The 72,089-nt window shown below is 39.2% G+C and overlaps 1 long non-coding RNA gene across 2 annotated transcripts; it reads left to right on the forward strand.

The window, feature by feature from the left end:
- Positions 1-31,854: 31,854 nt before the first annotated feature.
- LOC121394650 lies at positions 31,855-50,695 on the forward strand. Of its 2 annotated transcripts, XR_005961900.1 has the most exons (4): positions 31,855-32,596; positions 45,885-45,955; positions 46,305-47,052; positions 48,270-50,695. It is a non-coding gene; the product is annotated as an uncharacterized LOC121394650 (long non-coding RNA). The 2 variants fall into 2 exon arrangements; XR_005961899.1 differs by having other exon boundaries at positions 46,305-50,695.
- Positions 50,696-72,089: the final 21,394 nt, after the last annotated feature.

Raw genomic sequence — 72,089 nt, forward strand, 5'->3', positions numbered from 1 at the left:
TTCATAGATTCCATTTTAAAGAAGGCGAGGAAGTGGCAAGACACCATGAAACACATAAAGTTGTAGGATCCAAAATTCAATATGTTGATATGCTGGAAGTATTTTAAAATGGACTATTAAAGGTGAAATTTTAAAACAATGCTTCTCCTGTTGCTCAGTGACTTCTTCATCCTTGTACAGACGACTTTCTGTGGGGGACAGAAAGTGACTGCTTTTTGATAGGGTAGGGTTCAGTTGTTCATTTGAACTTAATGTGTTTGTAAACTTCCTCAATGACCTCCCAATAGCTATTAAAAAAATTACCAAGGACCTCAGTAGCAATCCTTTACCTGGAGATATATTCAGAAGGTGACTTTGGGTACATCTTCATTCCATAAACCAACAGATTGTAATAATATCCTGCATACTCACTTCCACCACCTCAAAACTACCTGCAGGGGGGTCATGTACTTGCAATTCCTCTGGGATATTAGGAAATACTCCAGTCCTGTGAAGGCACACAAAGAACTGTTGAAAATGTTGCAAAGCTTCATGGATATAGGTTATGATCAGAAATAGATTTACATACAGCTGAATAGAGGAACTCATTTCAGAAACATATTTTCCATTGAAAGGCCTTACGTCCATTCCACTTTGTTAAGCCAATCATACAGTAGGACACTATACATTCTGGTTCACTTGATTCACTACTTAACAAATTCATAATATTTGGATGATATATTAATTGTAAAACACCTTGCCCCCTGTAAGCCCTGGACCTAGCTAGGTGCATTCTCTAAACCTGGCTACTATAAATGTACTGGTTGTCTTACTTGCAATCGGATGTCTTAGGTTGCCAAGTTCAACTATCCCTATACTGGAGCAGTTGATATAGGTGGTATACTTTGCCTTGACCATGTTTGGGGTGGGTTAGCAACTTGGTAAATGCAAAGCCAATTGGATATATAGACTTTCCCCAAGAACAACAACCATTATCAATTTGTATGTGACAATTTATCTTTATGCTTTTCTAATGTGGCTCTTTTACATCAACATTTAGGGGGTTAGTTGCTAAACGTCTATTTTTTCTGGTCGGGGTTTTTGGGGCAAAAGCTCTAATTTTTTGTGGAAAAAGCAAAACTCTAATTTTTCATGATTTACTTTACCCGAAACTGGAGAAACTGCAAAAAGTTTGAATCCGAAAATCCAGCATCTCAAACCTGACAGGTTCAAACCTGACAATTCTTAGGACTGCCGTTGCCCTCCATGCTGCTGGTACTTGTGTGCTCTAAGTCCACTATTCCAGGTATATTTGACCTTGTAAAACATACATCCATGTGCATTCTAATAACCTACAAGACAACCATGTTAACATTTTTCAACTTGCGCTCTTAACCATATCCTTTTATAGTGTACGCTAAACTAGGCAAAAAAGCCTTCAAGGGAGATCATAATAATAGTGAGCCAACCAGTCTAAGGTTTTCTGGTGGGCCCCTGACATCCCAGTTCAACATCGCTTACATACTATGTATTATAGTGGATAAAATAAAGTTGGATTGCAGTCCAATTACAGATGGATATTACAAAACATAAGTGCCCATGCACAAATAAGCAATGCTTGTCATCCACCTACTAAAAGTAATGTGCCCTCATGTGCATGGGTACAATATTTTGAAAGATAGAATGAGGTTATACAGCATATAAAAAGGTGCTACTGAAAGTACAATAAAATGTATGGCCATATCAGGATATACTATAAAGAAAGGACCAAAATGTAAACATTTTCACTTAAAAGTATTTATATAATAAATCATTAAAGGCTGCAAGTTAAAAACTAAGGAGCTATAACAACAAGAAACAACAACAAGAAAAGCTAATTCCCTTATAACCATCACATGCACATTTTAAATACATTCATGTTGTAATTACAGTTTTTGATGAATATAATAAATACAGGTATGTAAAATATGATGTTAAATGCCAAAACTATGTGTGTGTGTGTGTGTGTGTGTGTGTGTGTGTGTGTGTGTGTGTATATATATATATATATATATATATATATATATATATATATATATATATATACACTCTTTGTCACAAAATAAAAAAAGACATGAGACCAGGTCAAAGGTCAAGCAAAGCGGAGACAGTATTGTGTAGGAACTGTCACGCATCGCCACCTATTTTGACATTCATGGGGCTGTTTGTTGTCTGTTGAACATGCAAATTAAGTGCCTGCTGTCATAGCTAGCTGATATCAGAAAGTAGAAAATGAGACCACCTGTAACCAGTGAATAGAGTGATGGACAAGCATTCAGAGCTCGTCATTTTCAATGCCATTCATACCACCTTTCGAATTGCATATGACATGTAAAAATCTTTTGCTTAATATTCACAACCTGGGAAGTTTTGGGAATTATGGAGGCTTCAACTGCTGAATCTAATGGGTTCTCCAAGCAGACAGCTGTGAGCTGGCTTGATAATTAGGTGTCCGGGAAGATTTAATGCTATGAATCAGTTTAGGGGGGTGGTGGAGAAAACAAAAATAATGACATGTTAAGGCGGCTGAAGTAGAAATTCTTTTTAACATTTAAGGCGTTCAACTTACAGACCAAAACAAAGTAATACAAATAAAAAAGCAAACCCTTGTTTCTAAATGAAATTAGCATTTCTGTTGACTATTATATGGTTTAGAATTCCACTGCTTCACTTGGTTTGAACTTAAAAGCTTTTGACCATTTCAAAATGTATTTGTTGTGTCTGAAACAATAAAGCTTGATTAGTATTACTTAAGACATGATTTAGTGCCATCAAATAGTTTTCATAAGTATACCAACAACATATAATAAAATATTATTTACAAAGCAGTCATATTTTATAAATACAGATCCACATAGAACAGAATGGTGTTCAATTCAATGTGTTCTTCTTAACTGAAGCATTTTCAATTTCACTGATGTGTCAATTTGTTAAAACTCAGGAAAGTTTTGTTAAATGAGAAACTTATTAAACTGCACCATTAGGATTCCCCAGTTGATATTTCATAAAGTTTGTTAGGTCTGAGGCAAGTGATATTATGAAGCAAATGTCTAAAGCATTTTCATATTTTATTCACCAAAAAAAGGAATTGGTGTAAGACAATATGCATATTTGTAAAGCTCTTTTGTAATCCTTATCTATGGTAATTAGGAATGAGCGAATTTTTTCACCAGCCATGTAATTGCGGAAAAAATTCGCCAAGACAAAAAAGTCGCAGAGACATAAAAGACACTTTAATGAATTTGGACAAAAAATAGCCATTAGAAATACAGTATACCCATTGACTTTAATGTGTTTGTACAAAAAAGTCACAGAGACAAAAAAGTTGCGAGAAAAAAAACACCCATTGACTTTAATGCATTCAGAGCAAGAAAAATTGTTTTTGCCACCCTCCTAAATTAAAAACAGCAATAGTGCAGTGAAAAAAACTTTTTTACTTTGGGAATAAATATAATGGCAATGTAAAAGAATATATGCTGTTTATTTATTTCATTAATTTTACATGGAACTAAGTTGCCATTAATTTTACATTGCTTTTTACGTTTTTTTGGCATAAATAATTTTACATAGCATGATATATATTGACCCTAAGCTACATATTTTCACAGCACACCATGGTATAAAAATTGATAGTTAGCCCATGTGTTGTACAGTATTTCAAGTTCAACTATCTTTTTAACATTTTATTTTCACAATTTAACCCTAAGAACACTATTTTAAAATATTAGTACATAATGAACAATATTATATTTTAAAAAATAATCAAAAAACTGATTGTATGGGGATTATCAAAATCCGAATATTTTGGATAATATTCGGAAAAAATAGTCCGACCAAATCCGCACCGATTTTTCCCCCTTATTTATTAATCAATTTTCCCTAAAATTTCCTGTGTGCAAAAAACTAGATAAAAACATGAAAAATTTGAATCATACAAATTTTTCGGAATTGATACTGAAAACCATGAAATCTTCAGATTATTGCACAAAACCCATTGCAGATCTGGATATCTTCAGGACTTCTCCCATTGACTTCTACATGAATTCTACAGGAGTATTTTTTTATTCAAACTTTTAATAACCTCGGGGTTTAATAAATTCTGAAAAATTCAAGGTTTTTTCCCACTAAAAATTTGGATTTTATAGTAAAAAAAAAAGTAAACATTTGTCAAGTTATTTGCATTTGAACTTTAATATACTGTATATCCCCTATATGTTGTACTTTCTTTTATACAGGTGTGAGACCAGTTATGTTGTTTAAAAATTAAGGGGGCTATTTATTAAAGATTGAGTTGTGTTTTTCGAGGGTAGTTTCACTAAAAACTCAATTTTTTGGGGATTAAAAAAACTTGAATTTTTTGAGATGTGCCCCGAAGTTGCTAAAAGAAAAAATACTCCAGTTAAAACCTGCCAAGGTCAAGTCAATGGCAGAGGCCACTTGAATGATTTGAAGATGTTTCTTGCCTTCATGATTTTCAGGGTTTTTTATGGTGGTTTTCGCTCAAAACTGGATCAATTTGAGGTATGCAAGGTTTTTTAGCCTATAATTCAATCAAATCTAGGTATTCAAATCTTTCCCCTGATTGCATTCCACCTAGTTTTTTACATTCGATTTATTTGAAGTAGTAAAAACCTCACAAACTTGCAGGAGTATTTTCGGATTCTGACTTTTTGTAGCTTTGGGGCATAACAAGATTTGAAAAATTCCAGTTTTTGTTCCCCCAAAACACCTGAATTTTTTCGAGACAACATAGCTCGACCTTTTATAAATGACCGCCTTCATATATAACCAATGCGCTTTAACTTGTCTCTGATATGCTCATATATGCCTCTCAAAATAAGATTCAACACAATAACAGAGTAGTAACTGAAATTTTCTCATTCTTAATAAACAGTCAAAAGATCTGATCTTTAAGACACAGTAGAGTTTTGGACTTTTTCACAAAACATCCATAATGGAAGATCCAGAGAAAATATATAGTTTGCCTTGTGTTGATTATTATGATGAAATGAGAGGTATAAAATATAAATGAATAGGACAGATAATCAAAATATATTATGATTTTATGATTTCAAGTTGAAAGGTTGCTTAGAATAGGTTCATATATATCATCCAAAATATTTATTTAAAGGTGAACTTCCCCTTTAAAAATATAAAAAATGTGGAATAAATAAAGATTTGAACAAATTATTGCCCTGAAAAAATATGGAATATGATGATAGTATACAGGGTAGCAGCATGAAGCATTATAATATTATAATATATAAACACAGATTTTTTTTTACGTTACGGAATGTAATGACAGAAATTTGAAATACTTTTCAGTACAAGTTATAGAATAGATAGAATAGATAAAAACAGGCATTAGAGGAGGAGATACTGTATTCTGACTTTGTTACACAAAAGAGAAGTTTATTGGATATTTTATTTGAAGACATGCTTAACGCTGGGATTGAATTTTACATTTGATGTAATTTGTTTTATTTAAAGTAATCTGTATTTATTATAATTGAGAGACAAAGTTATCTTTATACTACATTGTTTTACCTTTACCCTTGAACATGGATTATCTGTAATTGGTTAAGTCAAATGGTTTTATAGTCAAGGTCTAAAAATACCTTAACGAGATGTTGGTTCAACAATGACCTAGCTCCATTATGATTAGTCTTAATTTCCTGGGAGGGTCTATTTAGAAATGTATATATAGATGGAGAGATGTGTTTTGTCCTTTAAGAATGACTAAGTGCTGGGTAAGCATAAAAGGCTACATGAGGGGAAATGCTATGTATTTTAATTTGATATAATAAATTACTTTTTTAACAGCATGAATATAGAGTAAAACATTTTTTGCAATGTGTTACCTCAGTTTGGTCACTAGAGGTCTAGTATATATATATCACTCATTAATGTTTGGATATTAATATGGATTTTGTAGTCCACCTTTTGAGTATCAAAAACTGATTGGTTACAGCCTGGTTACCTAACCAATCAATGTAAAACAAGAGAGCTGCAAAGCAGGAAGTAGCGCTGTGGCTATTACGTTAGACATCCGCTCATTCCAGCATTTATAGGTTACATTGTTGGCTAACTAACTATATGAGAGACCTTTATTTTGCACAGCCTATCTATTTACCCAGTTTTATTTATATACTGAACAATTCCTTTAAGAGTGTAATTCAGCACTAAAACACCTATATGTATTATATCTGAACTTGCTGTATACAGATACGGTATACAGATACAGCAGTTAGTAAGTTGGAGATCGAAAAAACATTTGTCCATCAACACGTCATTATATTACCACATACCATGAAACCAGCGGAGGCAAATAAACTCATTAAAGCTTGTGCTTACAGAGCAATATTGGTCAGCACAGCAACTTCTCCTCAATAAGACTGATTTAGAACTGGTAGGCAGGATTCTCATTGGAGAATAATCTTACAACTGTGTTGGTATTACTGTGCTAGAAAAATGCAGGTATATACAAATAAACTGGTACTTTTTGTTTAAAAAAGTTATATGAATAAGGGTTCCAGGATGGAGAGCATAGTTCTTACAGAACAGTTTTAGCAAGGCTAATTTAAATGTTTTTTTAAATTTCTTTAAGACTTGTATTTGGTATGGTACCAATGGACTGAAGGAATATGATGTAATTACAAAAGGGATTACAGTCTCAACCTGACAATTATAGGCTGTAAATGAGATATATGTTTTAGGAAATGATTTCAAAGTTTGTTAAGGAATCACATTCAAGAATATGTTATGGAAATGGGCATTATGAGTAATAATCACCATGGTTTAACGAAGGGCAATCATTAGTTACCTGTCCAGATTTGCTTGGCTGAAAAATTAACGAAACAGTGAAAATTTTGCAAAACATTTTTGTTGGGAATATTTTGTCGCACATTTTTTTTGATGTGTGGCATTTTTGTAGCAAACTACATTGTAATCTATTTTTGTGGCACCTTGTTTATGCTTTGGGGCTACCAATAGAAACTGGGAAGGAAAAATCACATACATTTTTCACTCAGTATATATAATTAATTCTTACCCTGGTGGGGTTCATGGGGGTTGGCGGGGACACCCGTTAACTTGTTATTCTGATTCCTGTTTTGACCCCTCCCTGGCTATTTGACAATCCTGACTTCTGAATCCTGACCCTTGCCTGATTACCGACTTTGATTCTGCTTAACCCCTCTGATTGACTTCCTGGTGTGACCCTTGCCTGCTTGACTACATTTATTCTCTGTCTGCCCCGACCCGGCCTGATCTGACTACTCTTTTGCCTAACGCCTTGTACTACGACCTTCTGCCCAAAGACTCTCGCTAAACAGTCGTGCCCCTCTGCCTATCCAGAACATCTGGCCTTGCACCTCTCGTTTAAGTCCTGGTGGCATCCAAGTAGCTGAGGGCTCCTCCCGAAGCCAAAAGCGGTCACACTACAGATGAAGCACGAGCCTGAGACCAGGGTGCTTGGCATTTGTTCTGGTGTTGGGTGCCGACTGTTACAGTATACTACTACACATGTGCCCTACATTGTTAGAATGCCTCCTATCCACTAGACTACAACCAGTAACAGCAAAAATAGGACAATATGACATTTGCACCAATGTCCTATGGATTTACATTGTGCATTGTATTAGGGGAGGGGTGTGGTGCACATAACACATGACTTTTGCTACATAGTGAGATGGAAGAAAAGTGATTCCATTAGTGGACAGGGCCTTTGAACAAAGTGAGGCTTGGGGTTTGACTTTATATATACAGACATATATTTTTATTTTTCATTTTTTATTCTATTTTCATTTTTCTGTTTTTTAAGTGTTTTTATTAATATGGTACACACATGGGGTGAAATCATTTTTGTACACTATTAATGCTAAATTTTATTATTTAAGTAAAGTGACTTTAAACTCATGGGTTTACTTTTTAGATTCTATATTAATAATTTTAACACGGTATTGGGGTATTAGATGTATTCGTTTCTTTTTCTTTCTTTTTTTTAAATCTTTATTTTTTGTCACGCATAAAAGAAGTCATAGCAATTGCACATTTTATCAAAGACATAGCATGTGAGCTTAACATTGCTAATACATTTTACATATATTGCTATTTTTGTTGTCATCTCTTGCATATTGATAGAAAATCGCAGATATAGGCTAGGCTATGTATCCTTTCATAAACCAGATAGATCTGACTTTGGCACGCTGTCAGTAATATGCAATGTCTGTAGTGTGCAACTTAAGATCTAGAACTAGTTAAAGGGGAAAAGGAAAAGGGGGGAAAAAAGGGTGGGGGAACAGTCCAGCCTTAAATATATACTCCAAAAAAGTATCAAGTCACAGGGGAGAGTGTTATTTTGACATTACAGTTATGGTTAGGCGGGTCAAGATTACCAAATAAGACAAATATTAGCAAACACATTTTGTTCTAAGAGATAGCCTTGTCATGGTCTGGCAGAGATCAGTCAACTTACACACAGGGTCTAACTCCTTCCATATAATGAGTTATACTCCTTCCATATAATGAGTTCACGGTAGCCAGGTGGCCCAATGCTTCCGAATGGCTGTTTGGGTTACTGCATGTATTTCTTCAAACCTACGGACTTCTTCCATTTCTGTCCACCATTCAGAAACAGTAGGCACTGATGTAGATTTCCATTTGCGTGGGATCAGGATTTTTGCAGTATTCAATGCATATTGAGTCAAGGATTTACTGTAAAGGTGTGTAGAAGTGTTGTTGTGGTGCAACAGTATCGCTGCCGGTGTCATCTCAATAGTAAGTTTGAGCTGGTCCTTGCATATAGACAGAATCTTTTGTCTAATATTCCTGAATTCCTGTACAGTCCCAAAAAATATGGAGCAATGTGCCCCGACCAAGTCCGCAACGCCAGCAGATATCCAAGACCCCCGGGAAGATTTTGCTCAATTAGGTAGGGGTATTGTACCATCTTGTTAAAATCTTTATAATAATAATAATAATTGCTTTCCAAGATGCGACAATTACTAGGACCAGTACAAGATTTGAGGATCATTTCCTCTTGTTCCAGTTCTGAAAACGGATGGTTGAGAGCATTGCCCCACTTTGTCAGATGTGGTTGTGAAGGCAGTTGCTCATCCGTACCTGTTAAAAGTATTAATGGATGAGATGTTACGTCTGGCCAGAGTTGCATGACAACATAAGGTTTCAAATTCTGTAAAAATCGAAGTATCCATGGTCAGTGGGAGCTTAGGGCGAATGAAACTCGCTAATTGTTGGTATCGAAAGTGTTCTACCACAGGTAGTTGTAGTGACTCTTTGATTTGTGCCCATTGGGGTAGAATTCCTTTGGGGTAGAATTCCTTTGGGGCATAGATGAAAAATTTGTGTAATTGTGCCTTGTCGCCAAAGAGTCAGATATCCCTTAGAGAGGCCTGGAGGGAAGTCTGCATTATGTATAAGAGGAGTTAGCAAGGATTTCGCCGACATAAGACCTTTTTTAGTCCTGAGCATATCCCAAACATTGAGAGCATAGGTGAAAAGGTGATGTGGTAAAGCAATATTCCAATTTTTTGGAGATAGCCAAGGAAGAAGTTTCAAAGGCTGAGCTGTGAAGGTTTGCTCTATAGAGACCCTCTATAGAGCTTTAGAATGACCATGGTAAGTCCAGTCCAGAATCCTTAGCAATACACTTGCCTGATGATAACTGCTGAAATCCGATAAACCAGTACCCCCTTTAGTTTAAGGGCGCATGAAAATTTCAAATTTTATACAAGGGTTTTTGTTATTCCATACAAAGTTCCGGGTCATGGAGTTCAAAAGTTTGAAGAAGCCGGTGGAGGTTTCATCGGAAGGGCCTGAAATACATATAGCAATCGTGGAAGGACATTCATTTTTATTGTATTAACTCTGCCAAACCATGACAACGCCTTATTGGACCAAACATTCAAGTCACTCTTAATAGTCTGTAACAAAGAAAGGTAATTAATACGAGCCCAGTCTGCGAAATTCAGGGTCAGTTGGATACCCAAATATACAAGTTTATCCTTTGCCCATTTAAAGGGAAACTTGTCTGTAAGTGCCGCAAAGGTAGTATGAGATAGGCTGATATTAAGTGCTCTTGACTTATCATAATTTATTTTAAAATCGCTTAGCCTGCTAAAGTGTTTTATTTCTAGCAACAAGTTGGGCAGCGTGACAATAGGCTGTGCGAGCATGAAAAGCAAATCATCTGTGTATGCACATATTTTGTGTTGTATCTTGCGATCCGAAATACCATGAATATTAGGATTAGTTCTTATTCTACATAACAGAGGCACCAAAGATAATATAAACAGAAGGGGTGACAAAGGGCACCCCTGTCTGGTACCATTATGGAGTGGGATAAGTTCTGAGAGAGAGAGTTATTTATTTTGATTTTGGCAGTCAGCTCAGTAAATAGGGACGCAATCCATTTCATGACGTTTGGGCCCATGCCTATATACTGAAGACATTGGAACATATTACTCCATCTTACCCTGTCAAACGCCTTTTCGGCATCAGGGGACAGGAGGAAGAGGGGGGCTCGATGATTTTTGGCCAATGCAATAATATTACCAATTTTGTTTAGGTCATCTCTTGCTTCCCTTCGAGGGAGAAACCCCGCTTAATCTAAATGTTGATGTCACGGCCGGCACCCAATACCAGAACTAGAGCCAAGCACCGTGGTCAGAGCTCTCTTCACCAGTATGTGTGACCACTTTTGGGCTTCGGGAAGGCCCTCCGCCTACTCGGGTGCCACCTGGACTTATGAGTGGGCAAGGCTAGAGTTCTGGCAGGCAATGGGGCACGGCAAGTATCTAGAGTCTTTTGGGCCGAGGATCACGGTTACAGGCAAGGATGAGGCAGAGAGGATCGTCAGACAGGCTGGGTCGAGGCAGGCAGATAGCAAGGATCGTCAGGCAGGCAAGGGTCAAAACCGGGTATCAAGCAGAAGGGGTACAGGCAATAGAGTAGTCGGGTAACAGGCACAGGTCAGGATTCAGATGGGAGCGTCGTCAGGAAACAGGCTGGGGTCAAAACCGGATAACAAGCAGAATATACACAGACAAACAGCACAAGGCTTCAGGCAAAACCACAGGATAAATCCTATCACGGGCAACCAGCAGTAACAATGAATGGGTTTAAATACTGTTTGAATTTCACGCCATTGCGCGCTGGCGTAATTACGCCAGAGCGCCTGCGCCTCTAAATAATGCGCATGCCGACGGAGAAGGAGCGCGGCGGCGTGGCGGCCGTCCACGCCACCGCAACCCAGGTACTTTTATTACATTACCCCCCTCTCTAGGGGGGGCCACTGGACCCCCAGGCTTCCCAGGAAACTTAATGTGAAATTGCCTCCTGAGGCGGTCAGCCTTGATGTCATCAACTGAGACCCAGGAGTTCTCCTCAGGACCGAATCCCTTCCATCTAGTGAGGTACTGCAGTTTGTTACGTACCAAACGGGAATCAAGGAACTCCTGGATCTCAAATTCAGGCTGACCGTCAACTTGCACTGGAGGGGGAACAGAACCAAGGCGGGTGTTAGAAGCAGGTTTTAGTAGCGAAACATGAAAGGAATCAGAAATTTTGAAATTAACAGGTAACTTAAGACGAACAGAAGAAGGGTTGATAACAGAAGTGATGGGATATGGACCAATGAAACGGGGACCCAATTTTAGGGAAGGAACTTTCAATTTAATGTTCTTGGTGGAGAGCCACACCAAGTCTCCCACCTTATATTGGGGTGCCTCCCTGCGTTTCCTATCGGCAGCCCTCTTCTGAGAGGATGTAGCCGTTTTAAGAGAGTTGTGAACTTGTAACCAGACTTTAGAAAACTGTTCGACAGAGGAGTTGGCAGATGGAACAGAGGAACCAGACCCTGAAAAAGAAAATGCTTTGGGGTTCAACCCATTAACAACAAAAAACGGAGACTCCCCAGTGGAGGAGTGAGAAGCATTATTGTAGGCAAATTCTGCCCAGGGTAACAATTCTGCCCAAGAAGACTGATTCTCAGATGCATAACACCTTAGGAATTGTTCTAGAGTCTGATTTACCCTTTCAGTTTGCCCGTTGGTTTGTGGGTGATAAGCAGTAGAAAAAGAAAGATTAATCCCCACTAAAGAACAAAATGCTTGCCAAAACTTGGAGACAAACTGAACCCCTCTGTCAGAAACGATATTAACAGGAAAACCATGTAACTTGAATATGTGCTGAATAAAAAGCTCAGATAAAGTTTTAGCGGAAGGGAGATGTGGAAGTGCGACAAAATGACCCATTTTGCTAAATCTGTCCACGACCACCCAAATTACTGTTTTCCCCTGGGACGATGGTAAGTCCACTATAAAATCCATCGAAAGATGGGTCCACGGTCTCTCAGGAATAGGCAGGGGAATGAGTAATCCCTGGGACAAATTTTTAGAAGATTTAGAGCGTTGGCAAACAGGGCAAGAGTCTACAAACGATTTTACATCTTGCTTGAAAGTTGGCCACCACACACTTCTGGACAACAAAGATGTAGTTTTACTTACACCAGGGTGTCCTGCCATTTTGGAATCATGAACCTCTCTTAACACCTGTTCTCTGAGATTTTCAGGAACAAAAAGCCTCCCCTCAGGAGTGTTGGAGGGAGCATCAGTTTGAACAGAGGACAATAAGGAAGAGAGGTCAGATTCCAATGTGGCTACAATACATTCACCTGGGATAATAGAAGGATTAACATCTGAGTCAGAACAGATTGAGCCGAAGCTCCTAGAGAGAGCATCTGCCTTGATGTTCTTTGTACCAGGTCTAAAGGTCAAAGAAAAATTAAACCTGGTGAAGAACAGAGCCCACCTAGCCTGTCTAGGGTTTAGTCTCTTAGCTGACTCAATATAGAGCAAATTCTTATGGTCAGTATAGACCGTAATCTGGTGTTTAGCCCCTTCCAGTAGGTGCCGCCATTCCTCAAAGGCCCACTTGACTGCCAACAATTCACGATTCCCTATATCATAGTTTACCTCAGCGGGCAGGAACTTTCTAGAGAAGAACGCACAGGGATGCAACTTGTTGGTAGTCGGGTGCCTTTGGGAAAGAACCGCCCCTGCTCCTACCTCAGAAGCATCTACCTCCACAATGAAAGGTAAAGCAGTATCAGGATGGCGTAGAATTGGGGCGGAACTGAATTCCCTCTTGAGGGTTTCAAAAGCTTGAATAGCTTCAGGGGGCCACATGCTGGGATCAGCACCTTTTTTGGTTAAATTAGTGATGGGCGCCACTATGACAGAAAAGTTTTTGATGAATTGCCTGTAATAATTTGCGAACCCAAGAATCTCTGGGTTGCACGCAGTGAAAGGGGTTGAGTCCAATCCAGGACAGCTCTCACCTTGCCCGGATCCATCTCAAGACCCTTAAAAGAAATGTTGAACCCCAGAAATTGGACAGAGGTTACCTCGAATGTGCATTTCTCTAACTTAGCATACAGACAATTCACCCTTAACCTACGTAATACCTCACAGACATGAATGCGATGTTCGCAAAGGTTTGCAGAAAAAATTAGTATGTCGTCAAGGTAAACCACAACATATACCCCCAACAGGTCCCGGAAGATGTCATTGACAAATTCCTGAAACACTGCTGGGGCGTTACATAGACCAAAGGGCATTACGAGGTACTCATAGTGGCCATCCCTGGTATTGAAAGCAGTTTTCCACTCATCCCCCTCCCTGATCCATATGAGATTGTAAGCTCCCCTCAGGTCTAATTTGGAGAAAATTTTAGCATCCTTGACCTGGTCAAACAATTCAGAGATAAGGGGTAAGGGATAGCGGTTTTTCACAGTGATCTTGTTCAAGCCCCTATAATCAATACAGGGGCGTAAACCACCGTCTTTCTTGCCTACAAAGAAAAACCCCGCCCCCGCAGGGGAACTGGAAGGCCTAATAAACCCTCTAGCAAGGTTCTCTTGAATATACTCTCTCATTGCCTTGGCCTCAGGCAATGAAAGGGGAAAGGTTCTGCCTCGAGGGGGAGATGATCCAGGAAGCAGATCAATAGGGCAGTCATACTGCAGATGTGGGGGTAGTGTCTCAGCTGCCTTTTTGGAAAATACATCAGAATAGGCAGTGTAGGCAGATGGTAACCCCTCAAGGATGGTATTACCCACTACAGAAGGAGTACACACCCCACTACAACCAGAACCCCACTGAATAACCTGCCTAGAAACCCAATCTATCAGAGGGTTATGCCTCTGGAGCCAGGGTAAACCCAGAATGAGAGGACAGGAAGCTCCCTCAATGAGGTACAGAGCTATTTCTTCAGAATGCAGATTACTTATACACAAGGACAGGTTGATGGTCTTTTGGGAAACCACCCCAGACCCCAAGGGTCTTTTGTCTACAGCAAGAATTCTCATGGGCGGATTAAGGGCAACCAGTGGAATTTAGAATTTTGCAGCAAAAGCCGCGTCCAAGAAATTACCCTCCGCCCCAGAATCAATGAAAGCTGACACCTCGATAGTGCCCGTAGGCCAGGTCAGTTTAACTGGTAATAGAACCTTGGAGGTAGATTGGGGAGAGGAAACGCCTGCACCCAAATGGAGCTCCCCTTCTCCATTTAGGCTTGGGCGTTTCCCGGCCTCTTGGTGCATTGATTGAGAAAGTGACCCTTCTCCCCACAGTAAATACACAGCCCAAGGGACCGCCTGCGTGCCTTTTCCTCAGGAGTAAGGTGTGAGATGCCTAGCTGCATAGGCTCCTCCTGAGGTTGAGACACAGAGGGGTTTGACAACTTAGCACTATGAACATGTTTATACCCAACAGAAGTATCCTGTTCATCCCTATTCTCCCTTTGTCTCCTATCTATCTGGATGGCCAAAGACATAAGGTCATCCAGACTGGAAGATAGGGGATAGTTAACAAGGCTGTCTTTGACAGATTTGGCCAGACCAATGCGAAACTGACTCCGTAGAGCCGTATCATTCCACCCAGTTTCCACCGCCCACCTACGAAACTCAGTACAATAAGTTTCCACCTCCCGTTTACCTTGGCGTAATTTACGAATCGCGGAGTCGGCCGAAGAGGCGCGATCCGGGTCATCGTATAGAATAGCCATAGAACGGAAGAAATGGTTTAAAGAAAAACGGGCAGGATCGGTGGCTGGCAGTCTAAGTGCCCAGATTTGGGGGTCACCCACTAATAGGGTCATAACGAATCTGACCTTTTCCTCATCAGAGGGAAAAGAGTGGGGGAAAAAGCTGAGGTACAGCTTACAGGCTTCTTGAAAAACAAAAAACTGGGTTCTGTCCCCACCGAACTTGGCAGGAAATGCGATCTTGGGTTCCTGGGGTCTGGATGTAGAACCCCTATCTGGTGGGGAACCCACAGAGAGTGTAGGAACAGAACTAGCTGACTGCTGCGAGGGTCCCAGCTGGCGGGTTAGATTATGGAACCCCTGGAGCAGATAATTCTGCTTTCGCTCCTGGTCCTCCATTCGTTGCAGCAAAGTAGTAAGCAACAGATCAGTGGATGTTGGGAGAGGAGCAGCAGCAGCAGCAGCTTCAATGTGATCGTTGTCCTCCATGGCCCATGATAATGTCACGGCCGGCACCCAATACCAGAACTAGAGCCAAGCACCGTGGTCAGAGCTCTCTTCACCAGTATGTGTGACCACTTTTGGGCTTCGGGAAGGCCCTCCGCCTACTCGGGTGCCACCTGGACTTATGAGTGGGCAAGGCTAGAGTTCTGGCAGGCAATGGGGCACGGCAAGTATCTAGAGTCTTTTGGGCCGAGGATCACGGTTACAGGCAAGGATGAGGCAGAGAGGATCGTCAGACAGGCTGGGTCGAGGCAGGCAGATAGCAAGGATCGTCAGGCAAGCAAGGGTCAAAACCGGGTATCAAGCAGAAGGGGTACAGGCAATAGAGTAGTCGGGTAACAGGCACAGGTCAGGATTCAGATGGGAGCGTCGTCAGGAAACAGGCTGGGGTCAAAACCGGATAACAAGCAGAATATACACGGACAAACAGCACAAGGCTTCAGGCAAAACCACAGGATAAATCCTATCACAGGCAACCAGCAGTAACAATGAATGGGCTTAAATACTGTTTGAATTTCGCGCAATTGCGCGCTGGCGTAATTACGCCAGCGCGCCTGCGCCTTTAAATAATGCGCATGCGCGCTGCGCGCGCACTAGGACCCGGAAGCCGACGGAGAAGGGGCGTGGCGGCCGTCCACGCCGCCGCAACCCAGGTACTTTTATTACAGTTGAGTTGAGCTAAACCAGGTTTGAGACATTAATTTGACATCATTATTAATTAAGGAGATTGGTCTATAACTGGTGGGGGAAGCAGGGTCCTTTCCTTTTTTAAGTATATGACTAATATGTGCCTCTAGCGATGTGTTTGACCAGAAATGTCCCTTACTAATTGCATTGTATGCCCTAGTAAGCGGAAGAATTATGTGGGGCTTTAAGATTTTATAGAAAGCCATAGAAAATCCATCTGGACCTGGACATTTTCCAGCTGGAGTTTCCTTGATAGCTTGTTCCAATTCTAAGGCAGTAATGTCATTTTCTGTTGACTGCAACCAATCTGGGTCCCCTTTTGACATGTTAGAAGACTCTAGGTAATCCATATATTGACCATATGAGGTAGCATTAGTCTGATGTGAAGGGCCGTCATGTGCGTCATGTATATTATATAGGCCTCTATAAAAATCCACTAAAACTTTATGTATTCCCTTGTAGGTAACCTTTGGAGTCTTTCAACTGGAAAATATGATTTTTGTGTTCTTTAGCTTTTAGTGCTCTGGCTAGCAAGTGGCTACACTTATTACCATGATCATAGTATAATTACGAAGAGTGAAAGCGACACGGTCTGTATCTGCTTGTATTAGTGTTTTGAGCTCTAATCTTACCTGCGTCAATTCAGCTAATAATTGAGGCAATTGTGAGGCTTTGTTGGCTGTATTAATTCGCTGAATTTTCTGTATTAATTCTTGTTTCTTTTTAGTTCTGTCACGTTTTATTTTTGCGCCATCTTGTATTAGGATGCCCCTTATATAGCATTTATAAGCCTCCCATTCTATAATAGCATCAGTGGCCGTGTTAGTATTTTGTTGAAAGTATTGTTTTGTATTCGTAATCAAATTCTCCAATATCTCTGGGTTCTGTAAGAGACTCCCGTTCAATTTCCAGGAGAATTGCTTTGTATTGAATGTAGATAGGGAAATGCTTAAAAATACGTAAGCATGGTCAGACCACGCAATCGGTCCTATGTCTGTATGAGTACTGCTGTCTAAAGCGTCATGAGAAATCAAGATATAGTCAATCCGACTATGGGTATTTTGGCTGTGGGAAAAATGTGTGTAATCTTTAACCATTGGATTGACTGCCCTCCATCCATCCACCACCTGTAAAGAATGTAGCTGTGTCTTAAGTTTTTAATTTGTTTATATGGTTAAGAGGATTTACCCGAAGAGCAGTCAATTCCAGGGTCCAATGGGGTGTTGAGATCTCCGCCTATAATTAAAGTGCCTTCTGCAAATCCCAAAAGTGTATTATAGACTTGTTCCATAATGGTATTCTGTTCCTTATTAGGTAGGTAGGTAAATTGAGGCGAAGGTATATTTGCTAGAATGTATAGTCCCTTCAACAAAGGTGTAGTTACCTAATGGATCAGACTCGATACCCATTATTTTAAATTCTAAGTTATTTGCTAACACAATCACTGTGCCTCTAACTTTAGTGGCCTGTGGGGTGCTATGAATAATTTGAGAAAAATGAGAGTCATGCCACTTTGGTACATGATTTGCCTTAAAATGTGTCTCCTGTAACAGTGCAATGTGCCTTCCTTTTCCAAGGTGAATTAAGTCCATTTGTATTAATTGTATAAATATTCAGTGTCTGTTTGCTTTTCATGGGGATAGAATTAAGAGTGCTTAGACTCATCGTAGTGTTGCTTATAAGCCTGGATGGGGATAAATTAACAAGCTCCTAAAAGGAGAACGAATTCCAAGTGGAAACTATTATACAAAAAGAAAAAAATAACCACAGGGAGACCCTAGGGTCTACCTCTCCGGACGGTACATATGGTGTAAGGAGTTACCTCCTTGAGGGGTGTCAGAGGTCATCTAGAGTGGAGCCTTGTGCATAAAAGTAGTTAGATCCTGCCTCTAAAATGTAAAGTTAGAAGGGGAGATGCTATCTTATGGGGTCTAATAGCATCAGTTATCCGTCATCAAGTCACTATAGACCCTCCCTGCAAAAATGAGCAGTAGCATTCATACCAGTGAGTCAATTCCAGCTTGTAGCTAAAACAACACCTTATGATTAAGTTGCTGAGACACATTATCAAAATCCACAAATTGACAGGAGCACAACCCCCTATGCCTGGGGGGGGGGAGAAAGAAGATTATAAGAAGGTGGGGTAAAGAGAGAAGAAGGGGGGAAGGGGAATAAAGAGAGACCTGAAGGGAAAAAAAAATTAAGGGGGGGGAGGGAAGAAGTATAGGGAACAGGCAATATCCCATATAAAGCAGCATAGCGAAATTATCAGTTTAGAATGGTAAAGAGGGGCCGTGGGATGTGCTCCATGTGTCTCATTATAAACAACATGCTAGAAACGCAACAATAATAGACATGACATGTCTGGCTTAATGTAAAACAATAACATACTCAAAAATATAGGCTAGCAATGTCCCATAAAATGGTTATAGAATCAAAATTTACGATTGCCGTTTAGTAAGAGGGGTGCTCGGCAGACGTGCAGGAGATTGAGTATTAAGTCTTTTGCGCCATTGCCTGGAAGGGGTGGGCTCCCTCAATCGTGAAGGAGTAGACAGACCATCTGTAGCCAAAGCCATTAGGTCATCATCAGGTGGACCTAAAATATAATTACGCCATTTTGAAACATCCGCGATAGGAATGTCCAACTATCGACAAAATGAGGGGGCATCCACTGGATAGGGAATTGCAAATATCTTGCCTCCTTTATGTGCCAATAGTGCAAAGGGGAAACCCCATTTGTAAGAAATGCCTCGTTCCCTTAAGGATGATGTAATTGGCTTTAAGACGCACCTTTGAGTAATGGTGGATGCAGCAAGATCTTGGTACAAATGTATAGTATTTTCTTCAAAGTGGATCCTTTTTTGGTAAAATCCTTTCTTTAAGTTCAAAGCGCGCTAAGCAACAAAGAACGTCTCTAGGGGTTGTTCCCCTTTGCACTCCAACTCTGTGTATGCATTCTATTGCTATAGTTGGCTTAGCTGCATCATTCAATACCTCAGAGAACAGTTTTGTGGCCAATTCCCGAAGTTCTTCATTGGGTATATTTTCTGGAACACCGCGTATGTGAATATTGCCTCTCCTACTCCTGTTCTCTAAGTCCTCCGTGTGCCTTCTCAGATCTAGTATAGCCTGATCATGTTTATGGATAGATTTGGTGTTGGCGTTTGTATCAGTGCCCATCTTAGTTAACCTATCCTCTAACTCATCAAGCGAGTCCTGGATTAAAATGATATCCTGTTTAAGGGCTGCTGTTTCAGAAAATAGATTAGAAAATAGATAAGATTAGAGCCCCAGTTTTGTAAGTCAGATTTTTGTGGCAGTTGGGATAGTATAGCAAGGATCCCTTCCAGGTTCCCGCTTACCTCAGGCGCGTTGTCAGTTGTTGCGCAATCACCCGGACTTGTGTTAGGTGCGTCCGCCATGTTCTACCTGTTGTTCGGCTAACTCTTGAGACCGCGGAAATTTTTTTTAATGCCGCTAGTGAGCGCTGGGTCTTTGGGCTTAGTAGAGCCTGAGGATGTGTTCACCTTGCCATGCTTCCCCATCTCGTTGTAATGTGCAGGATCAGCTTTCTAATGACTGCCTCTGCTCCAATGGAAATCAATCAAGCATGCACAGAGGCACCTCTTTGAGGGCTTCACAGTAGGGAGAGGAGATCTCAGGGGGGAGCAGCTTCATGCTAGACAGAAGAAGTAGCTAAAGTATCTGCAGTTTAGCTGCCTGCACCAGAGAAATAAAAACAAAGTGTTATTCTGGGGGCTGTTTAGAGTAATTTTAGATAAAGAAAAAAATATACTATATATAAAATATATATATAAATATATACTATATATGAAAAAAAATATATATATATATATACCATGTCCTTGGTCCTTTAGACCATTTCTTCAATGGGACCTCTTTCTATTTAAATTGGACATAGGTTATTTCTCCTTTACAAGAGTGCCGACATGTTCTTATAGTCCCTTGGGTCTTGTCAATCAGACCTGGAAAGGCTTGAAGTTAAATGCTTGACTGACAGGAAGAATCCGGCACTTTTAAATGGTCTAGTCGGTTTATACTACATTGGCCACACAGGGTAAGGGTTTACAGCCTCCTTATCACATTGCAGCTGCTTCCATTCATGTTCAGGTATGTGACTATACAATAACAATCCTAGGCTCCTCCACTGCACTGCAAAACTCCTCTTCTGCATGGCTCTGTGCTGCTCATTTTTTTAATGGTGCTTTTAACTTATTCTCCCTTACTTAATTATGTGGGGCCCTTGCCTGTCTGCCATCCCTACACAAACAGAATGTTCTGTGTTAGAACTGCTTGCAAGATTAACCATTTAACTTGTTAGTGCAGTCAAAAAGTCAAGCAGGCAGGAAAGGGACACTCATTTATAACCTAGTAAGAGGGAATGAATTTAAAGCACCATGTGAAAAAAAAAACAAACCTGAGCAGTGTGGGAGAGGAGATTTTCAGAAAGAGAAGGCTTTTATTTTTTGAAGGAGTGGGTGTGAGATAAGAGAGGCTGAAAGCAGTAGTACTCGCCCCCTACAGGAAGTGGTATACTTCTCCATTTGATGAAGTGGAGTGTTTTTTTTAAAACAATATATTTATTAATTTGTGGGTTTACAGCAGTAATTTTGTGATTAATAGTTATTATTGCCATCAAAGTCAAGATCTAAACACAAAACTAGAAGTGTCACTATCACTTTAACTTGTTTGCGTTTTTCCTCTTAAAGGCATGTTTTTTTATGTTTTAATACAAACTTCCCCAGGTTTTAGGTGGTTATGTTTTTACAAATGTAAATGTACCTGACCATCAGTTTATTATATGTTTTATTGGTAAAAGTGATATGGCAGTACCTTACAATAAGCTTTAAGCAACATCGTAAACAAAAAACAAAAACAAAAACAAAAATATATATAGTGCTTTTATACAGGTCATGAAACTCCAATATCTATTATTATGCACAAGCTTTGTGACAAGTCATGTGGAATAACATCACTGAGCACTGATTTAATGGATGACATCACTAAGCTTTGTGGCTCTCTTAGAAGGGGCTGTTATTACCCCCACTTTGGCCAACAACAGGGCATCTCATTGTAAATTAGTGTTACACTGTATACTGGTATACTAAATTTTAGGGTGTATATAAAAATCATTAATCACTTGCCAATAACAGTATTTATTATTGCGCAAGTGAGCTGAAAACAGGGTGCCCTCTCGGGTTAGATCAAAGAATATCACATCTAAACACATGTGTTACAATAGGACAGATATGAAGTTGTAAGAGTTTCCAGGAGCAGCCACCTTAGTTGTTGATTTAAAGAAAAAATGTGATGGAGAATGTTTCCTGCAAAAATCTGTGACAATTAATAATTAAATAATCATCATTTTCTAATAACTTCTAATACTCTGCAAAAGGTTGAATATAACTAATGTAGAACACTAAAAATAGGAAAGTTACATTTGGTACTATTTTAATCTTATGTAAAAAATTCTTATGTGACATTTGAAATATTGAATCTGCCACTCAGAGACTACACATTAATATCATGCTTTAGAACATCTGGCAGTATTTACAAATCAGTTGCTTTTTGTTCTTTTCCTAAGTAGTAATATGTCTATTGATGCTGAAAGGATGTCATCTTGTACCTTTGTATATGGGTTGATGGAGAGCATTTTATACCTTTTCTTTGTTCAAAAGGTCAGTTTTAAAAATGGCAATATAAACATACACTGACCAAGCATGAAAAAAAACCCTCATAAATTTAGGAAAGTGAAACCTGACAGTGAAACTTTCTTTTTTATTAGTTTGCATGGTATTTTCTGGCCTGAGGTAGCAATTAAATAAAGGTATTTTATGGCATTATTAGTGAACAGAATGTTCAAAGGTGAAGCAATTTGTCACACATGACTACCACCCAGTGTGGAAACTAACAATTAAAAACAAACCATAAACCTAAGTAAACATATTTTGGGGAGAAATAAAAAGTAATTTGAATTTCATGGGTTTAATGCACTTCCCACCATTTACATGTTTAAAGGAATTGTACTTTTATAGATGCAGTAGAGTGTCTAAGTTTGTCTGATTTGCTTCCTTAACTATTTATACCCATGCATTAACAAAGAAGAACTATTAGATAAATCTTTTTGCTTACCAAACTGCAGTGAATAATTTAAACCACAACAGAATGAGTACCCCATCAATTCAGAAGGTTTAAAGGTTATTAAACTTTTGGTTAATTATATTTAAAGCAAAAATGTCATCAATATATCCCCAGAAGTTAGGTGGATTGCTTGTGTGTAGGGTTGGGCGAATTTTTTCACCTTGTTTTGCTGTGGAAATGACGCCCATAGACTTGTATGATGGCGTGTGTAAAAAAAAAAAAGCGTTGGCGGCAATTTGCCGGTGGCGAATTTTTGGCGAAACGAAATGGCTTAAATTCACCCATCCCTACTTGAGTACGTGTGCACAGTCTTTCAGCATGCCATGACAGGTGTGGCATCAAGACTACAACCCTACCCTTCTGACCCAAACCCCCACACCTCCAATCCCCAGTAAAACACAACACCCAAGTTTGGAAAGAGATGGCAGCAGTTGTTTACTGAACAAAGCAGTACCATAAATTAACATGTATAACATATCCACATTTTAACCAAACCATTTGTATAACAAACAATTTCCCGTCAGGACCCCAGGCCTGCCAGGCTACTTCCACTCCTTGTCGAATGCCCCATTTTAACTTCCCCATGGGCTCTGTGTAAAGGTACCCTCCGCCAACTGCGACAACGAACACACCGCATTTCATAGGGAGGGAGGATGGGACGCTGCGAGCTGCTGCTCCTTCCAGGATCTGCACAGCCGGGAAACCAGGGCCGGATTTACATAGCGGGCGCTCTAGGCCCGCTGTCATTCTCTCCCTCTCCCTTTTATTCAATCACATTTTCTTCATTAGGACCAGAGCAATGGCGATTGGCGTACAGGAAATTTTAAAAACTCTTAACTTTTAAAAATCGTATCTCCTGCACCTCCCCAGTGTTTCTGAACCAATGTGGGTGTGGTTGGGCAGCATGCCGTCCCCTAAAATCCTGCCGCCCTAGGCCTGAGCCTTGGTTGCCTCTCCACAAATCCAGGCATGCAGGAAACCCGCCAGCTCACCCCAGCCACACAAGAGTGGAAGGGGTGGGGGTGCTCCTCCTGGCTCCTATACTGCCTACGGGTCATTGGGGTCCCTGACAGGTGCAGCGTCGAGACTGCACCCCTACCCTTCTGACCCAAACCTCCATACCTCCTATCCAACAACCAGGTTTAGAAAGAGATGGGCTCAGTTGTTTACTTAACAATACAGTACCATAAATTAACATGTATAACATATCAACATTATAACCAAACCATTTGTATAACAAACATTTTCCCATCAGGACCCCAGGCCTGCCATGCTACTTCCACTCCTTGTCAAATACCCCATCTTAACTTCCCCTGGGACTCCGTGTAAAGGTACCCTCCACTACAGCCATGGCCACTTGATACCTCAAGCGTGGCATGCCCCAAAACCCAAATGACCTAGGGCCCTTTCAATGCCCCCTTCCGGGGCCAAGTTAAATAAATCAATACCCACCTCTGACAGGTGAGCACCATCCTCCTGGTAATAACCCGGCAGTTTTCCTTCAAGGACTTTGTGCCTAACAACTACCGCCCCCCCCCCGACTTTCTCACAAATGAAGCAATCAACTTGTTCACATTCCCCCTGCTCTTCTCCATCCTGGCACCATCCCTGGCATATTGGAAGTTCCAGCGCCGTGGTCTCTGGCACATGGAACAGAACTGTACCATTAAAGTTATGTAAGAATGTTTCCCAAACCTCCAGATCTGCCCATACTTCCTTGCCAAACCGCACATGGTGGAAGAGTGTGGTAACGGCCGTCATCGATTGCGCCAACCTGACTCTGCCTACTGATATGATTCGACATGTAAAGTTCAATTTTCCCAGCAAGGACTGGATCTGGCGCAAAGGGGGTTTCCTAACCAACTTCATCCTCATGACCTCCTCCCTCAAGTCTTGGACTTTGTTAATTGGCAGCCGGCATTGACCTGCCAATGAATCCACTTCCAAGCCTAGGAACTGCATCGTGGTCGCCAGACCCTCCATTTTATCTGCTGACAGGGAACCCCAAAAGTGTTCTGTGACCTCCCGCAACGTTTCGAGGATGTAAAAGAAAATATCCGACTTCGCTTGCCCCACGCAAAGAAAGACGTCCAAATAATGGACCACTGTGTCGAATCCTGCCTACCTCCGGACCACCCATTCTAAGAATGTACTAAATGCCTCAAAATAAGCTCAGGAGATTAAGCACCCCATTGGCAAACATAAATCCACAAAGGAAATTCCTTCGAACCAGCAACCCAACAAGTGGTGGAATTATGGGTGGACGGGGAGTAGTCTAAACACAGATTTGATATCGGCCTTTGCCATAAGGGCCCCATGGCCTGCCCCTCGCACCATGGCCACTGCTTGGTCAAAGGAAATATAAGAAACTGAACACAACTCCCTGTCGATGTCATCGCTGACCGACCCTCTCTTGGGGTATGTGGTGGATCAACCTGAACTTACCTGCCTCTTTTTTTGGGGACCACCCCTAACAGGGAAACCCTCAAATTGCTCAGGGGTGGGCAGATGATGGGGCCCGCCACCCAGGCAAGCTGTACCTACTTGTCCAACTTTTGCCGCACTACCTTGGGGAATTGCTGTGCCGACTTCAAATTATGTAGAATCTGCTCCCCCCATTTTCCCGGAATGGAACTCTGAACCCCTCGCTAAACCCTGCTTCTAGCAATGTCGCCTCGCCACACTTACCGTATCGGCCGAGCCACGACTGCATTGCACCTAGCCTCACTGCTGTCCTCTCCCTTGGAAGCATCACCTGTCTTTGGGTTTCCTTTTCCCATCTTGAAGCAGCAGATGTATGAGCCCCCCCACAACCTGTACACTCGTGCTTGTACTTGCATGTGTTGCCGAACTTACAGTGGCTGTCATTAAACAGCCAACAGTAACCAGGCTTGATTGGGCCCCCGAAGAGGTGCTATATTGTCCCCTTCCGGCCCCTCTCTGAAAGGGGGATGCCTTCTGTGCCATCATGAGCTTGAGCCAGAGGGTTATGTCTATCTGGTCCCACCCTTATGGTAGGGTTGGCTGCAAGCCACTGGAGGAACTGCTCGTCATACCGCCACCAAGCCATCCCGCCATACATCTTGAATGCTTCCCAGATCCCATCCATGTAACAAAACAACGGCAAACATTTCTCCGGATATGGCAGCCAATTACTGAAAGTCTTCAGCAGATTCAGTGTACCTCTTCTTTTTTTCCTCCTCCTCCTTTTTGCTATCTTTTTTCTCCTCATCCTTCAACTCTATTGTCTCATCTAAGGGGAGCAGGGAAAATAATTCCACAAACTCCCCTTTCCATATTTGCTCTTTTATTTCCTGCTTCATGTGGAAACCCCAAAGGGCCAGCGAATGCCACATAGGCATTCTGTCTGGCGTCTCCGTTATGCCACTCACCAAAGCTTCCCTCACCTTCTCCGTTTCCACCTTCCCCTCTGCCTCCCCCTCTGCCTCCCCCTTTTCCCCTGGGGCCAGCTCAATCCCTGTGCTCGCAGCTACTGTGTTATCTATTCCTACCGCAATTGCCGTTGTTTGCGGCGCCATCGATTCGTCGACACGGCAATCTGTCTCCTGTCCCTCTGTGCCCTGCTCGGTGACTGGCTCCTGCTGCACGCTCCAGTCCTGCCTGATGGCGGCTTCTGGTGATCCCTCTGTTCCTGTTTGATTAATGGCTCCAGGGGATTCCTCTGTTCCTGTGCAATGAATAGCTCCTGATGGCCCTCCTGGGAAATGGCTCCTGGTGATCCGTCTGCTCCTTGCTGTGATGTCCCTGGCTCTGGACCGGTCCCTGTCAGAGTCACTGGAGTCGTTCCTACTTGACATGCAAGCGCGAGAGTGTTCCCTTCCCTTCTCTTTCCGCCTCCCCTTTCCCTGTAAGGGGGCTTGGCTCAGTGCCCCTCTTTGCTTCCCTGGCCTGGCTCCCCACTGAGCAGTGTTGTTTCTGGGACCCACTACTAGACTGGGATGCCTGCCATCTTCCCCTCCTTGGCCACCTGTTACTGGACCTGTTCCACCTCCTGCTGGGTTCCCTTGACCATCCTCCTTACTGCTTACTGCTGTGCTGATCCCAGGGCTGGGTTTCCCCTTCCTCATTGGCCTGCCCTACATTGTAACTGCCCCTTGCCTGCTGACTTATGACCATTCCCCTTGTGGGTGCCTTTGAAGCTCCCTTTCCTTTTCCTGTGGGAGACCTGGGGGGAGGGGCATGTCCCTTGGCCCTATACCTGCCCGTGAACTTGTGCTCCTGGCCACCTGCTGTGTTTTGCTGCCCTGGGCCTTTCCTCCTGTACTCGTCTGGTATGATCCATCTCCCCTTCTCCTTCCTAGTAGACTGGCTGCTGCCTTCTCCCTCTCCCGCTAGCCAATCACAGCTCCACAACCCCAGCCACGCGGGAGTGGAAGGGGTGGGGATGCTCCTCTTGGCCCCATCAAGCCCCCTACTTTCCTACACTGCCTACGGGTCATTGAGGTCCCTTCCCAAAGAAAAGGAATGATAAAGTAAGCGAAGACTTTTGGCTTGATTAATTCGAAATTAATATTTCCTTTTGTAAATATTAGGAAAATTTAAATTAATATTTCCTTTAGGGTAATGACACACAAGCCATTTTGTCACCATCCCTAGTCACCAGTGCAACCCTAGTCACCTCCCATGCAGGCAACTATATGCTTACTGCAGCATTTTCATTTTCAATTGATAAAGCATGTGCACTGCATAGCAATTGCTATGCAATAAAAAGGTATTTTTGCTTATGATCTTCAGATAAGAGGCTATTTTGAGAGGATGACAAAAATCTTGTTTACCATTACACTTAACGAGTGACCATAAAATTAATATATATCCACAGATTCACTTAGCATGATGAATGTTAATGATATTATCAATAGTTTATTGTATTACTACCTTGCTAGAACTTGCTTTTACAGGTACCCAGGACTAACAATCTGTGGATTATAGCTAATGCCAGAGGGACTGCTGTAAGTTTCCCTAGGCAGTCACTATAGTTGGCTGGTGGGGACTGTTTGGACCTTTGTGTACTAGAAATTCCAGAGCCTATTTTGAATCTAAGTCTCCAAGTATCTACAGTGCATTCTGGTTGGCAGCATTTGTGGCATGGGAGTGACATGTGCAGATTATTTTTTGGCACATTTGTGCTATGCAGGTTGATTTTGATGCAGGCCACTGTGGGAACACTGTTACTGCCTAGTTTAGAGGTGTTGGCAGTTCAAGGGTTCCCACAGCACCCTGCATCAATTGGCGCAACATAACTCAATTCAGAACAAAAAGGCAGGAACTGGAGTCAACCACAGCTATAAGGAAGCGCATATATCTTATTGTGACACAAGTACCCTCATATATTGGTTTTTTTAACTGACTGCAGGAAAATTTGCAGGGGATATAAGTAAATGACCCATGTTTTGTGTGTGGGAAGGTATAGCTACATTAATTAGTAGTAAAATTACTCCAAAAAGCATGTTTAATTTTAATGATTATACTGATATCAGTTTTGGAGGTACTAACACTAGGAATTACCAATTGTAATACCAAAAGGTTTTGTGACACACTTGTAAAAGTGAAGAACAGTCACTTAATCAGGATGCTGCTTTATTATCAACATTTATGCCACCATTGCTACTGGCCCAGACTCTTGTGCCTTGCCCTACTTTCAAAAATAACATCTTTCCTATCTGATTGACTGAATGACAGAATATCTGCTCTCCTTCCACTTGCTTCCCAGGAAATATCCTCCCACAATCAACTTTATTCCCCACCTGCAGCAACACATAGACAATAAGGAAAACCTCATACACCCTTACACACTTGACTGCTTTCCAAACAAGATACCAATGATGATATTACTACAAATCCATATAAACAGATATTAGAGGAGATTTCTTATGTGGTTTAAAAATGGCAGAATAATTTGCCAAATATGCTAAGAGCAACATTTCCAAAGTTTTTGGAGTTCCCCTTTTAGTCCGACCCAAAAAAACTTGTTCTCCTCGAGCGTAATATTCAACCAAAAACCAAAAAATGGTGGGGGTCATCGCTAAACAGCTAGAGAAAATAAGAATAAAGAATATAGCATAGAGAGATCTTATAGTGTAGAAAAAGTGTTGTAGTTCAACACCTCCACCTATTTACGCAATATGCATTGTTGTGTTCCTATTTTACATTTGAATTTAAACACCACATGCTGATGATAAAGTTTCAAAATATATTCAGCATATATCAAAAGAAATCGGAGTGGCTTCCCATTGGGATCCTTGCTGTAGATAGATGTGGAGCACAGTCAAATCTTTAAGGTTGTGGACAAACAGGAACATAAAACCGCAGAAACTGTGCTGCAAGGTTTTTTTATTCACAACATGTTTCGAGCTAGTGGCTCTTTTTCAAGTGTTAATCAGTGCACATTTCAAACAGGTTTTTTAAATCCACACACACTCCACCCCCTTGGTGTAATAGGTTACCAAAAACATTAACTCTTCGAGGTCACTACAGTTGGGGATTTGTTAGCCTGGCCTCATAACATACAATATAATCAGTGTAGCTTTAGTGCTTATAGTCCAGTGTAGTGAAAAAGTGGACTGGACTATAAGCACTAAAGCTACACTGATTATATTGTATGTTATGAGGCCAGGCTAACAAATCCCCAACTGCAGTGACCTCGAAGAGTTAATGTTTTTGGTAACCTATTACACCAAGGGGGTGGAGTGTGTGTGGATTTAAAAAACCTGTTTGAAATGTGCACTGATTAACACTTGAAAAAGAGCCACTAGCTCGAAACATGTTGTGAATAAAAAAACCTTGCAGCACAGTTTCTGCGGTTTTATGTTCCTGTTTGTCCACAACCTTAAAGATTTGGCATTTGCATTGCTTCTTATTTGGGACAGAAGCTGTGGCGCAGGAGCTTTATCGTGACACTGGTACAAACTTTTTCTTCTTTCTGCTGAATGTGGAGCACAGTGATAGTGTAAAACCTTTATTATTTTAAAAGTATTTCTTTAAAATCATGCAATCACAATTTTGTAGTTAAGATTAAGCATATCGTGTCACCCCTTTTTCTTGCCTTTCACCTGTGTTTTTCAAAGGGACCGTAGTGTCAATGGTTTGACTCTTACCCGTGGTGTCTTCCCATCCACGTGTAAGTTCCTTGGAGCTTGGGGGTGACATCAACAGTCACCTGATGCATTTCGTCGCTTACTGACTTCCTCAGAGGCTTAGAGTGTGTAGCGCTATAGTAAACTGACTTTGCTAGGGCAGTTTTAGCTACTTTCCTTTGTGGGCTGAGACCACAGATGAGTTCTCTTTCTCAGGGGCAAGCCCTTGCAACGCGGTGGAGGCAGGGTGTAGTGTAACTGTAACCTGGTAGGATAGCACAATGATGGGCGCCAGTAGTTCTTTAACGGTTGAACATAGAACTATATTTATTGAACAATAGCACATAGATCATTTAGCACATTGATCCACAATGGAGCATAGAACATACACAGCAGCATAAAGGAAGCATATACTCACAGCACGTATAGGCTGAATCCCCACAGGCTAGGGAATATACAGCAGAGAGTGAGTTGACAGCATGTGATGGGTATTGCCCAGTTTTCAGGATATCTTCCAGTGGCAGACTAGGAGAACTCCTACCATCCCTATTTCAACACTTGGTTCCTTACTCCGGGTCAGTAATACCCTGGGATCTTAATCCCTCTAATCTCCTCGGTGGAGCCTTGAGCTGCTCAACTAAATAACCTCTCTATCACTCCTAGTGTGATCTATAATTGAGTATAGCTGTCTAATTACTAGGGCCAAGGCGCCTAGGGTCGACACTACCCATTCCCTTCCAGCCTGCTTGGTTGGGCTAAAGCAATGGACCCAGAACACATGGTTCCTAAACCTTTTATACTCTGGCACAGTGCCATCTGGTGTACACTGTGTGAACTACAGAGGTTACATAAGCACAAGGTCCCCATAAGGACCCACTAAGGTGTCCATATTACTAGGGATGTGCCTGTCTGTAATGTGTAAGGGTGTCTAAGATTTTCACATCCCTACACGTGTATTGCGCAAGTTCCTCTTTTTTTACAAGTCTTGGTTGCCTATCCTTCACTTCCTCCGTACTTACAAGTGCCTCATTTTGCCATGGTAATATTGCACTAATTTACCCCTAAAATTGCTCCACATCCCTATAGTAACTAACCTATAGATATAATATAGTATATAACCTATATATAACCTATAGATATATATAGTATATAACCTATAGATGCTCCACATCCCTATAGTAACCTCCTATTAACTAAGAACAATTGAAATCCACTCATTTAACATACTACAAAGACCAATTTTGTACATAAACTAATAGAGTTGATGGAAAGTATATAACAGGGTTGTATTTATATATGCAGTGGCTTAAATGTTTTATTAGCAATTAATTTTACATATTCAGCTATCAGATAATCTATTCAGTTCATATCAGGTGATATTGACTAATTAATAGTTTATTTTAATTTCTTTTGGTTATTATTTAATCAATATAGATTTCCCATATTCATTTTCCATATTCATTTTTCTGGGAGTGTTTTAGGCTATTGTTTAAATTTATTCTCTAATTAATTTTTACCTTGATTTTTTATACGTCCATCAAATCTTCCATTAGATATTTTAACTTCATATTAATTACATATTCATACATAGGGAAACATTTTAGATAACGTTTACAGGAATTAAAGTACTTCACCTGTAACCTGAATGTTTTAAACTATAGAAAAGACCTTAGATTAAAATCTATAGTTAACCCATTAGGTTCCCATCTTATAAATTCACCTACTCTCATGCCTTAGAGTGTATTGTACAATATTTCCCCCTCTCCATTATTTATTTACTGTTTCTTTACCCCAATATGTTATACCTTTAGGTTTACCACCATGTACCACCTTAAAATGTTTAGAGACACTGTTGGATTCTACACCCTTCTCTATGTTCTCTGATTCTATCTCGTAATTTTCTGTTCATTTCTGCATGGACATTGTATGCAATAAACTATGTTTTCTGTTGTACATTTAATAATAAACAACAGAAACGTAGTAAAGCTTTGTTGTATTTTGTGTTTTTCTCTCGTTACTGTAGATGAGAAAGATTTCTTTTTCTGTCCATAGCTGCATGCTTTACAACAAGCACAGGAATACTAATCTGCCCATTTATCTGTTGGGTGCCTCTTTCTTATTTTCTCAGTTTCAATATAATTTTGTGTCAGTATTTGTATCATCATCACAAAAGAGGACTCCCCAATGCCTGTTTATTATTTTATTCTCTTCATTGGCTAAGGGGTTATATGTTGAAAACACTAGGTTTTTGTTTGTCTCTGGGGTTTTCTAGTTATGTTTTAATAAATCTTGTCTATACCCTCTTGCTCTGAAACGATCACTTATAAAATGTAGTTGTTTTGAAAATTCTGCCTCTTCTGTGCAATTCTTTTTTACCCTACACATTTGGCCAAATGAGATGTTTCTTATCCATTATTATGTGGGTAGTGGTTACTCATTGGAATTATATAATTGTTTGAGTTTACTTTCTTAAAGGAGAACGAAAGCCAAAACGTACTTAGGGTTCCATTGTGTAGCCCTTATATATGCCTTCTGAATCGCTACCTTTTTATTTTAAAATCATGCATAGTTTAGGAGAAAATCCAATCGTTAAGACGCAGCACTATAAACAGATTGCGGCCGCCATCTTGGTTAGTGTGCACTTCCGTCATTTACAGACTTCATTAGTGCGCATGTGCTAATACCATAACAGTAACACATTACTTACACAGATCTGCAGCACTTCTCATCGCTCCTGCTCCCTCCCCTCCCCTCTCTGCTAGCCCGCAGCCTTAAGCTTCGTCATGGAAAAGAGACACATAGAATCCGATTGGCTGGTGGGCGGGTCAAGCAGGAGAGAATGCAAATAGCCCTGAGGGGCGTGAGGGACACGAGGGAAGGGCTATAATATTTAGAATGCGCAGAAGCTTCAGATAATGTGTAATGCGATCCTTCTGTGCCAGAGGCAGCAGGGAGGAAACAGCAGAGGATCTTAGTGACGTCACCCGACCTAGAGACTCGGCTTCTGCAGGCAGTACATTTGCAAGTGAAAGAGAAGAGACAGCCTCGATTTTCTTGGTGCAGTAAGTGATAACAGCGTTAGCCTTTCATTTAAGACAGCATGTTTATTACCCTTTCCTTCTCCTTTAAAGAAAGTTTTGACATTAATATGCATATATTTTATGTATATTTCTAGATCTAAAAATGTAATAGATTTATTGCTGTATGTAAAATATAATCCCAGATTTAGGTCATTTTGATTGAGACCTTCTACAAACTGAGAGAGTTTTTGCTCTGGTCCCCTCCTAGTGAGTGCATTTTCTTTTAGATTACTTTTCCTTTTGGATTCTGTCTTGGGCCTTATAAATCACAACTGCATGGAGAAAAGGGATTTCCTAATCGGAAACCCGTTATCCAGACAGTTCCAAATTACAGGAAGGCTATCTCCCATGTAGTCCATTTTAAAGAATGAATTCAAAATTTTAAAATGATTTCCTTTTTGGTTTAAAAATAATCCTTTTGCAGCTATTTCATGTTTAGCTGATTTTTCAGATCTTTGCTTTTGTTTTCTAAGGTGGCTGTTTAAATCTAATACCTCCTCTAAAATAAGTATTCTAATTTCTATGCTATCATGTTAGTTCAGCAAATTAACTTTACTTACACTATATAATATTTTTTCTTCTTCATTTTTTTCAAAGCCTCAATTATAGCTTATAGATAGGCACAATTTTATCATGCCAGACCATGTGCCCATGCACAGGCTACACAATTATAGGCAGTGGGTGGAGGGACATGTGAGGAATGCAGTGATATCTAGGAAATGCAAAAATGAAAGTGAAAGTGATTTCTGTGCCTCAGAAATGGAGGCAGGGAAGGCAAAATATGATTGACAGCTATCATTGGTATGGAAGTTTTAATTTAAAAATAAGTTGTGCTTCATGTTTAATTTGAAAAATACTTTTATTATACAGTTTTTTTATGTCTGGGTGACAGGTCCCCTTTAAGGCATGGAGATCCAAATTCAAGAAAGATAATTTATCCAGAAAACCACAAGTCCCAAGCATTGTGTACTTTGCTTAACCTTTTATTCTTCCAGTAATTTATTTGTTGAAAACTATCCAATCACCCCTATTGAATCTTTGGTATGAATTTGTAAATGTTATGAATTTTAGTAAAGTTAATGATGTCAGTCATGTAGTGGGAGTGGACTTACTGCAATTTCAACTCCTGCAGGCCAATCCCACCATACTCTGTATTTGGAGAAGAGTGTATTCATACCAACTGCAGTTGAATGTTTTTTAGTACAGCAGGTGAGGTTGGGGCAGGTTTTGCAAGTGGATTGCAAAAATAATTCAGTGTTGCTCATTCTGCAGAACAAACAGGAAGGGTGTGGAATGCACAGATGGTACAAAGATAACAGATATTGTATATAGGTATAGCACATAAAAAGATGAAAAGGAGCACAGAAAAGACATTAAAGTGTGGGAAGAGGATGTGGGTGGGGAATGAGAAGTAGAAAACAACTGGAAAAAAGAGGAGAATGGGAGAATCAAAGAAAATGTTGTTGTTTCTGTATATTTAAAATAATATCTGGTTTATGAAAAAAAGGATATGATGTAAGAGGGCACATAAGAACAGAAAGAAGGAAGACAAAATGATGTGTAGGAAAGCATGAGAGGATGGTGCAAAAAGGCAAGGTTAGATGTATCCTGTAGTGCTTGGAATCACTTAACTTGGCAACAGCCTTGTTAATATATTAAAAGTGAGTAGATATAGCACAGTAAACCTTCTATTGAGATGCCATTGTGCAGTAACCTACATATAAGGCATTTATAACCATTCATTCCATAAAATAAACTTAGTTAAACATCAATTATAAAAATCTTTTGGAAATAATCCTGGTATTACAATATTTATGTTACAATGTAAAATGTGTTATATGCTAATATGCAATAGCCTACACACATGATCATGCATAATTAAAAATTTGATTTTATTAAAGTATGATTAATATTTAATGATACCACTTACTGAACTGTAATTTCAAGTTCATGGTAAAATAAAATTAGGAAATTGTCCTAAAGTAATAAAAATAAACAATCAAGAGTCTGACCATTGAAACTCTCATTTAACCTATGAAATGCAAGGTTATTTTTCTGTGCCCTGTCTAGCAGTAGAGATGATGATTTATGGTTTCTACCAAAGCTTTATCATCATTGTCCTTACCTTTGTTTCCAACCATAGTTAATTAAAGGGAAGGTCATTGTCACCTTATGTTATAAACCTTCTTAACATAATGTATCACTTGGATAAACGTTAATAAAGGTGTTGTGAAGGAATAATGTAATAAAAGAATACTGTATAATCCATCCTGTTAACAATTTCACTTCAGCTACTACATATAATGAAAGTTAATAAGCAGACAGAATTGAAGACGGCATCTATCTAATCGTTTAAAATTTGATCAATTGTCACTTAGACTAATGAAATAAATATATAGTTTGTGTTTTTTAAATCATAATCTCTAAAGTTATCAAAAAAAACAATTACACTAATATTTACAGTAGGAAAAAAAACAAGTAACATTGTATCTTACAAATACAGATTATCCATTAATAAATCTTGCAACCTTCTGCCAAGCAGAGGCTTTTAACTGATGGGAAATAATAAAACCCCATGTAATACCTATATTGAACAAACATTGTCATAAACAACATAAATTATTTTCTTAATTATTTTTTTATGTAAAAATGGGTAAAGAATTCAATAGTTACATTTTTTTATTAAATTATCCATTTTGCAAAATTATATTTTTTTTGTATATTTGTATGTATGTGTGTAAAGTGTTTTTCTCACATTGCTTGCCCAGATATAGGGGGTTATTTATCAACATTTTCTGCTACAAACTCAGATCAAATCCGATCAGTTTTTTTACGCTAATTTATTATTACATTTTCCTGAAAATTTGCTTTGGGGAAAAAAATCTGATTTCACCATTTTTTTGGGATTTTTCACCTGAAAACTCCTATTTCTTATGCTTTTTGCCTGAAAACTCCAGGTTATTGTGCGAAAACAGCGCACATCAAAAAATCATTGGGACTTCTCCCATTGACTTATATGCAACCTCTATATGTCTGAGATCCCGGATTTTCTGATTGGGATTTTTCCATCCTCGGGATTTTTTAAAAGTCCGATATAAAAATATAAAATCATTTACTAAATTCTTAATTCATATTTTATAAAAAAAAAAAACACAACCAAACTCCCATGCTCAATTTTAATTAAATAAACTCTATCATTAATAAAAAAAAAACCCTCTATTTAATCGGATCAAGGAAAAACAATAACATCAAGCAAAAACCCAAATTGATTGAATATTGTGAGCTTTTTTCGAAATCGTTCAAATTTTTCAGGCTTTTTTCCTGAATTGCTCTAATTTTTGAGTTTTTGCCCAAAAACCCTGAAAAAGTCAGCCAACAGGGCGCCCTAGGCACTCCGGTCAGCAACCCCTCCCTCCAGTGTATGCATGCATGCATTAGTGCGCATGTGCCAGAATAGAAGAGAAGGGAGGGAGGGGAGGAATGGAGGTTGGGCAAATGACAGAGAGAGGTTGAGGCCAGTGACAGAGGGAGGGGAGGAGAGAGGAGGGAGGCGAGAGCAACAGGGGAGAGAACCTGGACTAGGGGTAGGCAGAATACCTTTGAACAGGTACATGCCCAGTGCCCCCACATCATTCAGCTCTAGGCAGGTGCCTCTTCTGTCTACACCTAGTTTTGGCCCTGAACCCAGCTCAGACCACAAAAACTTTAAATTGAAGTAGGTGCCTCTCCCATTGACTTATACAGGACCTTGAAAGGTCTGAGATGGCGGATTTTCAGATTCAGGCTTTTTGCAGCATCGGTGTACAATAAATCTCAAAAAATTCAATTAATTTTTTCCCACTGAAAATTTGAGTTTTCTGGTGATAAAAACTTGAATTTCTTGAGATTTCACAACTCAACCTTTAATAAATAACCCCCTCTATCTACAGCACTTTATAAAAGGCACATACAATTGTTTGAGTTAATTTTGATGGTAATGATGTTACATTTCAGACATTATTTCCGTGTTGCTCACTTGCAGACCAGCGTGAAGATATCATTATTTTATGTGTATTTTATTACATTGACTGCCACTGTTGGAAACATAAAATTGGCCAATCTTTTTTGGTTTCTGGTTGAGTTGCGAAGTTGTTACAAAGTATTTTAATTGTGCACACATTTTTTGCATTTTGTTTGCTAATGCTGTTTATTACATAGGGTACATACAGTAAACTGACAGTATTTATAATTTATATCCTCATGGAGGTATATTTTAGTAGGGAGATGATTAGGACTTGTATATCATAAATGTAAAGTAAGAGTGGCATTTCTCTATAATTCTATGTGGATTACTCACAATGTTAATGAATATATGGATGAAAGTGTCATAAAATGTGCCATCAATAGGCATGCACAACAAAAAAACTCTTAATTACAGCAACAAGGAAAGGTTGTGGAACACTCCATGGTGTAAATACTAAATACTAAAATGCAGTGGAAGTGGAACTGATCTCACCAAATTAACTACAGACATATAGAAAAAGAAGAGAGATTGATCAATGTACATTCCCTGGTCCCCTGTCACATTAGTATCAGATGCATGATATTTAAGATGCTTCAGGAGATATTTCCATTGTCTTGATCTGTTTGTGGGGCTGATGTAGCTAAAATTAGAAACAACAAAAAAATTGATCTGCTCATTCACATTAAACCATTGCTCATATGCTTCTCAGTCTGGGCATAAAGACAGCATAAAATATGGTCTTGAATGGGATACATTAAATGCGTTCAAATTTATGAATTCAATTGTATGGTTTTATTTATGTGAAGAAAGATTAATTATATTTATGTCCTGTGTGTTTTCTTCTTAGATCTTTCATTGGGATTGCTCTATTAATATCCTTATCTTTATGTTTACCAACAATAATCACTACAAGAACTGCAATCCACTGCATTAATCCCTCTCTTTGTGCAATGCTATCTAATAAATTAACATAAATGGAAATGGATATTTTGACCAATACTTGCACTTGCATATGACAATAATGTACTCTAATGATAATATTCCTATATTGCACAAAAACATTTTAGCAACATTACCAATGTCACAAAGAGGTTGGGATAACCTTTGAAATAAATTCAAATCGACATACAATGGGGCTGCATGTGCTGGCAATACAGAGAATACATTCAACTACATTGCTGAAAAAATAAGCCATTTAAATAAATCTCAAAAGACTTCTAAATATGAAAATACTGGATAATCTAAATGAGAGCATATCTGGAGGTTGTTAGATAAAAGAAGTCTACAAACATCTTAAGAAAATTAGCATCTGATATTATCTGACTCACCTCCAAAACAATTCCAAATATATATATACATATATATGTGTATATATATATATATATATACATATACATATACATATATATATATATATATATATATATATATATATATATATATATATTTGGTTTTTTTTGTTTGTTTTTTTTGAAAGGTGGGAAAAGATTTGAGACAAACCATAATCGTATTGAAGCATATGCTCTGCTCAGATTTCATACGGGTCAACTTGTCAAAGCTTCTTGACGAAGTCAATTACATTAATTTTCCACAGTAAAGCAATACATATTTCATTTCCATTTCCCACCAGTGATGGGTCTCAGGCATCTTGTTTTGAAAGACTCTTATCACTAAGTAACATTCGTACCCCCAAAGGAATCCTTGGCAGCCACTGGGCCATTGATATAATTGAGCTAGGTATGAGCTGTCTGACACTGCCATTGCAGTACTCAATAGAGCTGCGTACTAAACACTCAGAACAATGAAGCTTCAGCAGACGGCCGCATTGTCAATAAATTTCAATTACACTAATTGCCAAGAGTTCAATGAGTGCTGTGGGCTCTGAAAATAGGAAGAAGAAGATAAAAAAAATGTGTTGAGTAGAGCAGGGGAAAATAAGCAATAAATAAGAAACTGAATTTTCTAAGGGGAACATTAGTGTCCTTTTTAACATGGCTTAACAAGATTTTACAAGCTGTTGTAGTTCAAGAATCCTGTTTTACATTTCTTTGTTGGTGTTTCTTAACAACATTTCCAGATAGTCAATTATGTGGCTTTATCTTTCAAGGGAGAATCATTTCTTGTTTTCTCCCTTTGCATATTATTTTCATTGCTGTTCACTGTGGATAATACATCAGAGTACAATAAATAAATGCCTTATTCTGACCAACTGATTACTCACAGTATCACTACTGGGATAACAAACGCTCCTGTTTATTAGAACATTTGTCTGTTACAAGTCTATTTATACTGTAGATGTTCTAAATACACTGTTTATGTTTGTGTTTGTGCATTTCTGCTCTGCATGTATTAATGTATTTAAAACCAAATATCTTTGATATTCAATTTAATTGAATTTCCTTTAAAATTATTGGTATTTTAAAAACATATTGTCATTACATTTTGCTTTTTAATTACATGCCTCTAGAACAAGATACACGTCGTTTAGATAAAAGTGGGGGTTTTCAGTTAATTGGTGGAAGTAGAAGTCTTTGTTATAAGACCCAATGAAAGATAAACATATAAAAAGTCACCTATATTTTAATTATAGAAAGAGGTTCACTTGAGATGGTTATATGGAAAGGTCAGAAAGTTCTCAACCTGACTCTTTCAGATAGCTACTATTAACCTAATTTATATCTGCAAGAGTTTTAAGAGCTATTGGATTTTTTGTAAATCACCTTAAATGGATATCATGTTATGTTTGTGCTCAAATAGTCATATAAGAAAACAGTTGCAGGATACATTTATTCCTAATAGGGACAGTTACATGTGTTAGCAGAATGCACTTGAATAATACTCACAGCCAGGTCCAGACTGAGAATGAAAAAAGGCCCTGGCATTTCATGTACACAGAGGCCCAATCAGCCCTCACCAGCCCACTAAATACTGACTTTCTGTGGCACCTTATAGCAGCTCCTCTGGCATTTGCCAGAACCCACAGATTGCCAGTCCAGGCCTGCTCACAGCAATCTCAAATCTGTTGTGAACATATATTGACTGGCCCAGAGGGGGGGCCCTGGACCACCACATCTTGGTTTCCATGAAAATTTGCGTATGAATTGTAGAGACCCGCTAGGAATTCTTGAGTCCAAAATACTTTGTATTCCTGTTGACCATCCACAGTGACAGAAGCAGGGGGAGATTGTTTTGAAGAGAATCGATTAACAATTGCCGGCTTTACCAGAGTTACATGGAACTCATTAGGGATTCGCATCTCAGGGGGAAGCTGAAGTCTGACAGCCATGGGATTAACAATCTCCACAATGGGGAATGGACTAACGAATCTTGGACCCAGTTTAGGGGAAGGAATTTTGAGATGAATGTTCTATGTAGAAAGCCACACTTTGTCCCCAACTTTATATAATGTAGAAGATTTCTGTCAAGATCAGCATAACTTTTGTGGGCCAAGGAACTTTTCTCCAAATTGGTTATGGTAGCCGAATAAATAGCAGACATGTGGGCCACATGATCATCGGTCGCTGGAACATCTGACAAGAGGAAGTCTTTGGGAAAAAGCTTGCGGATGTTGCCCATACATGTTCAAGAAGGGTGATCTACCAGTGGAAGCTTAATAAATGTTGTTATGAGTAAATTCTGCCCAGGGAAGTAGATCTGCCCAATCATCCTGACAGAGGGATACATGACTTCTCATAAACTGTTTCAGCTCTTGGTTTACTCTCTCTGCTGCCCGTTGGATTGAGGGTGATAGGCCAAGGAGAATTGAAGAGCGATACCCAGAACCTCTGTCTGATACATTCTTCTGCTGGAAAGCAATGAAGTCGGAAGATATATTGAATAAGCAACTGAGAGAGTTCAATGGCAGAGGGAAGTTTTCGAAGAGGAATGACCATCTTACTGAAGCGGTCAATAACTACCCATATCACAGTGTTCAATTTGGAAGATGGCAGTTTGACAATAAAGTAGATAGCTAAGTGAGTCCAAGGATGGGAAGGGATGGGTACAGGCCTGGATTTGTGGAAAGGCCACCTAGGCCCGGGCCTAGGGCGGCAGGATTTTAGGGGGGCATCATGATGCCTAACCACACCCACATTGGTTTGTAAACCCTGGGGATGCACTGGAGATACAATAATTTTTTAAACTTCCCATACGCCAATCCCCATTGCTTCTGTCCCCCTGGAGGGGACATGGGCAATGAAAGGTAGTGGGCCTAGGGGCGCCCACTACGTAAATCCGGCCCTGGATGGTTAGATGTTGCAATAGTCCGGTAGGGAGAGAATGACTAGAGTTAGAAGAGGCACAAATGGCACAAGCCGTCACAATGTTTTTCACATCCTTCCAAAGAGTTGGCCACCAAAGGAGATGATTAAAAAGCTCAAAGGTCTTTTGGACACCTGGATGTCCAGCTTACATGGAACCGTGGCTTTGCTGAAGGATGGGTATGCGGAATTTGGGTGGCACGTATACCATACCTCAGGTACACTGCTTTTGGGATAGGGCATCTGCCTTCTGATTCCTGGAGCCAGGGCGGTAAGCAAGGACAAAGTTGAATTGTGTGAAGAAAAGTGCCCACCGAGCTTGATGAGGGTTCGGTCTCTTGAGAGTCTGAATGAATTCCAAGTTTTTGTGATCAGTGTAAATGGTGACAGGATGAGGGGCTTCTTCCAGGAAGAGACGCTACTCCTCGAGTGCAAGTTTAACTACCAGAAGCTCACGATTCCCGGCATCGTAATTTTTTTCAGCAGTAAAGAATATTTACAGTATAAGCACAAGGGTGCAATTTCCCAACCTATGACTTGCCTCTGGGAGAGGATAGCTCCAGGACTGACATCGGAAGCATCTACTTCAAGGAAGAATGGTTGCAGAAGGTCAGGATGTCAAAGTACAGGAGCAGAGGCAAATTCGTTTTTTAGGGACTGAAAGGCCTCCAAAGCATGAGGGCCATACATTATGTTTCCTGAATGAGAGCCAAGACAGGTGCAATAAATTTTTATGGCCTTGGTAGTAGTGGGAAGAGGCCAGTCTTGGATTGCCATGACTTCAGAAGGATCCATCTCAAATCCCTCACAAGAGATTATGTGACCCAGGAAGTGAATATTAGGCACCTCGAAGACACACTTCTCCAGCTTGGCGAATAGGGAGTTTTCAGATGAGAGAGAACATCTTTCTCCTGGGTTCGGTGACTTTCCAAGTCTTTGGAAAAAATTTAAATGCTGTCCAGGTACACGACTACAGATTGTCCCAGCCGATCTCTGAAGATATCATTTACAAATTCTTGGCGTTGCAGGGCATTACCAGGTATTCATAATGCCCATCTCTGGTGTTGAATGCAGTCTTCCATTCATCACCCTCTTGAATGTGGATGAGGTTGTAAGCTCCTCAAAGATCCAACTTAATGAATATTTTAGCCCCTCTGAGTTGATCGAAGAGCTCAGAGATAAGCGGCAGAGGGTATTGATTTTTAACCATGATCTTGTTTAGGCCCCTGTAATCTATACAGGGACGAAATCCACCATCTTTCTTCTCCACAAAGAAGAACCCAGCCCCTGCAGGAGAAGATGAAGGTCTAATGAATCCTCGTTGGAGGTTATCTTGGATATATTCTTTCATTTTAGAAATCTCAGCAGGAGACAAAGGGTAGTCCGACCTCTGGGGGGCATGGTACCGGGAAGAAGTTTGATGGGACAAATGTAAGAGCGATGAGGAGGGAGAATCTCTGCAGACTTCTTGCTGAAGACATCTGCAAAGTCCTTGTACACTGTGGGCAAAGACTGAAGGTCCATTGCAGCAAGGGACACTCAGTAAATGGACTTAGCAGGTAAACAGTTCTTCTGACAGTAAGGGCTCCAATGATTTCCTCGATCATCAATAGTGATGGGCGAATTTGCGCCGTTTCGCTTTGCCGAAAAATTCACGAATTTCGTGCGAAATTCGCAAAACGGCGAAAAATTTGCGAAACGGCGCCGGCGTCTCATTTTTGACGCCGGCGCCTGTTTTTTCGGAAATTTTTTTTTCGACGCGGGCGAATTTTTGCCGCGATTTTTCGCGGGCATTTCGCGAATTTATTCGCTGGCGGCGAAACGCGCAAATTCGCCGCGAATTCGCGCCTGGCGAATAAATTCGCCCATCACTAATCATCAATAGCCCAAAACCCTCAGGGGATTTGATAGAGGGAATAGGAGAATTTTCAGGAACTTGGCAAAGCGACATCCATGAAATTTCCTGCAGCCCCGGAATCAAGAAAAGCAGACACATTGATAGTCTTATCAGGTAGCCGAATCTGTATTGGCAAAAGAAATTGAAGAGAGTTTTTTTTGGGGTGCAGGCTCGATGCCACCCAAGTAAAATTCCCCAGTTCTACCTGAGCTTGAAGATCCTCCCAACTTCAGGAGACAACGATTGGAAAAATGGGTTTTTCCTTCACAATATAGGCATAGACCAGCCAAATGTCTCCTGAGCTTTTCTTGTTCAGAGAGCCGCATCTGACCAATCTGCATAGGTTCCTCCAAGGGAATGATAGGAGGAGGAGTGGCAGGATAAGGAAGGAGGGGTCTCTGAAAGCATGGTGTTAGAACAGGCAGAAATATTTGCTTTGCTCCTTATCTCTGCTCTCTGAGACGGTGTCTACTTTTTTTTTTTTACAAGATTTCATGGAGTATGCAAAAAAGAGGCCCCACTTGAACAGAACATACATCCTCAAGCTACCAGTTACAGATTCTGGATGCCTCCAGAAATTCTCTTGCTTAACAGAGTGCTTTAGGCAATGAGCTAGAACATAATGTAACCCATTTTTTGTGGTATTTTAAAGATTATACAATAAAGAGGCGTATTTGATTATAAAGGGGTCTATGGAAGATGACCTATAAAGAGGATTAGTAATATTAAATAATTCAGATTATTGGTACATGGCAGCTCAAAAATCAGCACACTTCAATAATCAGCATCTTTAATAATCAGCCCTGTAGCATTAGCTTATATGACAGACATGCCTAATTTTTTTGTTTCATGATTTGCAACAACCCCTAAGCTTGGCTTCTCAACAGCTGCTCAAAGCACACTGAGCATATGTGAGTCACAGACACTCCTAACAAAATCCAAGATGGATAAAATATGGCATTTCTGGCCAGTTTAATTTTTGGGGTTTAGTTCTCCTTTAACATATTTTTCAGTAGCATTCATTTACATAGATTCGAGTGAAGTTTGAAAGCAAAACATGATAGCACTTGTTTTAACCAGTAAAAGAGTTTAAAGCTAAAATGAGAAACAAAAGTCACTACCCACCTTATTTCCTGACATAATCAAGATGCATAATTACTTTTGTTTTATTTTCCCTTGTGTTTAGGGTATTACAAACTTTTACTGCAGTACCAGTCTTGCACAAGAATCTACCCATTAACTGCAACCTTTCTTTTTTCTTATATGATAACCCACCTATAGTGTTAAATCTCCTTTACCAAAAGCCAGATGGGCCAAACAGGGCAGGAATGGAATGTATTTCTATTCCAAATTACAATTACAAATTTGTCCCTGAGGTAGTAGCCATCATGCTTAGTGGTATGTTGATGACAAATATATAGGCTATGATGACAGAGGAAAAGGGCTTGAGTATATTCGATTGGAACTTTGCCACTACATGTACCTTCTTCAAGGTTTACTAAGGTTTCTCTCAGCAAACACATTGCACAGCATAAAACAAAGCAAAGACAATTTAAGAAACATCACAGGAAAATGTAATCCCAGACATTTTGAATTGCATGGAAAACCTTTGCAGACAATGAGCTTTTGGAACTAACCAGAAAAACATTCTTTCACCCTCAAAACAGCATTGGTGCATTGAGCATTAGCATTGGTAGATCTGGCAAATGGTTCATCCTTTTACTGGAATTGGCTGGAAATAAATGTAGGTAGGAATGACGCCCATAAACTTGTATGGCTTCGTACATCAAAAAGTAAAAGAATTTTTGCCTTGTGACAACATTTTTTGGATGCCCATAGACATTAATGGGCGTTGGCGACATTTCGCCAGCGGCAAATTTTTGACGAAACAAAGGGGTCAAATTCGCCCATCCTTAGTATTATTTTCAATAATAATATATACTGGTAGGATGCACCATTCGCAAGTCATACAATATGGCATTAATTGTATAAAACAGTCTTCTTCAGCCTTCTTATTCTTCCTTGCAGGGCCGTAACTAGGAGTAGGCAGAAGAGGCACATGCCTAGAGTGCACTAGTGTGGGGGTGCTGGGCACGTACCTCTTCTTCATGCCTTTCCCTAGTTCAGGCCCAGCAGGATTGCAAATGCTGCCAGTTTTAAGAGTAACCTGGGCCCTCAGAGTCTTCCACCTGATGCCGTTGGTGCATGCATGAGTGCACATGCTTGCGTGGGACAGGGTAGGGACAAACACGAGCTGTCTGGGGGAGCCAAGTTCAATTAGTGAAAGTGCTGATAAAATGAATGCAAAGTTAAGAGCACAGTGATGTGATTCAGCACTTGTACCCATATATGATCCTGTGCAACCTCCATTGAGCAGCAATGCAAACTCATGAATTACTTGCAGGAGCACCCTGAAATTATTATCTGCCTAGACCTAGCTGTACAATTAAATATACAGTATGGCTTGGGGATGCATACAGACTTTTTCCAGCACAAAAAATAAACAATGACTCAATGAGCTTTGGGGAAACAATGTTCATTGAGAAAATCTAACTTTGCAATTGGCTTTGCATTTTTTATGCTGAAACAAAGTGCATGGTGAAATTTTAGTTGTGAAAATATTTGTCATCACTACTTAAGACCTTTCAGCATATTTTTGCTACAAAAATACAGTACATTTTTTATTAAGAAGCTGTGCACTAGTGCAAACTAAAAAAAAAAATTCCCCTTATGGATTTGTCTTGGACCCCTAAATGTGCAAAAGCTACATTTTAAACACTCTTACTTAAGGCTTAAAAACATCCAGAAAGTTTTTGCTTTTTCTTTACCATCAGTACTGATATATGCTAGTTCAGTTACTTTTTGTTGGCCGTGCTGTCATCATAAAAGAGAGATAGCAAATCAAAAAATAAAGAATTTCCTGTTTAAATTGGACACTATGGAAAAAAGCATTGACATATTTAAGAGCTTTCTGAATTAAAGGTTTTCAGAATATAGATCATGCACCTATAGTAATATAAGACTTTTTAAAGTCTTTTAACCTGTGACCTAATAGCTATATTTATTGATATATATTTATATATGATATATAAATATATTACTTATTTGCAGGCACAAGCACAGGCAGGCCCAGAGCAAAGATTATATGGCAGGGTGCAGACCTCCCTTACAACATGTGCCAGGTATGTCCTTAATCTAACTGACACACTCACATTTGTAATGCTAATGTTGTAAAAAGTTGCATTTGTAAGGCCTGTTGGATTAAATTTTTAGTTATGATAAAGAGGATCCTTTTAAATTCAATACTATTTTTAGTCATTTAGTCATCACTATAATTAATTTTAATTAGTCTGTCATATTTCTTTCATAGGTGTATAGCCATTATGGTATAATATTTTTGTATACAGAAAAGCAAATACATTTTAAAGAATAAAGTACAAATAAATATTACATTTCATGGTTTTATTTAGACTATGTCTTTTGAGTACATTTTCTTGGACTGATAATGTGTTACCTTTATCTGGTTTGCAGGCCATGTGTGCCGAGAAGGAGTAAACCAAGGAATCCTAGATCAATCAGGACTACATACCTCCTTAAAAAGTGCAGTGCTGGAACATCAACATTTTAAATAACATTTTTTGAAGTAGCAAAAATATATTTAAAAAAGTACAGGTGTGGAATTTTATCTGAAATATAATTAACTGGCTGAAAATTTTTTTACCTGGGTCACCCGTCCAGACCCAATCAACCCCTCCCCCCAGCTAAGCCCCACACTTTTAGCACAACTAGCAGGCTCAGCCTCTCTCTACCATCCAGGAGGAGAAGGGTTACATCTTCATACCCACATCCTTTCAGGACAGAGGCCAGCAGAGGTCAAGAGCAAGCAGCAAGTAAGAGCCACATAAGCCACAGTGAATGTATAAGAGCCAGGTGTAAGCCAGTCAGCCAGCAAAGAAAGGTATTGCTGGAGGGATCAAGAATGCTGCCCAGGAGGCAGCTGGGGCACCAGGCCAGGGTCAGGGGCTCCTCCAACACGGGGGCCATAAACATGGTCTTCCAGAAGCAATCATACAGTGCAACATGTATGGGCCCCAGGAGTGCAGGTGAAGGTGGCACATGCAGTTCCAGGCAGAAACACAGTGGGTGAGGCGGTCACAGCTGTAATTTCCCCTCCTTCCACCTTTTTCTCAATAGGACCTAAAAACCAGCCAGAAGACAAAGGAGAACAAAGAAGTTCATCAGCTACATAGGACCAACCAGGAGGGTAATTGCATATCAGGTACCAACGATACTGGCAACAGGGTACTGGGTACACAGCCAGGGCAGGGTTCTGCTAGCAGTCCCCAGCATGAGCCATGCAAGTTCATGGCTAAATTGTGCCAGCTGCTGAGGCAAACAGAGGTGTGGTGGCCACAGATAGTGCTACCATTGGGGGAAGCCACCAGGTAATTTTTTTATGACTCCCATAGACGCCCATTTAAAAAAAAAAAAAAGACGCGTTTTTCAAACGCACGTCAAAATGTTTTTGATGCCCATATGATAATGGGCGTCAGTGACATTTCGCCGGCGGCAAATTTTTGACGAAACGAAAAGGGTCAAATTCACCCATCCCTACAGGGGATCTAAAAACACAGCTATGCTCACATTAGGTACTTAGTCAGCGGCTAAGGGTATGGGGGTTCAGATGATGTCAAGTGGAAAAGGAGGTAGTGTCAGCAAAGGGCCATGCTTATATATGTTTTGAGTGCCATTAGGTACTCACCTAAGACCGGAAGTGAGGGAGAAGGTTTAGAAATGGGAGTACATTAACAGTTTCAAGCTACTACCATTGGAAAAATTTAACATCAATAAAATGGGTAAGGAGCACAGGAAAGAGGAAGACAAGAATAGCACCAGTTTAGGCTGATCCCTAGGACATTCGGGAACTGACTGCAGGCCTTTTCCACTTTGGCCAGTGCAGTAGGGTAGAAGCATCCAGAACACTTCTCAGCAGTGTTTTCTTATCTGGATGCCATTTGGGAGGCACACTGGGTTTTATTTATCAACACTGGGCAAATTTTCCCTTGGGCAGTAACCTATAGCAACCAGTCAGTGACTGGCTTTCTTCAGCCATCTGCAGGTAAAACAATGAATGCAACATTTGATTTGGTTATCATGGGTTACTGCCCATGTGCAAAGTTGCCCAGTGTTGATAAATTACACTATGGGTCTATCATGGCTATAGTATGAAAAACAATTGCATCAGAGGATTGCAGTGGAACTGGAATTTCACAGGAGCTACAGCAGGAAGGCTACAAGCCATCTGGAGCACACAAAAAAGACTGTTTAACAATAGCCAGTGCAAACGGGGGGCCATCCTGTTGATTTTGCCATGAATGCTCCCAGAAATCATCCTTTCAGCAGATGTTTCAAAAGGTGCAAGAGTGCAGGCAAATATAGCTATGGGCCTGGAAAAGGGAGTAACACAGATTAAACTAGAATTTATGTTTTTTGCAGGCTGAAAGAAGCAAGAATCTGCTCCCTTCTTCGGCACCGTTTGTCTGCACTTAAAAGTACAGCTTTCACTGCAGAGGAATGCAGATTACCCATGAACAAGGTAACATTGCTTGAAGAAAAGAGTACACAGGCAGGGCCAAAAAGTTGGTACTGTAGATCTAGTCCCTTTGGAGTAAACTCAACTTGAGAATTATCTGTATAGGGAGCCTGGTGGCTCTCTGACTGCAGGAGTGGGTGGCACTGTTTTGTTCCAAAATAATGGCTGTGTCAGTGGTTAATAATTTGACCTCTTCATATTGCCCAGTGCTTGCCCTCTTTTGGTACTGCTTTGCCTACAACTTAGTGTCAATTTGAGAAACAGACACCCCCTGGGTGGTGTTAACGAGATTGATGATGCACTGTTTTCAGTGGGACAGATTTCGGACACTGGCACCAATAGCACCAGTAAATGTAATTTTGGAATTATAGGATCCCCTGTTGAATTTAAACTATTCAAGCTGACTTTTTTATGTGGGCAGTAGAGGGTCCAGATTGGTGGTCATGTATTTGGAATATTTCTTGATAATGAGTTTATGGATAATATATCCTGTATTTTTATACTATATGTTATAGAGTTCTTATAAATGATTACATGGAATACTTCATGCAAAAATGATTGCAAACGAATGCACTGGTAGTGCCCTCCCCCTGTACTAGTGGACTTTTGACTAATGCCCATTTATTAATTGTGCCTTATACCAGGACATGCTAACAATGTAGACATTCATCATGTACCACAAAAATATTTGGCCAAATTCAATCTGGTAGCAATAAAATCTGCAGATGCAGTTGCCATAGTTTTTATATGTGTATGTTGCAAATTATAGTCATACTCTGTATAACAATTAAGGCATATACTGACATGAAAGCTATTGATCTAAAACCAAAACTGCATGCATTAAGGATTTCTATTGAAACCGTTAGCTCTAAAATGAAAATGTAAAACTATTATTACAATAGTGGTATTTGCAACAATCAGCAGTCTCATAGTACTGCTCCCATAAAGAATTACAAATACATAGTTTCATATGCTCATAAGCGATGTAGTACTATCTCAAAAACAGCAGCATTCCCTCCTGAATACCAGTGTCATTGCAGAGAATATAAAGCCAAGAAACAGACATCCAGTTGTCTTTTGATAGCTTGCCCAGTGAGTTAAATAAAGACCATTTTCTCGTAGTTCTTGTTTTGCAACCTTCAGGAGAACAAATATACAAGGCAGACATTAGAGACACAATCTTTTATGCACAGGCAAATGGATTTTGTGCACTGCCATAGACATTGACGAGACAGATAGCATACACGAAAAACACTAGTTTCTATGTCTAATTGAGAGGAAAAGCTCAGGGAAAAGTTGTTCTGGTTCCAAATAAACCTCATAATTGCACAGAACTGTTGACTGCACTGACAAACTCATATCAATGCCTTGATTCTTTGCTGGCCTACTTGAGGCAATTGCTGTATTGTACTGCCATCCACTGACATGTGCGTGCAAATGCACACAGTAATTAATTTAGTTGCTTCTGTAGTATATCGACTTGACTTAATTTCCACTGAAGCACCAGCCATCCCCTAGATAGATATACTCCCAATTCATTTCCTTCTGCAATGATAACTGTGAAATTTACCCAAGCTCTAAAGGAAAAGAAATAATTTCTCTAATAGCCTTAATGGGTTTTTAGAGTCTTTTGGACAGCAGCCAAGAAAGTCTTAGACATGGATGTGCAGGCAGAGTGAATGCAGAGCTTAGTTTGCGAGTGGATGTCTCTGTGTGTGGTTTTACTGTCAGATAAGTTTCAGTAAAGACATTTTAATTGAACCCCCCCCCCAATAATACTTTCAGTGATAGCTTTCCCTCACTGCATTAAGCGTAAATGAATAGAAGCTAATTGTATTTCAATAAAAATGGGGATCAGAAAGCTGTTGTTGGATAAGGTAATCTTTAATTAAGATTATTTAAATTACTAAATGTCAGCCTCTAACATTAGCTTCACATTTTATACTGATGTGAGAATGGTTTACTAGAAAAATAAATTAAAATAAAATACATAAATAAGCAGCACAATTTCATAATGTGTGCTGATATTTAATGGTTAAGCAGAGAAATACATAGTCCCTGATGGTTTAATGAACCTTATGATGATTGATGCCTGAGTAGGCATTACGTTCATTATGTCATCAGTATAAATTAAGGCAGAGCAGAAATGCACATTGAAGCATGGTAACTTTTATTTCAATAGACAAAATTGCTGTTTGAACTCAAATATAACTTGTTTGAGTGTATTTACATACTTAGGGACATATTTATTAACATGGGAGACAAAAATCATTGGTGATGTTGCCCATAGCAGCCAATCATATCTTTGCTTTTATTTTGTAACTTGTAGGTGACTTTTTGAATCTAGTTGCTGATTGGTTGCTACGGTGATAAATGATGAGCAAATTTTTCCAAATTCCACATTTCGCCATCTGCACATTTTTTGTGAAACTGTGTCAAAAATTAGCAGTGAAAAAAAATTGTTGCTACATAGAATTTGCCAATACAAAAAAGTCACTGAAAGGAAAAATGCCCATTGACTTTAATGCATTTGAAGCAAGAAAAAAAAGCGTGTAAAGTGCGTAAAAAAATGACTTCAATGCATCTGCAAATTTCTCAGCAGTTTTGCACATTTTTTTGTGAACCGATGATGATTGTCATCTGTGTTAATAAATATGTTTCTTACAGTCCAGTGGAAAAGCAAATATGTGTACAAAAAATATTTCTTCTGTCTTTTTTGGAATGGGAATGAACACAGTGTTTGCAAGAGCAGAGACATTGATAATACTGTACAGCTCCCCTTAGGGTCTCTATTAGATTTTGATAGTCTCTACTTTGTAAGAGCTGTTCTTCCTGACATAATTAAGCATTTAACATCCCATCAGATTTTGGGCATTGGTCAGCATTAGTGCCTCACAACACTGAGAATTTGGATTTCATCCAACTACAATACAATCATTTTTGAGAGTGAGTTTCCTTTGGGTGGTCCAGTTTTATCCCACAGTTCAATAACATAATGCAGGTATGGGCTCATTTATCTGGAAACTCATTATCTAGAAAGTTCCAAATTATTAAGTTATTATTAAGTTTTTTAATTATTCCCTTTTCTCTGTAATAGAGGTATGGGACCTTTTATCCAGAATGCTTGGGACCTGGGTTTTTCCAAATAAGAGATCTTACTGTAATTAGTATCTTCATACCGTAAGTCTACTAGAAAATAATTTAAACATTAAATAAACCCAATGGGCTGGTTTTGCTTAGAATATGGATTCATTCCATCTTAGTACAAGTAATTGTTTTAATATTACAGGAAATCCTTTTTGAAAATTTGGATTAAATGGAGTTTCTGGGAGATGGCCTTTTCTTAATTTGGAGCTTTCTGTATAATGGATTTCCAGATAATGGATCATATACCTGTAATAAAACAGTACATTATACTTAGGCATTCTGAATAACAGGTCCCATACTTGTAATACGATAACTGGCTTCTGTTATGCATTAGTGATACTGATATAAGCAAGTAAAATAAGAGTGCCAAATCTGTCTCCAGCTTCCATGGATAAAGCCCATAAATAATATCCCACAGATAAATAATGGTATTCCTTTCATATAAATGAAAGACCCTTCTCCATATGGAATATGGAATATATTTCCCCATAACTACTTTGAGGTAGTTTACTACTATGTTAAATTTGTAGGGGCAGCTGTCAGGAAGCATTGCATGTATTTGATATGTGGACCAAGTGGATGTTTTGATACCATTGTTTACTTTGTATGACTCACTTTGATAATTAACCATGGGCACATTTACAGAACATGGTAAAAGATTGTAATTGAGTATGTATTAGCAAACTAGGTTTCTAACACAAATGTCTTTCATTTACCTATGGTTTGGATTTAACAACATATAAAAAGTTATCCTGCCAGCTGTTACTACACGGTTTATTTTACATAGAACAGTGAGATGACATATTTGTTTCTGCTTCAGAATTTAGGCTAGGATTGGTCAATTTCAGATCATTTTTACATTGTTCCATTTATTCCTGGCACCTTTTGTTACAATTCACAATGGCTTGAATAGGTTGGAGAGGTAGTTAACCGTTTAGAAAAGTATAAGGAATTGATTTGTAGTTAATTTTCTTTATAAAGCAGCTTACAACTGGGGGATTTACATTCAGCTGATCTCCATCAATTTCAGTGGTTCCCCTTGGGGTAGGGGTGGAAGTAGTAGCAGAGGGCTAAATCTGAAGTTAGTATGGAAGAGATTTGGGGATAATGCTAATTTGCTCTTCTCCTGAAAACACAGTTTGAAGGTATGGTATTAAGGGTGAGATTTGCTGACCTAGATATTACTATAATTTTATGTATTTTTTATTTATATAGCACTACTTATGTGCACATCAATTATGGCTAAATGTCTGATACACCAATATTTTCCTTTATTTGTAACCATAGAGTGAGTTAAGGCAGGACCTGACCAAAGAATGGATTTGAATTGAAAAAGTTTTTCAAGCACTGATCTATACTATAGATTGTCAGTTATAAGAATAGTTGCCCAATATTTCATGCAGTTGTTTAAAGAGGAAATTCCACGAAAACATAATCATAAAAAGACATAATTGGGGAAATGGACTGGAAGGAAAAGATGATGATGTCGTGGGTACATCTATTATATATATATATATATATATATAGTCATATGAAAACATTTGGGAACTCCTCTTAATTCTTTGGAGTTTTGTTTATCATTGGCTGAGCTTTCAAATTACCAACTTCCTTTTAATATATAACATGCCTTATGGAAACAGTAGTTTTTTAGCAGTGACATAAAGTTTATTGTATTAACAGAAAATATGCAATATGCATTATAACAAAATTATACAGGCGCATAAATTTGGGCACCCCAACAGAGATATTAAATCAATACTTAGTTGAGCCTCTTTTTGCAAATGTAACAGCCTCTAGATTGCTCCTTTAGCCTTTGATGAGTGTCTGGATAATGGATTGATGGTATTTTTGACCATTCGTCCATACAAAATCTTTCCAGTTCAGTTCAATTTGATGGCTGCCGAGCATGGACAGCCTGCTTCAAATCATCCCATAGATTTTCATTGATATTCAAGTCTGAGGACTGTGATGGCCATTCCTGAATATTGTACTTCTCCCTCTGCATAAATGCCTTTGTAGATTTCTTAGTGTGTTTAGGGTCATTGTCTTGTTGGAATATCCAACCCCTGAGTAACTTCAACTTGGTGACTGATGCTTGAATATCATCCTGAATAATTTGTTGATATTGGGTTAAATTCATCCGACCCTCATCTTTAACAAGGGGCCCAGTCCCTGAACTAGCCACACAGCAACACAGCATGATGGAACCCCCCCCCAAATTTGACAGTAGGCAGCAGGTGTTTTTCTTGGAATGCCGTGTTCTTCTTCTGCCATGCAAAACTCTTTTTGTTATGACATTAGTCGAAAACACTTTGATCTGAAAAGACTGTGGCTTGTCTATATGAGCTTTTGCATACAACAAGCGACTATGTTTGTGGCGTGCGTGCAGAAAGGGCTTCTTTCTCATCACCCTGCCATACAGATGTTCTTTTTGCAAATTGCAAATAAATTACTTTTGAGCAGTATACCTGCCTCATAGGCTATTCCTTGTTACTACTACAAATATTGCTTCCAGTTGAACCTGTTGGCGGGGTACATTACAAAGGAAAAGCAGACAAATCGCTTAAAGAACACAAGGTAACAGTCACCCCTGCATAATAGTTTCATTCCAGAATATTGTACTTCTCCGTCTGCATAAATGCCTTTGTAGATTTCGTAGTGTGTTTAGGGTCATTGTCTTGTTGGAATATCCAACCCCTGCGTAACTTCAACTTTGTGACTGATGCTTGAATATTATCCTGAATAATTTGTTGATATTGGGTTGAATTCATCTGACCCTCGACTTTAACAAGGGGACCCAGTCCCTGAACTAGCCACACAGCACCACAGCATGATGGAACCTCCACCAAATTTGACAGTAGGTAGCAGGTGTTTTTCTTGGAATGCCATGTTCTTCTTCTGCCATGCAAAACTCTTTTTGTTATAAAATCAGTCAAAAACACTTTGATCTGAAAAGACTGTGGCTTGTCTAAATGAGCTTTTGCATACAACAAGCAACTATGTTTGTGGTGTGAGTGCAAAAAGGGCTTCTTTCTCATCACCCTGCCATACAGATGTTCTTTGTCCAAATTGCGCTGAATTTAGAACGATGTACAGATACATCATCTGCAGCAAGATGCTCTTGCAGGTCTTTGGAGTTGATCTTTGGGTTGTCTGTATCCATTCTCACAATCCTACGCATGTGTGGATAAATTCGAGTTTAAGTAAATGTGCCCCTAAAAGTAAATATTACATTTATTAAAGCAGCTTTTTTGAGTCAAGTTAAAATCTTTTTTAAATATACACCTGTTAGTTACAGTATATAGGGAGCTGATTCATGCATTATAAGAGGCTTTTCAAGTTGCCTACATTTATGGCTTGGCTGAAGTATCTACCCCTGTGGGTGTTAGTATTGCTGCCTCATAGCATTGGGGCCTTGGGTTTTATACCAGCCAGGCAATAATCAGCTTAGAGTTTGTTTGTTTCAATGTGTTTCTTTAATGGCTGAAGACTTCACTTTACAGTATCAGGCTATTCATTACAATATTAGCTATATAAGTGCATACTACAGTATTAACCTGTTCTCTGTATATACAAATTCAAGCTTGCAGATATATCTGCTTCTAAATTACTTTAACAGTCTGTATTACTGTATTATATTAGCTTACAAATTACAGTACTGACATATATTTAATATAGTATCACTATGCATATCACAATGGCAGTCTATAATTGATTGTCAATACTAGTGAAAGAGCTGCAAAAATTCAAAGGAGAAAAATTCACAGTGACAAATAAATTTGCAATTATTTGGACGCCCATTGACTTTAATGCATTTGGATAAAATAGTCACACGTATAAAAATTGTCGTTCATGTAAGAATTGCTGCGCGTCAAAATAATTTTGATGCCCATTGATTTTTTTTTCTGTTTCGCAAATTTTTCTGCAAAACTAAACGGGAGAGAATCGCCCATCACTAGTCAATACCAAACATATATTTTGTAAGCAAGTCTTTATTATGGAAGCCTACATAATACTGTACCAGCCTATATATTGTTTAAATTGTTCTTCTATGTATTTATTGAAAAGTAAAATATGGTTCCAATTTACTTTTACTATATAAATTATTTGTGGCCAACACCAATTGGCTCAACTTACTCCATATGTACACATGATCAAAATAATAATTATGCTTTATATTTGATACAGGGAAGACAGCAAGCCACGCAGGCATTTCCCTATTGTCTAATAAATAAAGATATGATAAAATAGTGAACACAGACCATGTTTATAAACATACAGCTGTCAAAAACATAGTAGTAATTACAACCGTGTTCACACTATTCACACTAATGTATTAAATGTTTTAAGAGTGTACAAATGAATTGACATGCAAAGATTCAATCACAATAGATGGCTAAAGAAGGAAAGTTGCAGTCATATGTCTTCTGTTATATCTGCAGCTTTTTAAATAACCATTTTTCATTTTAGAGCTTTCCATTCCCTTAGGTACAGCATAAACTTAAATGAAACCTGGATTCAGCACAGGACTTTTCGACTATATGATGGATCAATAATTTGTTGGTTTGTTTATGAAATATGCCAACTTGCAGAGACAGAGTCATTTTTAAGAGGCAACCACGATCAATATATATGTGCATAGATTTATAGCTGTTTTGTTACAATCAGAATAAGTTTTTCTCTTCAAAGAACTTCATGTTGCCTTTTTTCTTATTTTTACATTTGGTAAAAAACACACCTGTTTAATTAAAAAAAAAAAAATTTTGAACATAATATTAAGCATAGAGTACTTTGCATTGTTACAGTATATATTTGTTATATACTTGTATTATAGTTTGTATATAACATATTCTTCTGTATTTTAATTAGAACAAAAATCTACAAACATTAGTTGGTTATGTATGTATGTATGTATAAATTTATTTGTAAAGAGCTGTTAAGGAGCCGCAGCGCTATACAGTACATAAAAGTACAATATATATAAAAGTATACATGGGGGAGATAAATCACATAATAAATATATACAGAATCGTAAGACAAAGAGCATAAGACCTATGTGGTAAGAGACATAGTGGGAAGTAGGTCCCTGCCCCATAGAGCTTACAGGAGTGGATAGGAGGCTAACATACAGGTACAAATTGGAGATGAAAAAGTGCACAAGGTAAGGCATAGTCAGTAGGGACAGGACTAGGCTAATGTTGTAGTACTCCATAAGGTAGGCTCTCTTTTTTCTTGAAGAGATTAAGAGAGGATTCCTTACAGAGGAATTCAGGGATGGAATTCGAGAGGTAAGGAGCAGCAAGATAGAAGGGTTTGAGACAAGAGGTGGCAGTGGATGTGTATGGTGTGAAGAGAAGGTGACTCTAAAAGAGCGGAGAAGACGACCAGGAACGTATAGTGAGATAAGAGAAGAAATGTAGTGAGGAGCAGAGGAGTGAAGGGCTTTGAATGTTAGTAGAAGAATTTTATATGCTATTCTTTGCTTAACAGGCAGCCATGCTAAGGATTTTAGTTGGGGTTGAGCAGGTTCCCATTTAGGAGAGAGCAGAAGGAACCTGGTAACAGAGTTTAAGATTGATTGGAGGGGAGAGAGATGGGAGTCAGGAAGACCAGTTAGGAGGAGATTGCAAGAGTCTTAATGGGATAAGATAAGGGCATTGATTAGTGTTTTGGCTGTTGTTAGTGAAAGAAATGGGCGTATCTTGGCTATGTTGCGGAGGAAGAAACAACAAGTTTTGGCAGCATTATTAATATGATTAGAGAAGGAGAGGGACTGGTCAAAGATGACCCCTAAGCAGCATAGTGAGTTAACCGGGTTATTAGTCATGCCATCAATAGTAAAGGTGAAAGGAAGAGAAGGGCTTGGTTTGGGTGGAAAGATCATGAGCTCAGTCTTGGCCAAGTTGAGTTTGAGGTGGTGTTGGTTCATCCAGGAAGAGATAGCTACTAAGCAGTCTGCTATCTGGGTTTGAACATCAGAGGTTAGTGAGGGAGTGTCTAAATATATCTGAATGTCATCGGCATACAGGTGATATTTAACGCCAAATGAAGATATAAGGTCTCTTAAAGAGAGAGTGTACAAGGAGAACAACAGAGGACCAAGTACAGAACCCTGAGGCACCCCCACATTAAGATGTACAGGAGGTGAGGATTTGTTTGCAAAAGTAACAGAGAAGGAGCACTCAGAAAGGTAGGAAGAGAGCCAGGATGCAGCTTGATCATGGATACCAATGGAATGGAGAACTTGCATTAAAACAGAATGGTTAACAGTATCAAAAGCATAAGATATGTCCAGGAGAATGAGAATAGAGAAATGCCTTTTGGCCTTAGCAGTCTGGAGATCATTTGCAACTCTACATCAGGCAGTCTCAGTGGAGTGTGCAGGTTAAAAGCCAAACTGCATAGGGTCAAGCAGATTATTGGTGCAGAGAAAGTTAGTAATACGGGAGAAGACAAGACATTCCAGAAGTTTAGAGGCTAGCGGTAAGAGAGAAACAGGATGGTAGTTAGACAGACAGGATGGGTCCAGTGTAACCTTTTTCAGAATGGTCTTGACACAGGCCTGTTTGAATAATGAGGGCAAGGTAGCAGAGTTTAGTGAGGAATTGAATATATGAGTAAGTACTGGAGTAAGGACAGGAGCACACTGTTTTAGTAGAGGTGATGGGAAAGGATCAAGTGAGCAAGTTGTTGATGGAGAGGATAGGAGAAGTTTAGAGACTTCCGACTCAGATATACGATCAAAATGGAAACTATACTTGGGGGCACATTAACTAAGCTCGAGTGAAGGATTCGAATGAAAAAAACTTTGAAGTATTTTTTTGGGTACTTCGACCATCGAAACTACGACCTTCGACTTCGATTCGACCAATCGTTCGACTATTCGACCATTCGATAGTCGAAGTACTATCTCTTTAAAAAATACTTTGACTACATACTTCGGCAGTTTAAACCAACCGAGGTACAATGTTAGCCTATGGGGACCTTCCCCAGCACTTTTCTAACCTTTTTTTAATCAAAGAAAAATCCTTCGATCAATCGCTTAAAATTGTTCGAAGGATTTTATCGTTCGAACGATTTTTACTTAGATCGATCGAAGGATTTGCGCTAAATCCTTCAAATTCGATATTCTAATTAGAAGGATTTAAATTTGAGGGTCGAATTACCCTTGATAAATGTACCCCTTACTGTATACATATGGAAACTATAGCCTACATATTTGTTTAGCATCCAGTGAATGTGCTTTCTTTGGTTAAAACAAGGAACGCTAAAAGATAGACTACAAAGAGTGATGGTAAATGGAACATTTTCTAATTGGACCAGTGTTGTTAGTGGAGTACCGCAGGGCTCTGTACTAGGTCCCTTGCTTTTCAACTTGTTTATTAATGACTTGGAGGTGGGCATTGAAAGTACTGTTTCTATTTTTCAGATGATACTAAATTGTGCAGAACTATAGGTTCCATGCAGGATGCTGCCACTTTGCAGAGTGATTTGTCTAAATTGGAAAACTGGGCAGCAAACTGGAAAATGAGGTTCAATGTTGATAAATGCAAGGTTATGCACTTTGGCAAAAATAATATAAATGCAAGTTATACATTTATTCTGTGGCTACTAAAGCAAATAAAGCAAATAAAGTTCTGTCTTGCATAAAAAAGGGCATTAACTCAAGAGATGAAAACATAATTAAGCCTCTTTATAGGTCCCTGTTAAGGCCTCATCTGGAGTATGCAGTGCAGTTTTGGACTCCAGTCCTTAAGAGGGATATAAATGAGCTGGAGAGAGTGCAGAGACGTGCAACTAAATTGGTTAGAGGGATGGAAGACTTAAATTATGTGGGTAGACTGAAAAGGTTGGGGTTGTTTTCTCTGGAAAAAAGGCGCTTGCGAGGGGACATGATTACACTTTACAAGTACATTAGAGGACAGTATAGACAAATAGCAGGGGACCTTTTTACCCATAAAGTGGATCACCGTACCAGAGGCCACCCCTTTAGACTAGAAGAAAAGAACTTTCATTTGAAGCAACGTAGGGGGTTCTTCACAGTCAGGACAGTGAGTTTGTGGAATGCACTGCCGGGTGATGTTGTGATGGCTGATTCAGTTAATGCCTTTAAGAATGGCTTGGATGATTTTTTGGACAGACATAATATCAAAGGCTATTGTGATACTATGCTCTATAGTTAGTATAGGTATGGGTATATAGAATTTAATTAAAAGTAGGGAGGGATGTGTGTATGGATGCTGGGTTTTCATTTGGAGGGGTTGAACTTGATGGACTTTGTCTTTTTTCAACCCAATTTAACTATGTAACTATGTAACTATCTCTTTTTAAAAGGGAGGTAGTGGGAGAATAAAATCCTTTATAAGAAGTGCTTGTCTTTTTCTTATTTTACCTTAAATCGAAAGTAAATAGATCACAAAAAATTATCTAATCTGCTTTTCTTAAAATTTATGCAGAGTTTTAAATAAAACAATCAATTAAAGGTACATGGCTACTTTTTACAGATACTTGTTGATGTATATTTGGCTTTTTAGATAGTGAGACCCCATTATTGAGCAACCCCATAATCGATCAAAATTTCTACTCACGATGCGATAATGGCGGAGCTCACCCAGACCAATGTGCCGTCCTGCTCGATCGCTGCTCTCAGAATATGCTGGTCCTCGCCGGCTACTACATCAAACCCACAAATCGCTACGGAGGCGCAGATCAAGAATACCAGGAATCCGGCACAGTTAACATCAACGTTCGGCTTTATTCACGCATAGATAGGATAACAGTGGAGGGTGTACAATTCTAACGCGTTTCATGCCCCATAGCTGGGCACTTCATCAGAGACTCTGATGAAGTGCCCAGCTATGGGGCATGAAACGTGTCTCCGTAACGATTTGTGGGTTTGAACCCCAGAATCGATACCTTTATTTTTCTGATGCAGAGAATGGACTCTATAATTGACATCAGATTAAACATTCTAATTAAGATTTAATTGCATATACACTGATGATCAAGAGAATTGCTGTTTATGATTTTTAGGTAGGAATGCCACAGAAAAGCCAGGAAATATGCTTTGTTTATTCACAAATCATTTTTAAACCTATAAATAAGGTCATTTTCTTACTTGAAAAACACAACACTGCCCTTGCTATGTGTTATGTCCTAATAAAGGATTTAAGAAGAGGAGCTTAAGGGGATAACTATGTATAAATATATGGGGAAAAATATTTTTATATCAAAAAGATATATATCCCAAGGCTCATATTCAGTAAAAATAATTTATTTATTAAAGTTCATATTTAAAAATTAGATCCATACTGACCCCACATGGCCCACCTTACGCATTTCGTACCCTCCGGCACTTAGTCATAGGTGTCTCTGTCCACAGCATGTTCCACACATGGAATGTTTATGAAGGATAGGTCATGTCAGACGAATTTGATTGCATTTTATGATGTGGTAAGTAAATTCTGGACAGTGGGGGGGCAGTAGATGTGATCTATTTGTATTTTGCCAAAGCATTTGATACTGTGCCCCACAAATGACTGCTTTCTAAACTAAGGTCTGTTGGGCTTAATGAAGTTGTTTGCACGTGGATAAGAAACTGGCTACAGGATCGGGTACAGAGGGTGGTTGTTAATGGGACATTCTCTACTTGGAGTAAGGTTCTTAGTGGGGTCCCCCAGGGCTCAGTATTGGGTCCACTTTTATTTAACTTGTTCATTAATGACTTAGGGGAGGGTGTTGTAAGTAATGTATCAGTGTTTGCAGATGACAACAAAATTATCCAGCCCAATTAATTCCATCCAGGATGTGGCATCCTTGCAACAGGATCTTGACAAACTGACACTTTGCCGGTACCCTTTTCCCGAACATCCAAGATGGAGCCTGTTTCACTTCAGCGTGTGCGTTCCACTGCAGAGGGCAATTCTCCGAATCTCCTCTCGATTTCGCCTGTTTTACCGATCATAACTAAGTATATATTGTATTATTAAAAATTAAACAAGCGAATACCCATCTGGAGTAACTTGATAACTGTTTTTATGTAATTTTATTGATTATGTATTTATTGTGTTTTAAGAATCCTGTTTGATAAATAAATGATATACTTTTTTGAATACATTGGTCTTAAAATACACCTTTAATTTATTTATTTGTATTATCCTCAATAGGACAATAGGGTTTTTTTTTTTTGAATAGTGAGAAAGTTTTTCCTTTATGCCACAATACCTCAAATAATAATAGTTTCTAATGCTAACAGACTACTGTTGCACAAATATGGCAGCCCACTTATACAGGAACATGGGGAAAGATAGGTAATGTAAAAGCATCAGGTAAAAAGACAATGCCATGATAGATGTAAGAAAAGGTTGCATTTCTGGCATCTGTATCTCTTTAAAGGGGAATGAAGTGCAAAAAAACTTACTCAGAATGTTTTTCTGGGAACTTTTCCAACATACATTTATTTTCTATTTTAGCAGTTTCCGAGATATTTGCAATTTAGATTTTTTTGATACCAGTAGTGATGAGCAGGCATGGATTTGCAGAAAATCCATATTTTTGTGCAAAATACATTGGATTGTATGGGTGTCACAAAAAAGAAAAAGCAACATTTTTGCGACATTTTTTAGCAGCACCCATAAACTTTTCTTTTAAACAGTAGCTATGCAAATATGTCAATTGATTTCAATGTATTATGTTCAAAAAAAGTAAACTACTGACAACATGGCTCATTTGAATGAATGAATGAATCCCACACTGTGCAAAGTGAGAAAAAAGACTACAATGGGCCATTTTTTTCGATTTGTATGCTTTGTGGTGCATTGTTATAAATTGTTCCATAAATTGCTAAGAGCAAAGAGCAGAGAAACCTGCAAAAACATGCTCTCTTAATTAATACAGAACTGGCTGCATTAGTCAGCACTATATTAATGAGGGGCAGATAGGGAAAACACAGATGCGTTCCACCATCTACACTCCTCCTAACTTGAGTGTCATTTAGAGGAGCAAGTTAGGGATCGACAGGATGCTGCTCTCTGCCCTTAGCTCCAAATTTTCATATGGAGCACCCATTGATGTGCTGTATGTGAGCACCAAGGGTTGTGCAAAACACTAAAAGTCCCTTTAATTGATGGTAACACTTTGGGGCCTTTTTACTAAAGTAACTTCACAAAAAGTTTACCACAATTAACCAAACATATCACAGCACATCTCATATTTACTAAAAATCACAAGTTCACTGTTGCAAGAAGAATGTGGTGATATTTCCCCTGGAATAAATACTGAAAATTAGCCAGTGCATTTTACACATACATTTGTGCTGGAGAAAATTCTCTGAAGAATTTTCAACATAAAGTAATGACATATATGGAAGATTAGCATGGATTTTGGTGATATAGAAAATGAGTTGCAAAAGAGGCTGATTTTTTATGATGGTAGTTCATAGCCTGAACCTGGAGAAATTATTTTTGGTAACATTCTTTCTTGTGCTCTTTGTAAATTGGAGAATATTCATTGGAGAAATTGTGACTGTTTAAGAGATGTGAATTTCCGAGAATGTGAAAATAATTTTCACCAATGAGATGTTACTTCTCCAAAACCTGTTGTACTCTACTTTTAGTACATTGGCAATGTTGTGGAGAACTATCTAGTGGAACTATATTTTTATTGGAATGCAAATCTAGAGTAAAGTCCTGCAATTAAGTAAATTTATATCTGATCTAATCATTTTTTGACCATTGATAAAAATGTGCCTCAGAGTCTCTTATCCATCACATTATTTAATTTACTGAGATATCTTTATTATCATGGGCAATGGAACAGACATATATACTATTTTTATCCACTGTAAAAAAGTTAATTGATTTATTTTTTCATTTAATTTTATCCAAACAGATGTGTACATATTTACAGGTAATAATTGGTGGATTTTCTAGAAGTAGTTATTTCTAGTGATTATTCCAGCACTGTAATACAATGAAATCACTGTGAACTGTATTGTTGTAATTAGTGTTTTAATGGCTTCCTTTAAACACCTTAGTTTAGTGCTCTTTAATTAAACAGTCCCTAGTTTTATTATACCAAAAGGGCAAACATTATCATTACAGAAATGACAAGAATGCTTCCCATAAATTACAGAAGTAAATATTTCATGTTATCCTTTTTCATGTGTTCATTGCGAAGTCTTGCAGAATGAAGACATGATTGAAATGATCACTAAAACCAATTTCAAAGTGCTGTAGGCTGCCTTTGAGTGACGACTAAGCAAAGTGCTTAATTCTTTGATTAACAGAGTACAGAGAAGCTGAGTATCTTGGTTGCAGCCTTCTCCGCCATAAATGCCTGTTTATTTGCTGTGCAAATAACCTTTCAGCTACATTCAGAATAATAACAGTAGGATTCTGAGCTACAATTTACATCATATATGCATCATAATTCATCGTTTTTTATAATTTACATATATATCTGTACATATTGTTGTGCTGTATGGCACAGCTTTAATAATTGTTCAATGTGTTTGTCAGATTATATCGTTTCAAATTGTCAGACATACTAATCAGCTGTTACTAATCAACTTTATTTTGTAACTCTGAGCTTTATCATTGATTCATATCCTGATTTAATATCTGTTTCTGACCTGATTTGTGACCTTGGCACCTAATTCTAATACTTGATAGTGATACCTGATTCAGTTTCTGATTCCTTCAGGGCAGATTTATCAATAGTCGAATTTTGAGTTCATGGGAGTTATTTAAAACTCCCATGAACTCGAAATTTCGACCAATTGCAATTTATAAATAAATTTAAATTTTTGAAACTTGGGTAAATGGGATCGACCTGCAAAACTAGAATCAAGTTATTTCTCTGAAAAAAAATTGAATGTCAGGAAGGCAGCAAACAACTCCAAATGTAACCTAGGAAAACCCCCACAGGCTAAAACAGCAATTTGGCAGGTTTAAGGTTGTGAATAATCGAATTCGAGTTATAAAGGGCCAGTGGGTAAACATTTTGGGCGGACCCAAGAGATGGCCGCTTTTTACTAGAGCTCTGTGTCGCGTCTGTGAAAAATACCTTGAAAAACAGGGTGAATCGGACCAAAAGCTAATAAAAACACACAGCGATAAACAGAGGGGAGAAGGTAAAGAGACAATCTGACTCCCCTTCGACTTGCATCCCTGGAGGTCCCCGCAGCTAAACCATTCCACGGACCAACATCGGCAAAAACCACTGCGGCATTACAACTGAGCAGATCGCTTACCTACGTGGAAGCGGAGCATAATGGCTGGTCACAAAAAACGATTACGGATGGGCTAAGATCTGAGCTGCAGGCCCGTATTGGTGCACATACCAGACATTAGGCCAAAGTGCGCACCACAAAAGACGCGCTTAATCTGAGACGCCACTAAGCCAGTCCCCTACACAAATCGATCAGCATAAGGACAGAAATACTTAAGGGACAAAGGCACACATATAAAGATACTTATCCCGGAGAGTAATGCTACATATAACTAAGTCTTTTCACACATTAGGGGGCACATTTACAAAGCTCGAGTGAAGGATTCGAATTAAAAAAACTTCGAATTTTGAAGTGTTTTTTGGGCTACTTCGACCATCGAATTGGCTACTTCGACCTTCGACTACGACTTCGACTTCGAATCGAACGATTCCAACTAAAAATCGTTTGACTATTCGACCATTCGATAGTCGAAGTACTGTCTCTTTAAGAAAAAATTCGACCCCCTACTTCGGCAGCTAAAAGCTACCGAAGTCAATGTTAGCCTATGGGGAAGGTCCCCATAGGCTTGCCTGAGATTTTTTGATCGAAGGATATTCCTTCGATCGTTGTATTAAAATCCTTCAAATCGTTCGATTCGAAGGATTTGCGCTAAATCGTTCGACTTCAATATTCGAAGTCGAACGATTTTAGTTCCTAGTCGAATATTGAGGGTTAATTAACCCTCGATATTCGACCCTTCATACATCTGCCCCTAAGACTAAGCAGGCCAAACTACGTAATACAAATGGCATGCCTAAACAAAGATGCCATTATACCAGCCACAATATACACTGTCCGGATTAAAAGGCAAACTCATTTGTAAAACAAAGGCATAGCGCTAAGGGAAATTAAAATACACTGAGTGCCTAAACCGACAAGAAGGCTAAGGCTGGAACATATTCTTGGCATTGAAGGCTGAGGCATTTGGAAACCAAAAGGAGAAACTCCCTAAAGTGAGAAAAAGCCTGTTTACATAACAGTATTGTGACTTGTTTGTAAGAAAACCAAAGCCAGATCTATTTCCCAGTGGGATAAAACAATCATCCCCATGCCAAGGTGCACATACCAATAAGCAGGTCAAACTGGTAGTGTACTGTTTGGGGAGCAAGTTACTGGCGAGTTGGAACGCATAAACTTAAACAACAGCACATAACTACAAATCAGGAAGCATGTAAGAACTCTGTGTTAGACACCCAAGAACTGGCTCCTCATTTACTTTAGGCCAAATGTTCAATCTCTAACTAAATGCAACTCAAGACTGTCACAAATCAAGAGAATAGGTAATTTAAGGTGGGATTATACAATTCTTTTGACCTGATAACCCATTTTTGGACATGGAGAAATATCTAGGTCCAACTGCAAACATGACACAAAGATCAAACAGAGCTAAACTAAAGGAACTCAAAAAATTAACGGAACAACAACAAAATGAGACTGAAACAGACTCACAACAATTCCAAGGTGACACCCAAATATCAATAGCGGAGGATTTAGTACAAATCCTTGTTTCCTTACTAGACCAGAAATTAGCCTCTATAAAGGAATCAATAACAGAGGTACTACAGCAGGTATCTAATCATTCACAAAGTTTAACCCTTTAAGTGTCAGCAGAATTTCACATTTTGGTTACGCGAAATGCCAGCCGTTTTTGAAACATTTTGTGCTCTCTCACTTTAGGGGAAACCTATAGTTTACCTAGGAAAACTATACATTGTTTTTTTCGGTAGAAACTGAGCTTTCTAAATCTGCCTGAGTTTTCATGTATTTCCACCTGTGCAAAAAAATTTATAGTGCTAAATACCAAAAAAAAATGAAAAATTACCATTTTTCATCGTATATCAATTTATACCAGAAAAATATTTCATTTTACGGATGAAAATCCAACTGATTTGGAAAGCCTTATGTCTCTCGAACGTGCCAATACCAGATATGTATAGTTTTAGGGAGATTTAGGATTTCTGTACAGCAAAAACTCCCGGCAGTATATTACCGAATTTTGAAAGCACTAAGGCAGAAAACGGCATGCTTTAGATTCCAAGGCAAAAAATCCTGAAACCGTAGGTTTACCCCAGAAAACCATACATTTTTGAAAAGTACACATTCTGCCGATTACAAAATGGGTAACTATGTCTCTCTACTCCCAACTACCAAACATAAAAGCTTGTCTGAACATAGCGGTTTTTCAACAAAAAATTCAAAATTCTGAAAAATCATTTCAAAGGTTTTATTTTGCTGCTCCGCATATCCCAAACTATATTAGGTACCAAGAAAAAGCACCTGAAATATGATTGCCAGGGGTCCACTGAACAATTTGATACCCATTATGCATAGGTTTACCAAAGTATCTGGCATTTAGAGACACCAATATGTAGTTAGCACATCCAAATTGTTCAGGACTTTACTTCAGCTACTGAGAAATCAACACATTGACTGCATTTTTTGTGGGGTAAAAACACAGAAATATATGTTTACCCCCCAAACCCATATATTTTTGGAAAGTACACATTCTACTGAATCTAAAATGGGTACCCATGCCTTTCTGCTCCAAACTACTGAGTCGCAAGGCTTTCCCACAATTGTCGGTTTTGGTGAAATATCTGAAAATTTCCTCAAAGCTTCAACTTCCCAGCACCATATCGCCCATGTATCATTACGTACTAATAGAAAAAGCACCCTAAATAAGATTGCCAGGGTTCCTCTGAACATTTTGGTGGTCATTGTTCATAAGTTTACCAAAGTATCTGGCATTTAGAGGCCCCAAAATGAAGTTAGCGCATACAAGCAGTCCCGTGGGTAACTTCAGCTAATGAAAGATCAACACATTGACTGCATTTTTGTGGGGTAAAAACACAGAAATATATGTTTACCCCCCAAAACCCATATATTTTTGGAAAGTACACATTCTACCGAATCTAAAATGGGTACCCATGCCTTTCTGCTCCAAACTACTGAGTCGCAAGGCTTTCCCACAATTGTCGGTTTTGGTGAAATATCTGAAAATTGCCTCAAAGCTTCAACTTCCCAGCACCATATCACCCATGTATCGTTACGCACCAAGAAAAAGCACCCTAAATATGATTGCCAGGGTTCCTCCAAACAGTTTGGTGGCCATTGTTCATAGGTTTACCAAAGTATCTGGCATTTAGAGGCCTCAAAATGAAGTTAGCGCATACAAATAGTCCTGTGGGTAACTTCATCTAATGAAAAATCAACACATTGACTGCATTTTTGTGGGGTAAAAACACAGAAATATATGTTTACCCCCCAAAACCCATATATTTTTGGAAAGTACACATTCTACAGAATCTAAAATGGGTACCCATGCCTTTCTGCTCCAAACTACTGAGTCGCAAGGCTTTCCCACAATTGTCGGTTTTGGTGAAATATCTGAAAATTGCCTCAAAGCTTCAACTTCTCAGCACCATATCACCCATGTATCGTTATGCACCAAGAAAAAGCACCCTAAATATGATTGCCAGGGTTCCTCCGAACAGTTTGGTGGCCATTGTTCATAGGTTTACCAAAGTATCTGGCATTTAGAGGCCCCAAAATGAAGTTAGCGCATACAAACAGTCCCGTGGGTAACTTCAGCTAATGAAAAATCAACACATTGACTGCATTTTTGTGGGGTAAAAACACAGAAATATATGTTTACCCCCCAAACCCATACATTTTTGGAAAGTACACATTCTACAGAATCTAAAATGGGTACCCATGCCTTATTGCTCCAAACTACTGAGTCGCAAGGCTTTCCCAAAGTTGTCGGTTTTGGTGAAATATCTGAAAATTGCTTCAAAGCTTCAACTTCCCAGCACCATATCACCCATGTGTCATTACGTACTAAGAAAAAGCACCCTAAATATGATTGCCAGGGTTCCTCTGAACATTTTGGTGGCCATTGTTCATAAGTTTACCAAAGTATCTGGCATTTAGAGGCCCCAAAATGAAGTTAGCGCATACAAACAGTCCCGTGGGTAACTTCAGCTAATGAAAAATCAACACATTGACTGCATTTTTGTGGGGTAAAACACAGAAATATATGTTTACCCCCCAAAACCCATATATTTTTGGAAAGTACACATTCTACCAAATCTAAAATGGGTACCCATGCCTTTCTGCTCCAAACTACTGAGGGCAAGGCTTTCCCAAAGTTGTCGGTTTTGGTGAAATATCTGAAAATTGCCTCAAAGCTTCAACTTCCCAGCACCATATCACCCATGTATCGTTACGCACCAAGAAAAAGCACCCTAAATATGATTGCCAGGGTTCCTCCAAACAGTTTGGTGGCCATTGTTCATAGGTTTACCAAAGTATCTGGCATTTAGAGGCCCCAAAATGAAGTTAGCGCATACAAACAGTCCCGTGGGTAACTTCAGCTAATGAAAGATCAACAAATTGACTGCATTTTTGTGGGGTAAAAAACAGAAATATATGTTTACCCCCCAAAACCCATATATTTTTGGAAAGTACACATTCTACAGAATCTAAAATGAGTACCCATGCCTTTCTGCTCCAAACTACTGAGTCGCAAGGCTTTCCCACAATTGTCGGTTTTGGTGAAATATCTGAAAATTTCCTCAAAGCTTCAACTTCTCAGCACCATATCACCCATGTATCGTTATGCACCAAGAAAAGCACCCTAAATATGATTGCCAGGGTTCCTCCGAACAGTTTGGTGGCCATTGTTCATAGGTTTACCAAAGTATCTGGCATTTAGAGGCCCCAAAATGAAGTTAGCGCATACAAACAGTCCCGTGGGTAACTTCAGCTAATGAAAAATCAACACATTGACTGCATTTTTGTGGGGTAAAAACACAGAAATATATGTTTACCCCCCAAACCCATGCATTTTTGGAAAGTACACATTCTACAGAATCTAAAATGGGTACCCATGCCTTATTGCTCCAAACTACTGAGTCGCAAGGCTTTCCCAAAGTTGTCGGTTTTGGTGAAATATCTGGAAATTGCCTCAAAGCTTCAACTTTCCAGCATCGTATTGTCCATGTATCATTACCAGCATAAAGCATCCTAAATATAAACATATGGGTCTACTAAACAGTTTGATACCCAATGTGCATAGATATACCAAACTATGTGGCGCACAGAGACCCCCAAATGACAATATGTATAGACATTTTCACGGCTGACGCGCTGGCTGCTGCAATATAACCACCTGGTGTGTGTATTATGCGACATTAGCCCACCTAACAGTACAGAGACCCCAGAAAACCATATATTTTCAGAAAGTACACATTCTGACGAATCCAATATGGGTAAATAAGTGTTTCTACTGCAAACTGCCAAACTGCAAAGCAATGCTGAACATAACGGTTTTTATCAAATTTCTGAAAATCGTCACAAAGCTTGAATTTTACCCCATTATATGCCACACATTTCGTAACGTATCAGCATAAAACATCCTAAATATGAATGCCAGGGGTCTACTGAACACTTTGATGCCCAATATGCATAGATATACCAAACTATGTGGCGCACAGAGACCCCCAAATGACAATAGTGTATATACATTTTCACGGCTGACGCTCTGGCTGCTGCAATATGAGCACCTGGAGTGTGTATTATGCGACATTAGACCCCCCTAACAGTACAGAGACCCCAGAAAACCATATATTTTCAGAAAGTACACATTCTGACGAATCCAATATGGGTAAATAAGTGTTTCTACTGCAAACTGCCAAACTGCAAAGCAATGCTGAACATAACGGTTTTTATCAAATTTCTGAAAATCGTCACAAAGCTTGAATTTTACCCCATTACATGCCACACATTTTGTAACGTATCAGCATAAAACATCCTAAATATGAACGCCAGGGGTCTACTGAACACTTTGATGCCCAGTATGCATAGATATAGCAAACTATGTGGCGTACAGAGACCCCCAAATGACAATAGTGTATATACATTTTCACGGCTGAAGCGCTGGCTGCTGCAATATAAGCACCTGGTGTGTGTATTATGCAACATTAGACCCCCCTAACAGTACAGAGACCCCAGAAAACCATATATTTTCAGAAAGTACACATTCTGACGAATCCGATATGGGTAAATAAGTGTTTCTACTGCAAACTGCCAAACTGCAAAGCAATGCTGAACATAACGGTTTTTATCAAATTTCTGAAAATCGTCACAAAGCTTGAATTCTACCCCATTATATGCCACACATTTCGTAACTTATCAGCATAAAACATCCTAAATATGAACGCCAGGGGTCTACTGAACACTTTGATGCCCAATATGCATAGATATACCAAACTATGTGGCGCACAGAGACCCCCAAATGACAATAGTGTATATACATTTTCACGGCTGACGCTCTGGCTGCTGCAATATGAGCACCTGGAGTGTGTATTATGCGACATTAGACCCCCCTAACAGTACAGAGACCCCAGAAAACCATATATTTTCAGAAAGTACACATTCTGACGAATCCAATATGGGTAAATAAGTGTTTCTACTGCAAACTGCCAAACTGCAAAGCAATGCTGAACGTAACGGTTTTTATCAAATTTCTGAAAATCGTCACAAAGCTTGAATTTTACCCCATTATATGCCCCACATTTCGTAACTTATCAGCATAAAACATCCTAAATATGAACGCCAGGGGTCTACTGAACACTTTGATGCCCAGTATGCATAGATATAGCAAACTATGTGGCGTACAGAGACCCCCAAATGACAATAGTGTATATACATTTTCACGGCTGACGCGCTGGCTGCTGCAATATAAGCACCTGGTGTGTGTATTATGCAACATTAGACCCCCTAACAGTACAGAGACCCCAGAAAACCATATATTTTCAGAAAGTACACATTCTGATGAATCCAATATGGGTAAATAAGTGTTTCTACTGCAAACTGCCAAACTGCAAAGCAATGCTGAACATAACGGTTTTTATCAAATTTCTGAAAATCGTCACAAAGCTTGAATTTTACCCCATTATATGCCCCACATTTCGTAACGTATCAGCATAAAACATCCTAAATATGAACGCCAGGGGTCTACTGAACACTTTGATGCCCAATATGCATAGATATACCAAACTATGTGGCACACAGAGACCCCCAAATGACAATAGTGTATATACATTTTCACGGCTGACGCGCTGGCTGCTTCAATTTGAGCACCTGGAGTGTGTATTATGCGACATTAGACCCCCCTAACAGTACAGAGACCCCAGAAAACCATATATTTTCAGAAAGTACACATTCTGACGAATACAATATGGGTAAATAAATGTTTCTACTGTAAACTGCCAAACTGCAAAGCAATGCTGAACATAACGGT

The sequence above is a fragment of the Xenopus laevis genome, chromosome 6L (assembly GCF_017654675.1).
Source record: "Xenopus laevis strain J_2021 chromosome 6L, Xenopus_laevis_v10.1, whole genome shotgun sequence".
Lineage (NCBI taxonomy): Eukaryota > Metazoa > Chordata > Amphibia > Anura > Pipidae > Xenopus > Xenopus laevis.